We start from the raw sequence: 72089 nt of genomic DNA on the forward strand, positions 1-72089 counted from the left end.
CTAGAAATAAGAACAGAGTGGGGCTTTCAGGGACTAAGGGGTGGAGGAGATAAAGGGAATACATGGGAGAGGTTGATGAGAAGCAGTAAATTATAGCTAAATAATAAGGAGGTATGTGTTGGGCCAGCAAGCTCTGAAAACACATTTTATATGTTCTTTTCTCACTGAAATAGAAAGACTGTCAACTCAAAATGGTAGTGAAAAGGAGATACCGGGCAGGAAGGAGAAAAAAGTAGTGAACCAGAGGTTGAGAAATGTGAGCCAAAGGAAAACCTGGGAAACTAAGGAAGCACCTAGTGACAACTGAAAGGAACAATCATGAATGTAAGCAGATGATCCTGGGTCCCACTCCAGCCTTGATAACTCACTGGGGAAGTAGAGAGTTGAAGATGTCATGGGTTAAGGAATAGAGAAGTTGAAATGCCAATAGATTAAAAGTTTGGGTAGCATAAAAATGTGAGGGATAGTGTCTAGGAAAGATTTGTAAGCCAGAAAGGGAGCATGCCATCTTTAGAGAACTGAAAAGCTCCAAGTGAACTACTAAAGGCTTTGGTCTTATTCATAACGAAAATATCTAACATAGAGAAGTGGGAATGGGTGGCTGAGACTCTGTAGAACATAATTTCAATTTAAGAGGTTAGGAAACTCAGAGGGTAGGACAACAAAAGAAGTGGCCTTCCACGTAGTTAAAAAAAAAAAAGGCAATCCAGAGTTATATTAGGGGTTATTTAGTACAAGATGATAGTCTGGGACTGTGAGACAGGGAAAGACAAATTTGAAATGGAGTTATGGTGGCAGCTGGACTTAGAAAGAAAAAGAACCAGGGCTTTGTGTTCAGGGTTAGCTTGTATCAAGGACAGAATTCTAGGGCATACAGAATTTTGAGAGAGTCAGACAGTAACCCAGCTTTGGGAAAGAATAAACACAGCCAGAGGAATTGGAGGAGACCCAACTGGTAGAGATTGTGTAATTTTCTTTCAATATATTTACTCCTTTCCCTTCCAATCATGCCTCCCTTCTATCATGCTCAAGGATGAAGCTTGTTCAAGCCAATATACTCTTAGCAGGTATGACGCATGCCACATCTAAGCAAAAGCTTTAATTAGCATGCACAGAGTGGCCCTGTTCCTTTTGTTCCCGTCCTCCACTATGAGAACAGCCTGGTCCAGACAGTGTCTAGTCCTTTGTCATAGGTTTCAAAATGGGAAGTCATGTGGAGTCCTGCCAAAGCTGTAGCAAGGACTAAATATTGGTTTGGTAAGCCACTGATTGGGGAGGTTGTTTGCAACTGCTGCAAAAGTTAACTAATTCTGTGTTTGGAAGGGGGCTTTAGGGACAAGACACTGAAAGAAAGAAGCTATAAAACACAGGAATGTCATGTAACATGGGAATTGAAAAGAATGGAAGCTTCAGGTTTGTGAGCATTATGAAATTTCTGGTATGTGTACAAGTTCAGGGTTACTATGAGCTTGGGAATGAACTATCCACTGGACAAGTACCCTCTCTTTGTTACCCATTCCATTATTTTCTCATCCTGCTGGTGTATGGAAACAGGAAGAAGAATACTGTCCTCACTTAATTACCTGTTCTACATATGGGGTCCTTTGGAGACTCAAGAGATTTTAAGACTAAAAGAAGTTCATATACTAGGAGCAACATGCTGGTGTGCACACACAACAATTTACCTAGAAGGAAAGATGTCTAGCACCTTGGCTTCTTCAGCCTTTTTCTAAGTTGACTTTAAAAAGTACAAAGTATGAAGGATAAACAACTGTCTACACATAATTCATAGACACATAAAATGAAGTGAATGCTGAAAGTCATCAAGTAGAACTTACTGTCTTGAATGTCCCTACATTGTCTTACAGGAAAGACTGTGAGCTCTGGGGTTCATACTCAGGCTCAACATTTTTCCAGGTCTGTAAACTTGGACACACGACTTACTTCCCTAACCTTAGTTTTCTTTTTTTTAACAGAGAAAAAGGATAATATCTTTTGCATCTTGACAGTATTCAAGGAAAAATGTTGATAAAGCTCTTGGCTTCCATAAATGCTAATCGTTATTGTACTTATAATGTTATGACTACTATTTCACTTCCTAAATTCCTTTGCATACACAATACAAGTTTAAACTCCTTAACTAGGATTTAGATGTGTTTGGACACAAACTAGGAGACTGCTACTAAAATCAAATTTTAAGGAACGCTTGGAGTAAAGGAGATGAGAGATCACATATCTGAGTTGACACTGGATTAAGGAAAGACAGTTTGGTGTTCCTCCAACAGAGGAGGTATCCACACAGGCCCAGCTCAGTCAAGTCCAGCTGACTCAGCTCTAATAACACAAACAGAAAACTGTGGAGCAGAGAATGCACTGCAGATCTGTATCGATTCTGCAAAGCACTTCTCCAGTTCTTCTCCAGGCAATGGGGATAAAGCATTGTTCACCTGAGAACCCAAGTCATGGAGTCAGGCAGTCTTTCCATTCCTCTAGTGGAACACAGGACTGAGAGAGGACACTAAGTGTTTGCTGCACTTGAGGCACTTGGTCAGCATTCTTGCCATGAATCCTCAAGTTTTCAGAATGACTATGGCTCGAGCTAGTTGTGTCTCAAATGGGCTCTTAAACAACAGACATCAGTGATGAGAGACTCAAAATGGAAGAGCATGGGAAGCCCACTAGAGAATTTTTATGAGTTTCTTTCTGGATACCTGGAGACGATTTTCAGAGATGTAAGAAAGGGTGTTAGTAGGTGTGGCTGACAGTGAATAGAATGTGTATGTATGTCATTACTGTGTGACTTACTTAATTCCTTGTCTGGTATTATGTGGCATCAAAGGACACTGTCTTAGAGCCATATAGTTGCGGCGAGGGCTCATCTTTCAAGATCACTATGTACTCTCCTGGTAATTTGACTAATTCTCAAATACCCATCCATATTCTCCTTCTCTCTCTTTGAATGTGTGTAAAATCTCACATAACTGCTTTACATCCCTTCACTCATGAGATTCAAAAGCATTTACCCCTGAAAAGGAAGCATTATAATTTCTTTAGTAGTGCAGATAATAAAGAAGTTAGTAAAAGAAGGTTCTGGAACAGTAGTAAATGTGCAGAGCATGAAGGCATACATTTTAGATTTTGGAGTTAGGTTTAGAGAGCAGCTGAGAGCAGGAAGGTGGGAAAGGGGCAGAAAGAAGATTGAAACCCTGGACACAAATTTTATCAACTTTACAGCTCAGTTCAGGATCTGTACTAGCTCTCAATTTAATCTAACACATCAGCACACACATTTTTTTGTTGTTGTTGTTGAGTGTATCTGAAGATTGTGGAGAGAGGGAGAGAGGAAGGAAGGGAGGATCAACATACTCAATACCAGCTCTTATACAGGTAAACCATGAACACACTATGTTTATCTGTAATACAAATTCTCTGGTGGGCCTAGATTTGTTTAACCTTGATGTTTGAGCATACCCTGTATATGAGATTCCTCTTCCAATAAACTGAGACCCCAGCTGTCAGTCATGCCCTCAGAGGTCATCTATTCTAGGTATTCTCTTTCTATAGAGAAGCCTCATCTATGGTCCCTTCCTAGAGTAGCCCATCCAGTGACTAACCAAAACAAGCATAGGAGCTACTTTGACCCAACCTAAGCTAGCTGTGATAGAATATTTTGAGTTAGTTCATGAGCTGCCTATGAGGGGCAACCAAGGTTGTCATCAAGCCTGCTTTCCTAGCAGCTTGTCCATTGGTCCAATTATGATCTTTGCCTCTCTTGGTGGATTTATCTCAATGATTCCTTAATAAACATCTAGCCATTAGTCAGCTTAGAATATAACTTAACTGAGAAAACAGAATTGCAGATAACAATGGGAAAAGATAGAGAGGGTCACCCATGGAAAACTTTGTTCTAGAAGAATACACCATTGTTAGTGCAATGTTAGCTAGAACTCAATCTACTCCAAACCTCCAGCTCCTCCTCTTAGGAAGACCCAAGATACCTAGAAATACTGCATAGCTTACCCAAGCTTATATGTTCTACGCAAAAATTCAAGTGATTTCTTGCCCTCCTGAGGAAATCATATAATTTTATCTTTCACTTCAGGTCAACAGAACTGTTAAACTGTCCATCTCTTTCTCTCACTCTTTTTGGGGGTAGGACTTTGTCTTAAGAAAACTCAGAAAAATACTAGCAATAAATTATAGCCAAGTACATAAGCCTTTAAAATTTCCTTGCTGACATCACCTAATCTTTTAATTTGTCTTTGCTCTGGGAACTCTTGTTTACCTTTTCATTTATATTTTATCATGTTACTGTGTTTCTGCAGCAAATCAATTCACATCCTTTCCTAGGATGAGTTGGAATGTATGCAAATCAGTCATTAAACAAGCAAATGTAATCAGAATTCAGTATTCCTTGTGCCATAGCATCCTATTAGAAGCTCTCACATTATGGTGTATGTCATTATGAGAGTACATCCATCTGATTAGAGAACAAACTGACCAAAATGTCCAAGATATAAATGATATGCAAGGCACCTGTTCATAACTACCGGCTGGTATAACTTCTGATTTCCAGACAGGAAATGGTAATGTAATTTATGATCTATAAAACATTTTTAAAGGATAGGCACCTACTTAGCAGATAAAATGTCATCATTCTCCTACCATCAGTCCTGAATCATCTGTTATAATTGTGTCTTATAGTTGACAACACTTGGGTTTGAAGGGGTCATAGCTCACAGTTACATGAAGCAGGGAACAGCAGCACTTCTGGGAGGTTTTTTTCCATTAAATTCTTTATTGAATGTAGAACAACAGCTTCAATATAAGATTTCAGGGTTTTCTTACAGGATTTCAGATAAATGTTCTGTCTTTTTCCTGTTTATTTTGTCATGGTAATTTTGTCATGCACTGCATAGTTACCATGATTACTCAATACCTGATAATAGTGTTTTTTTCCGTATTGCTCTTGCTTTTCAGAATGTTTCTGTCCACTCATTTTATTGATATCTTCAAATGAGTTAAGTTACAGTTGCTTTATCTAATTGCAGGAACAAAATCCTATAGGTATACACAGTGAAACCATGTTAGAGACAGAGATTAATTTTTGGAGGAATTACACGTTCTGATAGTTCATATTATTATTTCCACTTGCCTTTGACTGGTTTTGCCTTTCTGAAAAGAGTTCAACTTTCATTCTATAGGATTAATACGTTTCTTGTTTTTCAGTTAATTTCTCTGGGCTTCTCAGAGCATTTCTTGTCATCTCTCATTAGCAACAAATATACATCCTCTTTAAATTATCAACTCAGAAATGTCATCATGCTAGAGCTGAAATAGGAAAGTGTGGTAGTGACAGAAACTGTCACCAGAGGGAAGAGACAGCCAGTAGAATGGGAAACAAATCTAGGCCACTTATATATCATATACAGGTTGGATATCTAAAACACATAAAGAACTGTAAATTCAAATGACAAAACCCAAGTCAACGTAATCAATAAGTGGGCATGTTGTTAGGAATTTGAGGCAACTGACCACATGTCACCTGTAGTCAAGAAGCAGAGAGACATGAATGCTGGTGTTCCATGTGCTTTCACACTTGTCTGAGATGCTAGCCCACAGAATGGGGATGTCCACATTTAGCATGAGTCTTCCCACCTCAGCTAACCCATTCTAGGAACACCCTCACAGATGTGCTCAGAACTTTGTCTACCAGGTGAGTCTAGATCTTATCAGATTGACAATATTAACCATCACAGAAAAGGACCAGCAAGAGAGGAGATGGGAAGATGAAGAGGGTCCTTAGGGAGGGGATAAATAAGCACAAAATAGTTTCATGTATGTATGAAGATGCCATGGTCAATTACATTATTTCCAATGCTAACTTAAAGTAATTTAAAAAAGACAAAAGCCAGCCAGTGCTATCCTATATTCCTTGCTGTGACTAGCTTCATTTTGTTCCTATTTTTTTATACTGGGGATCGAACCTAGGGCCTTGCACTTGTTAAGTGACACTGTACCACTAAGCTACATTCCTAGCCTTTGTGTTTTTTATATATACTGAACTTCTCCAAATTAGCACCTTGCTTCAGCTGTTTCCTTTCCTGGTGATGCTCTGTCATAAAGGGTTATCTTGCTGCCATCTTCTTGTCATTTAGGTGTCAGCTTAAGCACAATGTCTCTAGATAGTCTTCCTGTACCAACCCGGGAAGGACTGTCTGGAGACATTGTGCTTATAACTTCTTCTAACTCCAGACATTTTAAAAATAGATCTGATCATAGTGGTTTTTATGTAATAACGTACTGATAAATCTTGCTCGTGTCTAGGAAACTCCAGTTTGTTAGATGTAAATGACAGTTGTTCCTTTTATCTCTTGTGAATTTGTCTTTATCTCTCTGATTTCTGATGTCACATCTGGCTACCATCTCCTCGATTTAGTGCAGTCTAATCCTCCCAAGATGTCAGAGATTCTCTGGCTTACAGGAAGAAATAGAACCTGCCATGAAAAGCCCTAGTGAAGCAGCCCAGTCTTCCTGCCTGAAGTCTGATGTTGTCTGAACCTGGGAGAGGTTTGTTCCTCTCTCTAGGACAAACCACCTTAAGGAAAACCCCAGTGTCAGCAGCTGTGACTATTTGGGAGTAGCTCAGGGGCTACTTTATGTTGTCAGTTTGACGGGATTTAGAATCACCATGGAAACAAAACTCTGGGGATGGGTAAGGGGGCAGCTCCCAAGAAGTTTAACTGGCAGGGAAGACACACCTTGAATCAAGGCAGTGATTCCCACGGGCTGGGGCATTGAACTGAAGAAAATGGAGGAAGTGAACTGAGCAACATCATGATCTTTCTGTTTCTTGATGACAGGTCTGGTATGACTAGCTGCCTCATACTTCTGCTGCCAGGATTTCCTCACCATGACGGACTCACCCTCAGCTGTGAGTCAAAATAAACGCTCCTGCTTTTGGCGGGGATTTCATCACAGCAGTGAGACAAGTAACTAATACAGAGGTTCAGAGGAATTATAACAGAAACAGGAACCTGGTCTCATAGCATGAGGATGTTGCCCAGTTCTTCCTGCCCACCCATTCCTACTTGCCTTTATTCTTCTCAACAGATTCTCTAAGCTGCTGGCAGAATCTGATCTGCCTATTTTCCGCTTGGATAACGGTAGCTTAAAGGGAGTTTCCTTTTCCTGTGGGTTTATCTAAAGGGAGAGATTTCTATTAGTCTATGTTGGGTCACATGTGCATCCCTAAACTGATTACTACAGTATAGAAATGAACCAGGACTCTGATTAATCACACATGCTCCACTCTCATTCCCTTGCTGACTGACCACTATGGCTTTTTCCCATAGTTCTAGGGTTTGGATGCAGGAGAAATGAATGAATGCAAAAGTGGAAAGTGTATCTCAACGTTCCCCAAAGGCAGGTGTTCAGTGTTAGAATTAAAGACTTTTCTGTTATTTTCATTTTCTTTGAACCATTCCATATATTAATTCTGGATTACATAGGAGTATATATACTGAAGTAATAGTTGCAGTTCACATATTGATATGCTTGTCTTCATTTTAGCACCTTTCATTTTTATGTTCATGGTGTTTTGAGGATTTGATGAAGAATATTTTGCTTTTTCATCTTTATTCAAATATTTGTCGTTGTTATTATAGTTACAAAATGTTCAATGCATTTGTTAGCTTTCTGGAGGGATTGGTTCTGTATGGATCAAGTCTTGTGACCAATCCTTTGGTCATTCAGAACTCTTGAGACTCTCACAGGGTGGGTTGTTGGTATATGGTGTGATAGTGGCCTGTGTTGTAGAGCAGAGCCATGTTATCATTCTCCGTTCTTAAATTCCAGCCTCAGTACCAAATTACACAGGGAGATTGACATAAAATTTCTGATACACTGTTCAGAGAAACACTTGGAAAGGCTCAACTGAAGATTCCACCTGCTGTTTTCTGAAAAACTTTGGGAAAGCATATAAACTCATCAGAACCTGAGATTATCTTTGTCTAATGAAGAGTTTGTATGTAAATTGCATAGAACTGGGGGAATTATTTATATGCAGGTCTACTCACAAACTTAAAGTACTGAAGAGTGATTTTTAATGACAGTATTCAAGTTACCTTAAATCTGTCAAGAAACAAACCAGGATATGTTTAAACCCACTATCATGGACACACAGACTTCTACAGAACATCATCTTCTAATAGGGTCAGAGACACTTCATACATTGTTGTCTCAGATCTAGTTCTGTTAGGAAAAAAATAACATATACAATTTTGAATAAATGAAGCAGAGCACCTCCTAGATGCCTTGTAATGTGTGAGGAAATGTTATAGAGTTAAGTCACGGGGTCAGTGAGTGAGGATTGAAATCATAGAGGAGGGGAAGCCCGGAAACAGAAGTGATAGTGGAGTCTTCAGGTCTTGAGGGCCATGAAGGCTAAGTCTGAATGCAGGTTTCAACAGGATGTCAGAGTCCAAACAGAATCTGGAACCAGTTCCATCATGCACCCGTTGCCTCCAGAGTTAACAGATCACAAGCAAACACACAGAACTGGGCAAGGAAGGGCCAAGTTGGAACTGGGAAGGTGCCACCATCTCAGGTGCTTCCAGACTTTTCTAGGTTGGATTTGTTTCCCATGGACACTGTAACAACCATAGACTGAATGACTTAAAACAAAATGAATTTATTTTATCATCTGTGAATGTCCAAAGTTGGTCTAAGCAGGCTAAAATCATGGTGCTGAAAGAAGTAGTTCCTTCTGGAGGTTGTATATTCTTCAGCCACACGTATTTTACATATTTTAGAACTTTTTTCTATAGGCTTACCAAAACTATATATATAAAATCTTCCTAACCCCTACTCAGTCTCTACCATTCTACTCCACGTTTATATGAAGTTGTATTTAAAAGAATAATTCACATGAGATCATGTGGGATTTCTTTCTGTGCCTAGTTTATTTCACTTAAAATAATTATCTTCAGTTCCATCCATGCTTTTACAAGTGGCAGTTAATGGTCACTTTGGCTGGTTCTATTTCTGGGCTATTATACAGAAGACTCCATTAGATAGCAGTAGAATGTTTAAATGCATATATAATAGTCTTGAGTATACATGGGATATTATCAAGAATAGAGCAGATGTTAGGCTAAAACAAGTCTTAATACTTGAAGACTGAAATAATTTCAAATATCTTTTCTAACTACAATGGTATGCAACTAGACAATAAATGTCAGGAGATATTCTGGAATATTAATTGTTATATGAAAATTCTAAATCCCTGTTAATTTTTTTAGGGGGCAGATAAACCAATTACTCCCAAAAGACAAACAGGTTTGAGAAAGGAAGACTGGCTAGGGGAGTCAGAAAAAAAAAAAAAAAGAATCCATTGCTCTTACTCAGATTCCTTCAGAAACCTCCTCGACAGATGGTCTTCCGGTCCCTTCTAACAGAAGCTGATAGTTGAGTATATCATTTCCTATCATGAGACCCACAAAAAATGAACACAGACTCTAAAAGGCACTGAGCAATTTCTGGCAACAGATGCTGCATTAGGTATATTTAGTAGGTGGATTTGTTTTTCATGTTGTCTTGTTAAATGTGGTGGTGTTGTTAATACCACCCATGAGTTTCAATAACAGATACTGGCTATGCCAGTTTGACTAAAGACAGAACAAAGAATACTTAATGTGTTGCTACAGCAATGGATTTTCGTGGAAGAAGAAACCGAGAATAGATAGCAAGGTACTTTTTTCTTCCACTACTGTATTCTCATTTGCTATGCACTCATTTCTTTCATCCCATTGTGCTGGCCTTACTTGTTTACTGGTCATGACATGAAGCTTTAATTGCAGGGTGACCGGCTGTGTCCACATCAAAGAGCCATAAAAACAGACCTCAGAGCAATCAGCCAGAAACTGCTTTCTGCGGTGATGGCCAGTAAAGCAAAACACAGGTGCTAAGCAATTACCTGGTGAGTAAGATCAATGTAGACAGCTAAACCAGATAATGTACTCTCTGCTCCCCAATCTTCCTTTCCATTTATAGACCAGAATTGCCAGTGAAAGCTGAAAAGTTTGGCTTCATGTTACTCTTCCTGCTTCTGTGCTGGTCAGGCCCACGCACACCCATATATCTGCCTTTGTTATGTTTACTATGACACATCTCAGCATCAATGCTCAAAGGGGTCTTTTAGTCAGGAGCAGCCGAGTATTTTGACTGTAAACTATTCAGGATTTGTTAAAATTACTATTAAACATGCTTTGGTGTACATCTAAGGCATGGTTGTATATGCAATAGAACATTCCATCAGAACACTAGTTACAGCTAAGACCCCAAACTGAATCAAAGCAGTAATGAGACCACTGGTCAGTTAGCCAGTAGCAGTGGAAGTCAACTCGCTGTTATGGAGTAGGTTTTTTTTTTTCATAGTGCAAAAATGTGTTGCTCTCATTGGTTTAAGAAAGAGTGAATGGCCAATACCTAGGCAGGAAGAGGTTAGATGGGACTTACAGACAGGGAAAAAGAGTGCATGGGAATGAAGAAGGGCAGGGTTTCGAGGAGACTTGGAGGGAAGCAAAATGAACTTGCCATGCTGAAAAAAGGTACTGCTATATGGTAGAAAGTAAATAAGAAATATGGGTTAATTTAAGATGTAAAAGCTAGTTAGTAACAAGCCTAAGCTCTTGACCAATCATGTATAATTAGTAATAAGTCTCTGTGTGGTTATTTGGGAGCTGGCTGGCAGGACAGAAGAGTCTGCCTACAACTCAAAGCAGACCAAGATGGTGAAACACTTAGAGAAGGAGAGCAGTGTGGAATGGGAGAACTGTTAGTGAAACAATCAATGCCTAGAGTATCAAGAAAGAAGAAAATATGAGGGGACATTGGGCAAGTGACTTATAAAGGCTTGGGCTTACTGAAAGGGGAAATGGGAATATTATTCTGTTTCCTTATTAGCTACTCAAACTACTGCCTACTGCTGGAGGATGTCTTTCTGTATGCTGTGAGTATATGTTGTTCCCATTAGTTAATAAATAAGCTCCTTTGGCCTATGGCAAGGCAGCTTAGATGCAGGCGGGAAATCCAAAGAGAAAGACAGGAAAGAGAAAAGCAGAGGCATGAGAGACACCAGCCTGCTGCCCCAAGGAGCAACATGCCAGCAGACTGGTAATACCATGGAGCACATGGCAAAACACAGATTAATAGTAATGGTTTAATTTAAGACATAAGAGCTAGCTAGCAAGAAGCCTGCCATAGGCCATACAGTTTGTAAATAATATTAAGCCTCTGAAGGATTACTTTATAAGTGGCTGTAGAACCGCAGGGCCAAGCAGAACCAGAGAAAATCTTCCTGCTACAGCCGACACTTACACTGTAACCTAAGTGGAACTTGGTGGGGAGCACCCGGGAGAATGTTGTAGGACATAGACAATATGATTAAAGGAGCTTGTGGGGAGCACAACTTCAGGTCCTCAGTTGCACCTCACACTGGAGATAGGTAGGAGTGCAACATTCTGTTGTGGAAATCAACACTCCAACAGAGGCTATAAATTTTTAAATCAGCCAAGATATCCATCTAGACCTCAAGTAGTGGGTAGTTGTTAGACTCAGTCATAAGCTTCTCCTTGTCCCTGGGCAAGATGAAGCTCTTAGAGAAAGAAGTGATACTGAAATTCAAAGAGAAAACCAATAATATATGTATATGAAAAGATTATATATGCCCTCATCCCAAACCTCTAAACCAAGAAGAGGACTAACTCTAGGGAATTAAGCAAACACATTTGAATTAATATTTGAAATAATATAAACTGGGTCTTCTCAAACACCTGAAAATAACAAAGAAACCTTTGGACTCGGGACAACATACCTTAAGGTGTTTACTTAGCAGGCAAACGGAGCAGGAAGAGTCAATAGAACCATAAGAAGTGCTGGCCAGGTACAGTAGTTTGAATGAGAATGGCACCCATAGGTTCATATATTTGAAGCTTTGGTTCCCAGTTGGTAGAACCATTTGCAAAGAATTAGGAAGTGTGGACTTGTTGGAGGAGGTGTATCACTGCAGATGACTTTGAAGTTTCAAAAGCCTATACCAGACCCAGTCTCATTCACTTTCTGTCTCCTGTTGGTTGATCAGATGTAAGCTCTTGGCTACTGTTCCAGCACCATGCCTGCCTGCCACCACACTTTCCACCATGATGGTCATGGACTAACCCTCTGAAACTGTAAGCAAGATGCCAATTGAATGCTTTCTGTTATAAGTTGCCTTGGTCATGGTGTCTCTTCATGGCAATGGAACAGTAACTAAGATATCAATGTTCTCGAGAAAAATGATATAGGTGTGTACAAATTTTAATACTATATGATCAAATGTATGTATCATCTAAAGTATACATTTGTGTGTCACATCTAAATGTCACAGAAACATTTAGACTAGTGGGTGATTAAAGTCAAGTTGACATAAAATTAAGCATAAGAGTTATACTGGAAAAACAAAGATACCTTAAAATCAACCTTTTGAGCTGTGATTACTTTATAAACTAGTCATACATCTGAAATGAGAAGTAAGAAAATGAAAAGACTTAAAATCTCAACTCTTTGAGTTGTTCACATTAGTTGTGCTTATTAGCACATATAGTTTGTCTATTTGTATATTCATGAAATAAAAAGTATAACTGATAATTATATTTTTTGTTCATGTGACTATCTCCTTAAGAAACATGAAGCTACAGGAAACTGTGGCAATACAGAAACTCTTAGTTGTTTTATGGTCCCATGAGCACAACTGAACACACTTGGATGTAGGGTAAAGCACCAGGAGTTGGGGAGTAGGTTGCTACAGGTCGCTGCAAACCTAGAAATTTTGTGATGATGATGATGATGGTGATGGTGGTGATGGTGGTGATGAGGATGGGATGAGGAAGAGGAAGGGGAATGGGAAGAAGAAAGGAGGTAGAGGAAACAGCAACAACAGACTGACAACAATAATAAGAAAAAACTACTTGAATGAACTCAGATCCAGTAGGGTTTCAATAGTGAATAAAGAGCCCCAAATAACAGCAGACTTTTAATTCTAATACTGAAAGAAAAACACCTAATTAAATAATGGACATATTTTCATGACTCCAGTGTATCTATGAGGACAGCAGTATATGAGAGCACAAGCATGTGTGTGTGCGTGTGTGTGTGTGTGTGTGCGCGCGCGCGCGCGTGCATGTGCACACACGCGCTGCTGAGAAAAAGAAGCACAGCTGACAGGCTAGTCAGACAGCTGCTCTAAGCTGGTAACCTGCCTCTTATGAACTTAGATTGAGACACTCTTTATAAGCACTCTTGCCAATACAAGCTTTAGTGATCACCTACCTGTCTATCAATTTTATAATCACCAATGTCCAAGTGCCCTCCCATTCTGTATGAATGCAATATCTTTGTTCATAGGCTCCAGTGGCTATTAAAAAAAAATGGTTACTTGCAAAGCAGTCCCTATATCTGTAGATCCCAGAGGCCAAATTTAGTGAACTGTTAAATAATTCCTAAATCTATCTATCACATGGGAGAATGAACACTTTATTCCTTTAAACCAAAGGCCATTCCACAAGGAGGCTGTGTCAAAATTGTCTTTTCTCAATGTACTTACACCAAAGCATACCATTACTCTTTCATTCCAAAATCATTCTGGAGCTTCTATTATGCAGCTAACTAAATCATTAAGCAGATAGTAACAACAGAACATAAAGCAGACTCATAACTGATTCAATTAAAGCAGTATTTAAAATATATATTTCGTATTTAAAACCAAGCATTTAGAGATGCATCACCAGTAACATTGTCTGACCACCTCTTTTTTGTATTGAGTAAGTAATAGAAAGAATGTCAGGTTTTGTCTTCCTAGAGAAAAGTTCAGATGAGTTGCAGATACCTTGCAGTTATTGATTAACTTCTTGTACCTATGCTTCATTGAGAATACAATCAGTAAGTGTGTGTGTGTGTGTGTGTGTGTGTCTGTCTGTCTGTCTGTCTGTCTGTCATCTCTCTGTGTCTGTGTATATGTAAACCATCCATGGGTGTGTAAACCATCTGTGTGCAGGTACCTGCTGAAGCCAGAAGTGGAAATCAGATTTTCTGGAGGTAGAGTTGCAGACAGTTGTGAGATACCCAATATGGGGTAAGAATCCAACTCAGGTTCATGGGAAGAGAAGCAAATGAACCGTCTTTCCTGTCCCAATTGTGAAGAAAATTTGTTGGGGTGAGGAAGAGGCATAAAAGATGACAGAAAATGAGCTGAGAGAAAGGACTTAAAATCTTGTTTGAAGTGAGTATCCCACTATGCCACACATATACAGTAATAGGATAAGGAAGGACATGTAAACCACCAGAACTGTGGTAGTTTGAATAAAAACAGCCTCCATGGGCTCATATATCTGAATGTTTGGTCCTCACTTGTAGAACTGTCCAACTTGTTCATAAGGATGTAAGCTCTCAGTTATGGCTCCAGTATCACGCCTGTCTGCCATGACACTCCCTACTGTGATGGTCATGGACTCTAACCCTCTGGAGCTACAAGCCCCAAAGAACTCTTTCTTCTATAAGTTACCCAGGTCATGGTGTCTCTTCACAGCAACAGAAAATAACAAAGACAGACAGCCACACCAGATAAGAATGGGAAAGAATTCACAAAAGAGTCAAGAAGCCTGAATTGGGATTTGTAGGCTAAAACAGAAGAAAGATACAGGATGAGAGACAAGGGCTAGAATTCCAAGCAGGGTCAGGAATCATAGCACAATGGTGAAGAGGTGACAGGGATGGCAGCCTTGTGGTCAGAGAAAATGTGCCTTGGCTAATTGAGGCTTCCTGCCTGAAAAAAGGAGGAGGGTAGGTTTGCTGGATGGTGTGAATGTTAAACTGTATCCTGAAACTCTGGTTCCTTACAGAAGGCAAACAGCTGGCAGTGCATAGTGGCTCATGCACCCAGAAACAGAAATTGCTTTTAAGACTGCCTGATTCATGCAGTTGCAAAGGATCTGGGCGGCATGAGTCACCCTGACACTACATAATCTGGGGACATGCTCACCAGCTTGGAATCAGAAGGTATGGACTCCCAGCTTGCTTACAAGCTGTGTGATCCTAAGAAAACTATATAACCCAAGCAAGCATCTGCCTCCTGAAAGGAGGTACGATTTCTTCCGTTGACAGGGAAAAAGAACATGTTAAAGCCATCTGCATGACTGAGCGCTATACAAATGCAAAGGTGTTCTTTTTGGGTTACCTATTTGCACCACATTTCTATCAGAAAGAATTTGAGACAACTTACAAGTGTATAAAGGATAGAAAGATAAAATAAACATAGAACAAAATGGAAGTTTCTCATACTCTGTCACTCATGGTGTGCTTTGACTGTGGCATGCATATGTACGTGTGTGTGTGTGTGTGTGTGTGTGTGTGTGTGTGTGTGTGTGTTAGAGAGAGAGAGAGAGAGAGAGAGAGAGAGAGAGAGAGAGAGAGAGAGAGAGAGAGACTTTATAATAATAAAAGGGAGATTTAGAAGTTTATAAAGCAATGATAAAGGCAGAATGTAAACCCACCGTGTGCTCTCTACTGCAAAGATTTAGTTCCCATTACATCATATTGCTTTTCAGAACCATAGAAAATTCAAAGACAGGAATGAAAAGAAAGTGGTATCAGGTACAGCATCCAGTATGCTCAATATCAGCAAAGTACAAATTAGAGTCTGAGTTTTATACAGAAAAGAGAATATGATCAGTTACATGATTTATAGTATAAAGATAAAATTAAACAGATTGCTGAAGAAAAGTAGGTTTTTTTTTCTAATAATAATCTTGGAAAGGAATGTCTCCCAGGGGTGGTTTCTCACCACTTTCAATATAGTGTACATCTTTATCACCAATGTCCTTATTATAGACATGGTGAGGAATATCAGACGTCGCATTATTATTAGTGCATTCGTAACAGAATGTTAAAGTTAGTTCTAACCAAGATAGAAGTGCAGTGGCCTAGAATTTCCAAATCTAGATCGGTATGTACACATATGCCATCGCCTTCAATTCTCAGCCAGATCAATTACATAAACACTTGGCAGAGTACAAGACATATGGATGGGTCTGTTGGGGAGGGTGGTTGTAATGCTGGATGCCACCTCCATCCCAGAGGGATAGGTTGCTAAGGTCCTGGTAGAATGGTGTCACCTCCTCTACCTTAGGCCTACTGAGAAAGTGGTATTTAGTGTAATCAGGTACATCCTTATGTGACATTTTCTCTCTAGGACTTTGATTAAAAAAAAAAAAACCTATGAGGAAGAAAAATCACATTTGCTGTGTTCCATCAAGGTGGCAGTCAGAACAGAAATGGTGGTGAATTGAAATGATAACCAAAGAGATTAGAGTAAAACCAGCCACTCCAATGAAGGACAGTCTAGGAGCCCAGAATCCTTCACATCATTTTCAGGAATTAAAGAGGAAAAAGGGACAGGGACCTGGCCAGAGTGACAGGAGTGACTCATGTTCTAAAGCTCTGTCTGCTTGTTTCCAAAGTCTAAGTGGAAAATGGTGTTCTGAGTGACCAGGAGAGCCTTGGGGAAGACACCAGATGATGCCTGGCCAGGCAGAGCCGTGCGATGGGGACTTGTCTGGGAAGATGCTTGGGCACAACTGGGTACTGGGAGAGGTTGCTTTCTACAGACCCCTCTCAAGGAAGGATTTTAAGCAGGTCATAAGCACTTCATGCTTACTCTGCAATGGGCTCGATCTCCTGATAGGTGAGAAGACAGCACATGTTTCAATTCTAAATGGAGAACATCCAAGTAAAGAGAAGGACCATGTGTCAAAGGACCAGCACTGCTTTACGGTCTTCCCTTAGAAGGTCTGTGTGATGGTTTCTTCTAGAGAGGACCTCAGGGCCTTCAAAAAAATGTGTATCTCAAGTGTTAGGTAAGCTGAGGTACACTAGAACTGTAGAGTTTATTTGAACAAATAAAACCTCGTGAATTAGGGTGCTCAGAACTGAAAAGGGTTCAGGCACTCCTCTGGAGAAACATAGGCATGCTTTACAAAGAGAATGTGGAAGCTGTAGAGAGAAAATTCCTGGTGCATTCCAGGTTTAAGTTTGCCTTATTTGCTCTATTCCTCTGGAAAGGGAAGTCCCCAGTCTTTCTAATTGTAAGTTTGCTGGCTGCCTTTGCTAGGTGGAAGTTTGGTTCACTTTTTATTTAATGTAAGCATTTACACAGAATAGTCCAAGTTAAGTGTGTCTTATGTTTGCAAGTCAAAATTAAGGTCATCTGTGAGGCTGAAATGACTTTGTTTGTTCTAGGCTTCCTTAAGCTTGGTTTTCAGCTTAATTTTCTTTAACGTACAGTCAAGCCAGGTTCATTCAGAGAGGCTCTGTTCTTGACAGAGGAAGTTCTTTTCTCTGACATGGGAAAAAGAGAGATACCACTATGAGCTCATGTGAAGGTCTCAAGCAGTGCCCTTTGGCATTCCTTCAAGAGTCTCTACTGTTCCCAGCTTTCATTTCCCCCTTAGAATGCAGGGTCTGCGTCTTCCTTTATAGGTTATAGAATCCTGTTCTTGATTCTCCATTCACTTCTGCAAAGCCTTCACTGTGATTATTTTGACCTTTGTAATGGTTAGTAATTGAATTGTTGGCTGGTATGTTTCCATTAATGTCTGCCGTGGAAAGCAGAGCGTTCTGCAGGGCCAAATGAGACCTGAGAGCCCCAGGAAAGCAGCACTCTGAAACTCATTAATTTGTCTCTCAATTTTAAGTCTTCTGCTCTTTTTGCTGAGCTAGGAAGAAAAAGAAAAACTTCTGTGAAAGGCACTCAGCTCTGTGTTATCCAGGGCCACAGGCAGGAACCATGCCAGAGCTGACTGCGAAGTCCTTCCCTTCGGCCAAACTTGAGTCCTGAGTTTACATGAGCTACCCCATATTTTCAGGAGACTACTCTTCTAGTCTTCCCCTAATCCAGACTTCCTGGACATTGGATATTCTGCCCATCTGCTGGTCTCTTTCTTACCCCGAGTTAGTGGCTTACTAACAAAATTCATCACCAATCCAATAACCCTCTTTAGTCCTGGCCTATACTTGAGAGGACTCTATAATTCTTAAGAAGGTAAATTTTAATCACTGCCAAGTGCCACTCACATACTAACACTAGGACTCTTTCTGTGTCATTCTTTGTCTGCCCCTACTCCCCAGGGACACCAAGGACTTTACCTTCTTGCTTTCCTGAGTCACACTATCAAAACAACCAAAGGAAGCCAGTGAAGTCTTACTATAGAGAAGCCATGGGGAGATAGCTGTTGAATAAGCAGCAAATTCTGGAAGGTAGGTCACCTTGTTCTTTACCCAGGGAGAGAATTTAAAATGTCCTGCTTTCCTAGATTCTCTTTTGACTATACAAAGCCTATATTAGATATCCTGTATTAGCTATGTATTTGGGTAATGTGACAAAATACTTGTCAGAATCAATTTAAGAAATGAAAGATTTTTTCTGGACCATGGTTTAGGCATGCAGCCCTAAAGGAAAGGAAGACATGACAACTGGGGCCCCATCCTTGGTGGCTGGAGCTTGGAGCATTCTTGTTTTATTTTAGACCAGGAAGCAAAGGAAAAGAAAGTCCCCCAGTGCTGACCTATGACTCTGCTTCTTCTCTATACCCTATGCCCAAAAGATTCCACAATTTGCCAAAGCAGTGGCATTCAGCTGGAGGCTAAGGGTTCTAATACATGAGCCTCTGGGGCACATTTCATAGACAAAGTGCTCAGAGAAATTTTGTGAGACAACAGAATAGAGACCTGGAAAGTTCAGGCTGCTTTTAATAAAAAAGTTGGGATAGGAATTCCTTCCTTAATCCTTAGGCATGTTTGTTTGCTTGGTGTGGGCATTTGAACTCAGGGCCTCACATATGCTATGCTGGTGCCCTATCATTGAGCTACATCCCTAGCACAAAGTTACTGAATTGCTAGCCCCGTGCTTAATTTTCTACATCATTTCTTTATGTTGTGTTTGCAGGTTAATGCTTATGTCTCATTATTATGATGGATTAAAATAAAAATAAAAATTGTCCCCCAAACATATTATTTCATCACACAAATTAAAATAAGGGATACACATAAATTGAAACAAGAGTTAAAAGCACAAAATCCTTAGGTATAATCTGGTAACTTTTTCCTTAATTTTTCATAGTTCTTATTAATTACTGCTAAATTTAACTGTAGTCTTCTGTATCCCAATTTTTAAAAAGAACATTTACATTTCTCAGGTGATTAACAAATGTTCGCTGGTGTTCCCATTTGCTTGCTGCAGCTTGCTTAGCTGGAGCTTACTTCGCCTCAGAAGCTCCACCCCCATCCTTAACTGCCTGCTTTAAATTTAGCAAAAAGAAAACACTAAGTTCATCTTCAATGTTCTCAGTCTCTCAAGGCACTGATTTCCCACCTGCCTGTGCATCATCATCCCTCTGAGGAAAGTCCCTGCTCAACCTCCCCAGATCCTCAGTGCCAGCATGCCTGATGAGGCAACAAGCCACAAACAGAGACAGGTAAACAGACTGTGATCATGTCTGGAAAGGAGACTCTCCTTGGCAGCATCCTCCCAGTTCTCAGAACAAACGTGCACATTGAGTATTTAACATGAATTTAGTGATTATAATCCGTGTATATGAGAATCATGGAGGGACTAATGAAAACAGAGGAGCAAGGTGAATCCCAGAGACCCTGAGCCCAGAACTCCCTGGAGAAGCAAGGAGTAGCACCGGACAGAGCTAGGCATGTCATTCTAATGCCAGTGATCTGGATGAACCTTAGAAACACAGAGCATTTTACACTTCGATTTTTCTCTACTAGTAAACGATGTGGAATGCATTCGTGTAGATATTAGACGAATAATAATCAGAATTATTAAGAAGGACTAAGTAGTACAGTAGGTAGTGATGGAAAAGTGGAGCTGCTCCTATCAGGCTTTCACGTGTTTCTCCTGTAACTTATCTGAGCATTATTGTTATATAAGATAGTTTCTAATTAGCTTTTAGTAACATAGACTTGTGTTTTTAACTTTTCCTATTCTCTGTCTCTCCTCCCCCATCTTTCCTTGTTATGATATGAGAGGTCACAGAATGCCAGCACTTCTGTTAGGTAACTCCATGCATACTTGGATCAATATTCATTGAAAACAATAAAAATGTAACATTAATTCACACATACTATTTAAAAAAATGAGGTTTTATTCCTTAATTCTACTTGCTAGTGTCAATTGATAGACTTTGTGTAGATTTATTATGTATGCATATTTAGTATTATTAATCAAGGAGAAAAGAGGAGCTTGGGAGAAACAGACAAAGGGACTGTTGGATGAAAGAACCAACTATCGAAAATATTCTCCTAGGATGGTCTGGGAGAGTCTTCCATTGTCACTGGTTGTCTTGGGGATACACACAGTGCACTTTGCATCTGCTGGTCTTGCCTCTGGAATGGGGCTGTGTGCTGTGGATATTGCTCTGTATGCTGTGAATGTGTTGCACTGGTTGGTTAATAAATAAAGTGCTGATTGTCCAGTAGCCAGGCAGGAAGTATAGGCAGGATAAACTGAGAAAAGAATTCTGGGAAGAGGAAGCCTAAGTCAGGAGTCCCCAGTTAGACACAGAGGAAGTAAGATGTGAAGGCAGAACTGAGAAAAGGTACCAAGCCATGTGGCTAAACATAAATAAGAATTATGGGTTAGTTTAAGTGTAAGAGCTAGTCAGTAATAAGTCTGAGCCAATGGCCAAACAGTTTTAATTAATATAAGTTTCTGAATGATTATTTTATAAGCGGCTGTGGGGTCCTTGGTGCTGGGCGAGCACAGGAAAACCTTCAGCTACAGCTGTGAAATGATCTTTGCTTTAATACAGGGTGATAAGCCAGTGACAAGAGACTGTCTGTTCCTCAAAGACTGCTTCTTGAATCACTCTATTTAACCCCACTTTGCACTGCTAAATATACCAAGAATATCAACCAGTGCCATGTCAAGCTGTATCTTTTGGTTAAATATATTGTATAAAACAAGTAATTTAGTAACAGAAAAAAGTTAGGAATTTTTGTATTTTGAAATTAATTAGAACAATTGAAAGATTTTTTCTTATAATTCAGGCAGGTCTACAAATATTCCTAATGTGCACTGTGATGTCCTTTTTAAAGGAGACATGCCACAGTGCGCTTAAAGACATTCTGTGTTGCGTCTCACTCATGGTGGCCCCAAATTAGTGATTTCTTCATTAATTCTATTATTCACACATTATCATAATACTCTTCAACATTTTAAAATTAATTATGTGTCTGCATATAGGTATGTGTACCTGAGTATAGTACCCACATAACCCAGAAGTAGGTTTAAGATCCCCTGAAAGTGGAGTTACAGGCAACTGTGAGTCTGAGTGTTGGGAACCAAACTTGGGTCCAATGCAAGAGCGATATACACTCTTAACTGCTGAGCCTTCTCTCCAGCCCTGACACTATCAAAATGTTTTATTTGAGGGTTTTATACCTTTGTAAACCTAGTGTTCCCTCAGCTAACGAAAGCCTTGTTCTAGCTATTTCTCAAAGATAGTCTGAGAAGCTACTTGTGAAACTCATCTCTGAAAATTATCCAGAATTCATTGATCATGATCTTTTTAGATGGGGCCCAGGAATCTGCATGTGTATTACATTTTCCAGGTGCAGGCACTATTGAAAATTCTGTGTTGAGCACACTGTCTTCTGTTCCACACATGGCTGCTTTCTCCAACTCATTTTACTGGAGCCCTCTCTCAATACCCATTTGTGGTGGTTTAAATAAGAACAGTTCCTATAAACATATATGTTTGAATACTTGGGTCTCCATTAAGTGGAACTATTTGTGAAAGATTACAAGGAGTGGCCTTGTTGGAGGAGGTGTGTCACTTGGAATGGGCCTTAAGATTTCCAATAACTGCTACCATTTCCAGTGTTCGTTCTCTTTCTCTCTCTCTCTCTCTCTCTCTCTCTCTCTCTCTCTCTCTCTCTCTCTCTCTCTTCCCCTCCCTCCCTCTCTCCCTCCCCCTCTCTCTTTGTGCTCCTCTTAGTTGCAGTTTAAGATGTGAGCTCTCATCTGTTCCTGCAACCATGCCTTCACACCACCGTCATTGACTCTCTGAAACCATTAGCCCCATTAAATGCTACCTTTTATAAGTTGCCTCAGTCATGGTGTTTTAGCACAGAAATAAAAAAGAAACTAATACACCATTACTTCAAAATTCTGTGGTAAATACTTATGTCAAAATGAAGGTAAGTGTGCAGCTACCCATAATGTCCTCATCCTTGTTCCCCCACAATAATAAATTTAGAATGCCCAGCACCATGAAACATTAACCCCTCTTGGCCCCCTCCAGAAACTCATCATTGTAGATTAATTTGTCCATTTTAAAACAAATTGAACCGTCTGTCCAACTCTGACCCTGGCTTCTTTGGCTCATCAAGTATCTCCTACAGAAGGAGAGTCACCAAGTGCTGGGGTCACTCCTTTGCACCTCTTTTCCTCTGACTTTGCCCATTTGTCCCGGCTACTTTGACTTCCAACTTTTATTCCTTTGGCTGCAAACCTTCCCAGCAGTTCTGCTAGTTCTTTTTCATTTTCACTGCAACACCTCTATCTGATTTTTTTCTCTCACTCCAGGACGTGAGCCACAAAGAGCATCAAAGGACATGCAGCTCAAGAAATATTAGCTTTCTTCTCTTTGGTTCCCTGATTTCCTAAGTCTTAGCTAGGCCAGTTTTGCTAACTCCAGCTCTCTGCTCTTAAAACAGATAAGCCAGTGGGCTTTTTAAGAAAAAACTGTCTGAATCTTGTCATTGCTATGGATGCCAACGTTTGATATAACTATTTCATCACAGTCTTAAACACAGACAAATATGTAGGTTAATGGTAACAAAATAAAATCATAAATAAAATACTAATGGCTATGATTCTGTAGTTCAAAACTTAAGACCAGTCATTTAGTTATTAGTTTGATTATCTATTGCTACATCACAAAATAAGTGCAATAATTTATCTTTTCTCCCAAATCTGTAAGTTGGGGGAGCACTTGGAAGGGAACATTCATCTCTGCTTCATGCAGCATCAGTTAAGAAAATTTGAAGCATGAGTGTGATTGAGTGGTAGAGAACTGGCCATTCATATTTGGAAGATAGTAACTGGCTGTTAACTGCAACTACAGATGGGCCGATGAAGAGATTGGCCGATTTATCCTACCAGGATTTATTCTTGGGGCTATCTTATCAAGAAATAGTGACTGTGTACTCTATAAGAAATATAGGTCACTAGTTTCTGAAGGTACGGGCACCAAAATTAGCATAGCATCCCTTCAGCTATATGTTTCCATGTTCAAGGACAGGGCCTACAGAGCCCATACCCTCAAATGAACTATTAAAGATTTTAGAGTCATGTTTTAAATTTTCTAGATCAGTATGCAATCCTAAATATTCCAGGGATCTTAGGTGCTGGGAATGTAATCACAAATAATGTGATCAAGTTTCTTCCCTCAAAGTGGAGACAAAATAAAATGGGGCAGTGGGAAAATTTGAGAAGAGGTCTCTAATTGGAGATGGGACAAGGAGATCAATAAAGAAAGAGAGGAAGGACAAATGCGAGTATTTTAAAAAGCCCCAAGGAACCATATCATTTTATTAAATGATTTACCTAAAATCACATACAGTACATGCTAAATATATGTACACACATATCTTAAATGAAATTACACCACTTGGTTGACAATGCTCTCCACAAGAGCTGTAGATTATCTAACATAAACCAAGCAGAAACCTCCTTTTGACTTGTAGGTCAGGGTAGTCCAAAAGAATCCCAAAACAGTAAAGCCTACTGCTGTTGTCTTGGGTTGCCTCCCAGAAGCCCCTATTCCTAATGATACCACATATTTCAGGCATGGGACTTGCAAGACTAGAACTGGATCTGACCTGAAAGGCTACTTCTTGAGGTCTATCATTCATAGTATCAGAAGGGGCACACAAGCTGCTAAGGGAGGGAAGTAACCAATAGTCATATCCAGATATGATGCCCATGAATCACAACAATGACAAGCACGGCAAGAGGTTCCTAAAGGTGCAGTTATGGTACTCATATTTTGGCAGTAGCCAATAGCTGTCTAATAGTACTTAAGGGAAATCATGCTGTATACTGGAAACCTAGCCAACCATCTAGAAGTAGGGAAGTGATAGATCTTGGTGGCGAACCTACTACTCCCACTTTACTTGACCACATAATTCCTAACTACATTCTAAAAATCCATTCTTGTACCCATAGATAAGTGCAGCTCTCACCCTACAAGAAAGAAGTTTCCCTTTGCAGCAAATAAAGACCATTACGGAATACTACAACTGGTCAAAATGTAGATCAACTGATCATGGGGTGCTCAGCACCAATGGATACATCTAAAACACAGCTCCTGCATCCAAGGCTGAAGGAACATTATAGATTAGAAGGTAGAAAGATTTTAAGAGTCAGAATACAAGGAAATCTACTGTGAGGTTATGTCTCCTAGAAATGACAGGGAAGGTCACAATGCCTCATCAATATTGCTGCCTAAATAAACCTGGAATACTAATAATACCAACAGACATACTGACATAGAAGAGGGAAACCTCACAGAACTGTACCTGTAGACATACAAAGGTGACTGAAAGTGAGAGAGAATGAGTCTTTCCCAGAGATGAACTCCATAATTGGTTATCCAATACTAAAGTGGTCAGCCTAGAAATCATATGCACACAAACAACACTAAGTGAACTCGGTGTGTTATATTTGTATATATGTTTGGGGTGTGTGACAGAGAGAGAGAGAGAGAGAGAGAGAGAGAGAGAGAGAGAGAGAGAGAGAGAGAGAGAGAGAGAGAGAGATGGAAAGACTTGGTTGTACTATCTTAAAGGTTTTATTAAGGAATTAGGGGTTTATTTTGTGCCTTGTGGTATGATATGGGTAGGTTTTAGGCAGAAGAGTAAAGGACTCTTCCTTGTGCTTTTAAAAGATCATTCTAGTTGCTGTGTAGATTAAATAAAAGCTGAGCATGAACTTGAGAGACAATAACTAAGTTGTTGCACCCAGAATCCATTCTGAAGGCAAGGCATGGGCTGACCAGGAAAAGGAGTGTACACTCTGACAAAAACAGGGAAGACAACTGTTTACAATTTTTATTTCAGCAACAAAATGGATTGTAGCAATTTTCAGTAAGATGGAAAAGGGGAAGGAAGGGAAGGCAAGAGGAAGTACAATTTCTGAGTTCCCAAATATTAATTTGAACTTCCTATCAAGAACCCATATACTTCAAAAGTAAATGGGTATATAAGCATAAAGAATTTGGAGAGAAGTCAATAGTAATATTAATTTGGGAGTTCTTAACATATAAATGTTAATATAATTGCACTGGATAAGAATATAGGGTAGTATACATAGAAAAGACGGAAAAATAAACATCATAAATGTTTTCTAGTTCAATAAAGAACAATTAATTTAGGGGCCAGTGAAATGGTTCAGTGGGTAGGGTTCTTGCCACCAAGCCTGATGACCTGAGTTTGATCGTGGAACTCACATGTTAGAGGGAGAGAACTGACTCTCACAAGCTGTCCTCTGACCTCCACACATGTACACGCATGTGTGTACATACCCACGTAAACACACCCACAATAAATAAATGTTAAAAATCTATTTTAGATCACAGTGATACTTTGAGAATCTTCAAAGGAAAGACACCAGATTATGTAAATACTATAAATTCTCAAAAGAGTTGACTATTTATTCTCTTTAACTGATAAGAGAAATAGGCAGAAAAGATTATTAAGCCACACATGAGCCAAAACAAAGAGTGCTGTAAGAGTTGACATCACAGAGCAAAATCGTCCCTTCCATTTTAGTAGTCTCTGTCTCTTATGAATAAATTGAAACAAAATAAGAAGCTTACCAAGATATACCATTTCTGGGGAATTTAACCTTCTGCCTTGACTGGAATTTCTTCCACCTCAGTAATATATAATTCAGAAAGGGGAATTAAAGGTCTAGTAAGTATCCCCCAAAATAATCAGCTTAATGTATAATCAAGACACTCAGAACAAAATCATGATTTCATATCACCTTCAGTTCATTGGGATAAATAAAAGTATGTTATTTGCTGGTGATCCTGGGGAAACAGAAAGCAGACATGTTTGTGGGAGTGAACCTGATTTAACTATAGCAAAAACAAAAGCACAGTGTTTCATATAACCAGAAATGTATGCCCTATCCTTCACCAATCCCACTGTTAGAGGCATCCTCTGAAAGACATTTTCCTACACACACACACACACACACACACACACACACACACACACACACACACGTGCGCTATGAAAGAGTATTCAAGGCAGCATTACTCAGAATCAAACAAACTGGAAACAACATAATTGTGCTGATGAAAACAGATGCTAACACTGGTGAGATGGCCCAGCAGTTGCAGGCTCGGCTCACAACCAGAACAGATGCATGACATGTGGAACACCCAAGTGACAGAGGAAGAGGCACACTGGAGAGAAGGATAGAGTACCAACATAGAGATTTGAAAAGTATAACTTTATATTAAAAAACAGGGGACAGGGAGTTATGCATAAGTTAACATTTATTAAAATAATTGCATAACACATTAGTGTGTTGTGTGTAGATAGCTATAGAAATATAAAGACACACTAGTGAACTCAACAATATTCAGACTCAGTCTACCATAGGAGATGCCTCTCTGAAGGCAGTTGTAAATATATAAAGCACTTAAAGCTCATTTTATTCATTTGCAAAAGTAAAGGTCATATTGACATTGAAATGGTACATATAGGAAGGTTGACTGCATCTGTGTTCAATATTATTGATATTTTTGTTTATGTCCTGTTTCTTCAAAACCAAAGGAAAAGGAGAAGATAGATGAAGACAAGAACACGACCAAACAAACATTTCTGTACATTAACAAGTTACAAATGTTGAAAAAATTAAAATCTAGTTAATTGGGACTCTGTGTTTTAGAAATTGAGTTCCAAATTTATTTTTACTTCATTTCCATTCCCCTTTGTTTTACAATTCAAAGCACCTTTAAATCTAAATGTACCTATCTACTAAAAAACATGTTTTTAATTCATTAAAATGAAAAGGAACATGTATACCACAGAGATTCTTTGAGAATAAAGCTTGGGAAAGAATTTTGATGATAGAAGTACCTTACTGGGATGGTTTTCTTTTATCTTAATGTAGTGTTTTCCTTTCTCTGGTTGAGAACTTTTAAGTGTGTAACTGTAAAATTTATCAGAGATAATAGTCCAAATAAGGAACAGTATACCACCTCAACTCACTGGTCCATAGGCATCATAAGATCCAGGTATTTGAAGATACTTTCACTGCCTCAAATGCTGTACATATCAGCATGCCAAAAACCTTCAGGAAGAAGATAGACTGACTCAAATGTCTCCAAAGGCTAGGGAAACTGAGAGGCACATGTGTGTTTTGAAGAATCTTTCTTTTTCTTTTCTTTCTTTCTTTCTTTTTTCCCCAGTCTCAGGAAATAGAGTATTGCTAAGCTAAATAGTCCACAAGACCATCATTCATATAAGGCATGTCCTCTCAAAGCACAAAAGCAGAATAGCAAATCCAAATGGCTTCTGACCTCCCACTAAAGTTTATAGACTGGGAGAGATGAAACTTCAGACTCCATCTGGTCTGTAAGTGCAGAGAAGCCATGTTGACCAGCACCATGTCATGTAGAGCCACACAGAGTCAGTCACTTGGCCTGTGGGAATTCACTCTGATTTGGTCCAGAAATACAGGTGCAGAGGAGAGGAGGGAGAATGGCAGAGAGGGATGTAGGAAGAGAAGAAGGGAGGGAAGGAGGGAAGGAGGAAAGAGGAGAGGGAGAAGGCTGGAGAGAAGGGAGAAGGGAGGGAGGGAGGGAGGGAGTGTAGCACAAATCCTAATTGGTCTTAATAATAAAAACCCAGAGCCTGATATAGGGTAAATGCTGAAAGATCAGAGAGACAAAAGAACAAGCCACAGCACCTCTCACCTCACTAATTCCTCAGCCAAAAAGGACTGAGCTCCTGTCTCCTCCCATCTGATACTCCTTTCTGCCCAGGCATATCACTTCCTGTCTCGACCTCCCTAGTGCTGAGATTAAAGGCATGTGTGCCTCCCAAGTACTAGGAGCAAAGGCATGAGACCCTAAGTACTGGGATTAAAGGTGTGTGCCACCACTGCCTGGCCTCTATGGCTAACTCGTGGCTGGCTTTGCCCTCTGATCTTCAGGCAAGCTTTACTTGTTAGAGCATACACAAAATACACAAAATACCACCACAAAGGATGAAAAAGGATAAAGAGAGGGAAAGGGAGAGAGAGAGCTTTGACTGCTTTCTGCAAGAGATGACAAAGAGGGGAAAACCCTCCCATTTCTGAGTCTGCCAACCACGAGTTGGCATATCAGTCAGAAATGCATCCTGAAGTGTGACACATGGCCATGGGTAAAATAGGAGGTTTAGCAGAGACAAGGCCAGACTTTACATACAGTTCGTTTGCACAAGGGGAAAGAATGGTCGTCCCTCTGCTCCACCTCATAATACTGATCAGAAATATGATTTCCCTGAGGTGTACAGCTTCCAGTAACGGAAGTCTTGCTGTTCCCCAAGAACATCACTGAACCCCTCAAATATTGCAAAACTACAGCTTCCCTCAAGACACTCGGAGGTCAAGGTGCTCTCAGTAAAAGGGTTCTGAACTTTTATCTTAGAAGGCCCCTAAGGAAGCAATGTCCAAGTGTTAGAAGATTAGGTTCCTGATTTTAACACCTCAGAGCCATAGTCACCCTTCTGGCTTTACATATCTTTTGTTTGTTATCGTGAGAAAATTAACTCAACAATTTCTGTTCTCATTCCTTCTCTTTAAACTAAGGAGAAGCACGAACTGGTTTGCTGTCTCCCACCCTTAACAAGTTGACTATCTTGTATTGCTGTGCATATGCATATATGAAAATAAAAATATGCACGTGCATGTGCATTTCTGTGTGTATATATGCAGAAGCATGTGTATAGGCATTTGAGTATGTGCACAAGTATGTGAGTGTATGTGTGTTTTCCTTATGTGTCCATGTTTTCATGTCTGTGTGATGATGTTTTTTAACAAGAAGTAGTTGCTACTGTAGAATGCAGAGTTATAAAAATCATCTAGTTTACTTAACATGATGAGACTTAGACTCACTCCAGGGGCCTTCTAGGTAGATGCTGGTTATGGCTATTCTCCCTACAACTACAAACACCTCCTGGGAGGACATCTAATATATGTTGTGCTCACCGAAGTCTCATTGACTTAAGAGAAATTGGTTGTGCTGGAAAACATGGAAGAGCCATACCTAGGGAAACTAAATTCCATAGAAATTAGAGTTAATACTTACATATTATAGCTTATTAATTTCCCTCCACTTAGGTTAATTCACTTATTCAAAACAATTATATTCTTATGTTAAAGGAAAAATAACACCCCTCTTATGTAAGAGAAAATGAATATCTAGAAATAAATGATTTCCTTAACTCTGTACAGTTATAGACAGCAAGACAACCAAGTCCTAGCCAGTGGCATTCAAGCTATGCATGATATTAAGATAATGGTCCTCCATTGTAGCAGAGGTCCATAAAAGAAAGCGACTCTAACCACAGGAAGATCTTGTACTGTGTGCATTTTTTTGATAAATGCAGGCCTCACTGCATAGTTTATTTGGACTTTCAGCTTTTAATATAAAAGTCACAAAACCACCAGTGGGTCATTGCAAACTCTATGCTGTTCCAAACTGTAGAGGCTTTGATGTAGGCGTTTAGAATAGGTAGGTTTTGAGAAGTGTTCTGTGAATGCGAGTTGACGTACCTTGCAGGACACAAGACAAGTCTGACTAAGGGACTGCCAATAGAGAAAACTTTGGACTATAGTAACAAATGACGTGGATATCCCCGTACCTCTCTATACAGAGACTTGTTTCTCCCTAGTGTGGTATCCCTGTTACTCTGTTCCTGAGAGCTGTTGCAGATTGTCACCTGATGTGACTGCAGGTAGACAGTCATAATCTGGGATATGATGGGTCTCATGGAAGAAGATTAAAGGGAAATGAATCTACAATTGCTCTTCCAACTTGTCCTTGGAAACAAGTATGCAATTGTTGTCACTGTTCATTGATCAGATAAGGACCTGGGAGCCAAGTCTTGTGTGGATGGTACGTACAAATCTCACTTAAGAAGGAACAGGGAACATTTATGAAAATCGTCAATGACTATTTTCAGAATTGCATTTTTCTTGCCATTATTTGCCCTGTTTTATCACCTACATTTGCCTATATAGCAGTACATTTTTTTAAATAACAACAGATGGAAAATAAAAAGATAGCCATTTTCCATATGGTAGAATATTCTTTGTCAGAACCCTTAGCCCATCCAGTACTGTTCCCCGAAAGGGATGAGTAATCTTTGAAATTGTATCTGATGCTGAAGCTGCATGAAGCCCTCACCACGATTGAGGGCTGGGGTACCAAACACAACTTTGCAGCAGAAACTGGCATTCACGGGACAACTGCCCAGTGAGCTCTGCCAGTTGTACTTTTAGTTCATTTACTCCCCATACCAAGCAGTAAGAGCAGCTCTTATACTGTCTATGCAGGATTCAAGGAGTGAAAGTGTAAGACCCAGTGTGAAACACCACAGCATCAGAATGTCTATTCTAACTGTTTAGACACTCATTGAGATGTAGAAACTTCAGGTCTGGTTAACTTTGCCATATGATGTTTTTATTTAAAAGTTCTTTATATTGAAGTTTTAATAAATTTTAAAAGGGATTTTATGCAACATATTTCAAGACCACAGGGGTAGTGAATGTCAGACATGACAAACTTCAGATTACCAAATTGAAAGACATGTTTTCTTACATTACACTATATTTTAATTTCAAAGAACAGTACCAAAACTGCTGCCTGTAAATAATATCAGAAAGAAAATCTCCATTCTATTGGCACAACACTTGTACTTTTAGATTTCTAATGATTATCTCCAATCTACATTATGACTTTCTAATCATATAACTTTAACACAAATATTATTTCTTATCATTCATCCATGTACACGAATTTCTAAACAGTCCTATTAAATAAGAAACACAGAAGTAATAGCGAAAGAGATCAGAGAACTAGCGAAGAGCCACAACTACCTTATCTTACCACCTCACCTCTGTAGCTTCCCCAGAGAGAGCTTCTTCCTGTGTGACTTGTGTTTTTATTGCTTTCCAGTTCTGCCTTCTCATTGGCTCTAAGCCCAGCCACATGACTTCCTTGTCACTGCCTGTCTATACAGACCTCCAGGTCTCTATGGTTGGTACTGGGACTAAAGGCTCATGTCACCATGCTTAGCTGTGTCCTTGAACACACAGAGACTCTGCCTGCCATGTGATCGGATTAAGGGCATGAGCTACCACTGCCTGACTTCTGTTCCTGGCTCGCTATGACCTCTGATCTCCAGGCAAACTTTATTAACATACAAATAAAATCACATTACAGCACAATTAAAATATCACCACACATCCATTCCTCTGGAGATGGATTTTAAACCAACTAAGAAAAGAACATATTTAAGAGCTCAGTACTTGCAACTAATGGACCTATAACTGGGAATTGTCACACACATATGGTCAGTCTGCAGGGTCTATAAGTGGAGAGATATCTAAGAATTCCCCATGCTTCATGCCTCCCTCTGTTAAAAACAGTATTCTTTTTTGTTCTAATTTTTTAAGAATATTTTCTGTGTGTGTACCAGCATACAGAGGCCCAAATAAAAAGCCTATGGAGTTTCCTTGGTAATCATCAACAGCAGATGTCCAAGAAGGCTTCCTAAACAGAGAGTATATGTACATTCCTGATTAATAAAGCATTAAACAAGGACAAGATACTAGCTTGACAATGAATAGTCCTAATTATCTATAACCCTCAAAAAGAAACACAGTGTAGAATATTTTTCAAATAGAAGTTTTAATCACCCTGAGCTAATCTTGACACATCCTCATGCATGGCCAACTGGTAAGCTGGGCCTTCTGGCCAGTGCTGGACTCAAAGTGGACACCAAGGGGTAGCATCCACTGTAACAACAGACGAATATACTGGTAATAGGAATAGTGATGTCTAATAATTGTAATTTGTAAGTGTTAAGTATGTGTTAACTTATTTAGCTTTCAAAATGACTCTATGGCATGGACAAATTATTATTATTAAAAACGAAATGAAGGCTCAAGAGTGTTAAATAACATTTCCAAGGTTTGAAGTCTACTTTCAACAACACTATTACACTGTGTCTGAAAGGAGGTGGATTTGTACCTCTTGGGAGTGAAGAGGAAAATGAGGCAATGGTTTTACATTGGTTGCCAGAGCTTTGATGCAGAAGCAGGTGTGGGACACCAGTTCATGTAAGAATATGCCTTTAAATACTACTTTAAATTACTTCAAAAAGTAAATTAAATACATTTAAGTACTACTTTCCAGACATATTAAATAGTCTTTCTATGAAGCTATATTTAAAAATATATATATACACAGATGCTGGTATCACTACTAAAATATAAGTTCATTGCATTCAAGTCATCTTTACATTTAAAAATTTCTTGAAAACAAAGCAGCATCCTATCATGACATGCACTTAACAGCTGTGTCTTGTCTTGAATGCTTATTTTTGGATATGAATATGCGATTTTTAAATGAAACAAGGAGTAAATAAAAATAAATCACATTTTTCAGGATATCAAGTTACTTATATCAGTTACCAAAAAAAAAAAAAAAGAGTCTCATAGCTCAAAGCTTTGGAAACCACCACATAAGATAAGACCCCTTACATTTGGGGGCACTGAACTGTCTCAGTCATCAATTGCCATACTGAGTGATTCTACTGGCCTACTCATAGATTGCGATGTGTAAGAGTTTGAATGCTACATATAGAATATGTATAGCTTTAACCTTCATACCTTTATGTGATAGAAATTGTCTTTTTTAAAATACAAAGACCATAAAATGCATTTTGAAATACTAGACCCCCACTGGCACAGAGAAATATTACCAGGGTACTGACCTTGATTTCTGTACAGCTTTGATATCTGTCTCTGAGATACAGCTTCCTTACTTATGGACATGCTAACACAGAGCTGGGTAGGGATGCAAGCCATTTAGAATTACATAATGAGCCATGGATGGTGTGTGCACATTTGGAAGGAAGCATGACTTTCTAGATATAGTTAACCAAATAATCTCAGTCAGTCTGCATACAGTATGTCAACTTGGAACAGGTCCTAATGCAGACTCCTCAGTGTAACACCGAGTTAATTTTCCCCTGCCTATTTCTGTTTTCTTCTTAAGTACAGTTATGTCAGGCAGAATGACTTCAGTATGAACTTGACATTCTCCTATTAAGTCAGCAAAGTAATTAGGGGAAAAAATCACATACCAAAAATATCAGTATATAGATGGAAGGGGTAATATTTCAAGAATCTCCTTGTCAAGCTACAGGTCATCGCCTCAGCTAGAATTAGTTAAAACACTGCAGTGGTTCCTTCTAATATCCAAGTGGTCACCTTCAGCCCAGGGTCCCAGAGGCCTGACACTCAACACAGAAACAAAAACTTATACTGATCTTTGTGAATTAAGACTGAGTTGAGGCTCCCTGTCACTGGCAAGTGTCTCCTAAAGCAAAGAATATAAATACTAAACTTGTCTTAGAGTTCATAAAATTTTCAGGTAAAACACAGGATATTTTAAAGCATTAATTGCTTTCTTGTATTCTGGTTGTATTCTTTTTAATTCTTTTGAACATTAAACTTGTTTGACAATTCCTGAACATGTACAATACATTCTGATTGTGTTGCCTCCATCCCCTCTCATTTCCCTCCCTTCCATTTCCACCTCCCCTTTCCTACTAATCTCTTCCCCCACTCATACCTTTCTCTTTTGTGCCCCTTTAGGTTTGTGTAGGGCACTCTGTGGCCACAGGTGCCTGGTAGGTACACTGAGTAAAGCTGAAATAAAACTCCTTTCCCCCAGAGTCCATCAGAAATAAGGGACAGGGTCCCAGGAGCCCATCTGCTGCCCATGGCTAACTGTTGAGAGGCCTATCTTAAGTAGGCTCAGTGCAAGTAATTACAGTTGCTATAAGTTCCAGATTACACTGATTGTGTCATGTCTACAAGCTAGTATTCTGATACCCTTTTCTAGCTTCTGGCTTTTGCATACTTTTCAGTCCCTTCTTCTACAATGTTCCCTGAGTCCTCATCTGTCACTTATTCTTAGCATCTTGAACAGCTATGAGTCCACATTCCCTGCCATTCTCTGTGAAACAGAAGCATCTCTGATTAGGGTTGAGAGCAGAATTGTCTAAAGGTGTAACTATAGAAATCTAAAAGGCAGATTGGCATTGTATTCATTTAACTAAACATCAGTAATATTTTCCTTAAGAAAGCTTTATGTCCTTCCAAGGTCTTGTTTTTAATGTTGGGCTTACATAGCTGGGCACCAGATCACTTCTGTGCTGCCAGCCTTAAATACAACCAGAGAGTGGCTGGTTACCAACATTATAGCTGTGCCATTATTTCCCACATAGACATAACTAGCCTGGCAAGTTGGTGTTGTAGTTTGTATAATTCACTGACGCCTTTATTCTCCCAAGAGCCTACACAGCAACTTTTGTACTTTGAAAGCTAGCCAGCAGGGAGGAAGTTTCCACATAAGTTCTAGTTTGATTCTTATATATCTTATAATTATGTTATGTGTCATGTTCAGCAAATAGGGCCTTATCCTATAGTTCTGGTGGACAACAAAGCAAAAAGACAAGCATCCAAGCATCCATATTATTTTGAGGGTGTCTGGAGCCTCCATGGCTAATGACCCTTATGGAGGCATCTCATAGCTGGCACTGGGGTTTTTCCCCCTTTCTTGCATGCACTTTCACACTTCATTTCACTTTCTCTCTGAAATAACACCCTAAGCAATGTGGGACAGTTATTACACTCTTCATCACCAGCATCCCAATTACATATGGAGAATTGATACCCACAGAGGCTTAGTATCATTTTCTCAAGTAGGAGGAAAATACGCACTGAGATATTCCTAATTTGCAAATCCAAAGAAATGGTTTTCCATCTCTTTATCTGACTTCCTTTCTCTTTCCTTATCTTTTATTGAAAAAAAAAACAATATATTCTAATCACAGTTTCTCCTTTCCCAAAACAACCCAGATTCTCCTAACTCACCAACTCCCCTTCTTTCTCTCTCCCTCTTTAGAAAAAAAAAACAGAAAGAAAAAAAAGAAACAGAATAATTTTTTGAAATGAAAAAATGCACACACTTTTTAAAAAGGAAGAAACACACACACACACCCCATAAACTCAGATAACATAATATAAAAACAAAAGACCAGTAAGACAAAAAATGCCCAAACAAGCAATATGAAACAAAAAGTCTCCAAAGATATCATTCACTTTGTGTTGGCCATCTACTGATGGGCATAGGGGACGCCCTTAAGTGTGGTTTATATACCAGTAAAATTCTATTAGTGAAACATAAGTTGTCAATTGCAGACAGCTTCTTGGTAGGGGTGGGTACCCGTGTCCACTTCCCCCTTTCAGCACTCAGACCCTGTCTGGTTTGAACCCATGCATGCTGCCACAGCCTCTGTGAGTAGACATATGGCACAAAGATTCTTCTTTAGCATCGTGCTGCTTTTAGGAGCAGCACAATCTAGCCGTACTGGGTACTTTCTTTTAAACTCTTATTTTTAAATTTCTTTAATTGGGTTAGAAGATAGGTTTCCATATGGCTGTTTCATAGCCTTCCTTCTGTTTTTGCTAACCCTTCCCCACCACCTGCTCTCTCATCCTCCTCATGCCTCTAACCCCTTCCCAGTATAACCCTTTCCTCCCACATGTTCCTTCATCATACTTTAATTTCACCTGCGTTCTTTTATCCCCTAACCCTTAAGCACCCTCCCCAAGTGACCCCTTTCTAGTTGCATGACTTCTATGGGTCCTTTAAGTTAAATAAAAACAAACAAACAAACAAACAAAAACTAAGAGTCAAAGCCGGGATCTACACATGAAAGAGAATATGTGGCATCTTTCTTTTCAGCCCGAGTGACTCAGTATAATTTTTCCCAGCTTCATTTATCTACCTGCAAACTTTATTTCCCCTTACTATTGACTAAAATTCCATTGTGGATATGTTCTATATTTTCATTACCCTTTCTTCTGTTGATAGGTATCTACACTGATTCTGTTTCCTAACTGTCATGAATAGGGCATCATTGACGATGGGTGTGCAAGTACCTCTTTAGTAAGAAGTAGATTCATTTGGCTACATGCACAGTGTGGCATAGCTAAGTCATATTGTAGTTTTATTTCTAGTCCTTTGGAGGATCCTACAGATTGATCTCCATAGTATTGTGCTAGTTTATCCCTGTCCCTACAACCATGTTAATGTTTACATTACCGTTTGTCTTCTTGATGATGGACAGTCTTACTGCAGTGAGATGCATTTTAAGGTAATCTTAAATCTACATTTCCTTGATGGTGTTTTTATTAGCACGTCTCTATCATAACTTGAAATCAGGAAGGGTGACATTTCCCATTCTCTCCTTTTTTGTTTGAGATTGCTTGGCTATCCTTAGTGTTCTGTGCTTTCATACAACATTTTTTATTGTTTCTATTATTTTTGAGATTATTATATAATCACATAATTTCCTCTTTACTTTCCTTCCTCCAAGTCCTCCTATACACCCATCTGTGCTTTCTTTCAAATTCATGGACCCTTTTTCATTTACATTGTTGCAGGAGTATGTGTATATGTATACAGATACATATTCCTCAATACAACCTGCTCTGTTTTGTATAATGTCACACATTATACAGTGTTACGTAGAACGTTACTTGTATGTATTTTGTCAGAGCTGGACATTTGGCATTGGATAACGAATTGATGTACTCTTCCCCAGGGTGAAGACTATTTCTCCTGCTCTCAGAATTCCTTAGTTGCCTGTAGTTCTTTGTGTAGGGCTGAGGCCTCATAGTATTCCTCCTCCCCACTTTTGTTCCCCATACAAATTTTAAGTTTTTTTTTTCTGTTGCTATGAAGAATGTAATTAGAAATTTGATTGTGATTGCATTGAATTTGCAGAATGATGTTGGATAGGGTAGCCATTTTTATAATATCAAATTTTCCAATCCATGAATATAGATGATCTTCCCATCTTCCAATGTCTCCCTCAATTTCTCCAGGGTCTTTAATCTTTTACTATAGAAATCTTTCATTTTCCTGCCTAGGTTACTTGCCTCCCAAGTATTTTGGGTTTAAAAGCTCTCATAGATGAAATTGCTCCCCTGATTGTTCTTAGTATGCTTGTCACTGGTACATAAGATGGCTGGTGTGTATGTGTGTGTGTGCGCACATGCATGTATGCATGTTTGTCAATTTTTCATTCCAACACTGTTGGAAATGGTTTATTAACTAAAACACTTTTAGTGGAGACTTTAGGGTCTCTCGTGTACAAAATTTCATCAATGGCAAATACTTTGATATCTTTCTTTTGAAGATATTGAGATCAAGATACTTTGATATCTTCTTTTTCTATTTGCATCTCTTTTATTTTTTGTTTTGTTTTGTTTATCACTCCAGCTAAGGCTTCAGTCACTATATTGAATAAACATGGAAAGAGTGGACACCCTTGTCTTATCCTTGGACTTGCCAAAATACACTAGTTTTACTCCATTTAGTATGATGTTAGCTGTAGGTTTGCCATGGTCTTTGTGAGGTTTGGGTATATTCCCTCTGACCCTAGTTTCTCCAAGACTTTTTATCATGAAAGGATGTTGAATTTTTGTCAAATACTTTTTCTGAATCTATTGAGATGATCATGTGAGTTCTGATTTTTAGTGCATTTGTGTGATGAATTACACACGTGTGTGTGTGTGTGTGTGTGTGTGTGTGTGTGTGTGTGTGTGTAGAATCATCTTTATAGCTCTATAATGAAATAAACTTGGTCATGAGGAATGATCTCTTTGATGAGATCTTGAATTTTCATTTTATTGAAAATTTCTGCCTCTGTGGTCTCACCAGCGAGACCTCTCTGAAATTTCCTTTTGTTATTGTTTCTTTTTTTTTTTAATGTGCACTGGTGTTTTGCCTGCATGCATGTCTGTGTGAGAGTGTCAGATCTTGGAGTTACAGACATTTGTTAGCCATGTGGGTGCTCAGGATTGAACCCAGGTCCTCTGGAAGAGCAGTCAGTGCTCTTAAGTACTTTCTCTCTCTTTTCTCTTTCTTTCCTTCCTTCCTTCCTTCCTTCCTTCCTTCCTTTCTTTCTTTCTCTTCTTTCTTTCTTTCCTTTTTTCCTTCCCTTTTTTTTGTATCAGGGTACTACTAGCTCCATAAAAAGTTTAAGTAACTTCTGTTCTTTTAAATTTTATCTCATAGTATTAGTATTAGTTAGTTATTCTTTGAAGGTGTGATAGAATTCTGTAGTTAATCTATCAACTCTTGTCCCTTTTACTTTGAAGATTTTTTTAATTATAGCTTCAATGCCATTTTATGGATGTGTTTAAATTATCTACTCATTTTAGTTTAATTTTAGTAGGTCATATATATTTATATATTCACTAATTTTTTACACTTTCCAATTTACATGAATATGAGTTTTCAAAGCATGCACTTATCATTTTCTGAATTTCACCCTTATTTGTAATAATGCTTCCTTTTTAATCTCTAAGTTAAAAAATAATTCAATATGGCTAAAGATTTGTCAATCTTATTCTTTCAAAGAACCAATTCTTCATTTCGTTGATCCTTTGTATTTTTTAAGTTTTCTATTTTGGGGACTAGAGAGATTTTAAGAGCATTGCTATTTTTCCAGAGGACCTAGGTTCAGTTCCCAACACCTGCATGATAACCATCTGTAGCCCCAGTTCCAGGGCATACAATGCCTTCTTTTAGCCTCAGCAGGTAGGCACATGGTGCACAGACATACATGCAGAAAAATCTCCCATGCACACAAAAACTTCCTTAGAATGTATGATTTTCTATTTTATTTATTTCTGCCCTCATCTTATTTCTCCCTATCTACTTCTTCAGAGTTTGGTTTGTTCATATTTTTCAAGGCTTTAGTTGAATCATTAAATCATCTATTTGAGAATACTCAATGTTTTCACATAGGCATTTGGGACCATAAACTTCCTTTTAGGGCTGCTTTCATTACATCTCATTACTTTTAGTATCTTGTGGTTGGTTTTGTTGTTGTTGTTGTTGTTGTTGTTGTTGTTTTCAGTTCCAAGATTTAAAAGTTTTCCTTCTTGATTTTTTCCTTAACCCAATTATCATTCAGTAGTCAATTGTTTAATATCTGTGAGCTTGTGTACTCTTTGCTATTTCTATTGCTGATGATATCCAGCTTTATTCTTTGGTGGTCAGATAGAATACAGGGCTTTGTTCAATTTTCCTCAATTTATTAGGACTTGTTTTGTGTCTTAATATGTGGTTGGTTTTGGAGAAAGTTTCACAAAATACTGAAAAAAGTGTGTATTCTTTAGTGTTTGAATAGAATGTTCTGTAGATGTCTATTAAGGCCACTCAATTTATGGTGTCATTTATCTCTAGTGTTTCTGTATTTATTTTTTCCAGATGATCTGTCGTTGGTTAGAGTAGGGTGCTGAGATCAACCACTCTAATTGTGTTGGAGGTGACCTGTAACTTTAAATCTATTAGCGTGTGTTTCATGAAATTGGGAGTAGCTGTGTTTGGTGCATATTTAGGCCTTTTGTCTTCTGAATGGCTTGCACTCTAAGTATGAATTGATGTCCATTAGCACTTCCGATGAGATTGAGTCTGAAGTCTATATTATCAGACATTAGAATAGCTATGCAGTCCTGTTTCCTAGTTTTTTTTGCTTTATTTGCTTTTATTACCTTTCCACACCTCATTTACCCTAAGGTAGTATTGATCCTTCATGGTGAAATGGGTTTCTTGGAGGAGTCCTATTTTCTAATACAGTCTGCTAGTCTGTGGGTTTTTATTTGTTTATTTGTTTTTCAGGAATTGAGATCATCAATATTCAGAGATATTATTTACAGATTTGTGTTGATTTTGTGTTGTTTCCTTTGACACCTTTGGTAACTCATGGCCTCTTTTTTACCTTTCTCTTTAGTCTGAAGAATTCCTCTCAGTATCCCTTGTAGACCTGGATTGATGCTCATAAATTCTTTCAGTTTGTTTTTATGGTGGAAGTTGTTATTTCTCCTTATAAGAGAAAGATTTGCTGGGTAAAATAATCTGAGTTGTCAGTAGTGATCTTTCAGAATTTTGAATACATTTTTCTGGCTTGAAAGGTTTAAAAGAGTAATCAGCTATAAGTCTGACGGTCCTGCCTTTACATGTAAATTGGCTCTTCTCTCTTGATGCTTTTAATATCCTGTTCTTAGTTCATCTTTTTACTCTAACATGTCATGGAGATTTTCTTTTCTAGTGTTCTTTTTGCTTGCTGTACTTGGATGGGTTTCTCTTCCTCTAGATTTAGGATATTTCCTTCTATGTTTTTATTGAATCTGTTTCCTATTTCTATGACCTAGATTTATACTTCTATGCCCACAATCTATTAAGGTGGTCTTTTCATGTTGTCTCAAAGATCCTGCATATTCCCTTTATATGTTTTTGAACATTTGTCATTTGATTTGATTGAATTATCCTATTCCTCTACCTTCTTTTCAGATACTGGGCACCTAGCCTATTGTGTACAAAAGTGATATATATATAGACGTAGGATATGTAGAGGCAGTTGTCCTCTGATCTCCACACTTTGCACAAATTATATTACAGATAGCACTAACCCTGAGCTTCTAGGACATATTACATGTTATTTTTCTTTAAATTTAAATGCTACCCTTATTTCAAATAAGTGCAGATATATTCACAGTAAGAATCATACTCACTGCCTGTATTTTCAGCTGCCATTACTCTGCTATTTTCTAAAGATATATATTTCAAATTTCTATTCTTTTCCTTTTTATTGAAAATAGTTTTTTTCTCACATAATATATCCAGATAAGTTCCCCTCCCTCTATTCCTTCCAGCCCTTCCCTATGTCCTTTTTCAGCTGCATCCATCCCCTTTCTGTCTCTCCTGAGAAGATGAACAGGCTTATGTGGGATAATAATAAAATAAAATAAGATAAAAACAAAAACACACTGGAATTGGACAAAACAAACATTAGAAGGAAAATAGCACAATAAAACATTTGCACACTCAGAAATTCAATAAAAACACTAAACTGGAAGCCATACTGTATAATGTGAAAAGCTTGTAGGATAAAACTGACAAGATTTTATATATATATTCAAAATATATATATATATATATATATATGCATATATATTAAAAATGATAAGATAAAATTGAAATAGAAGAAATACCCCTGACACGAACTTATGAGACAAGGAACCTCCAAATTCTCAATTTTAACCAAGAAAAAGTAATTGTGGCAGTAAGTTCCATGTATTACACATATAAGAAACAAAACTAGTTCATGGAGGAATTTCTATCAATGAGAATTCTAGGACTAGAAAGGAACACTAAGAGACTCCTGATAAAATCTGGCGATCAGGTCAGCCATTACTCATATCCAATACCTCTACCCTGATAATAAAACCAGATTAACAAAAAAAAAAAACAAAAAAAAATTCTCCCTGATGAAAATGTAAAAGTTACTAATAAAATACTTACCTATGGAATTCAAAACAGATCAATGGCTGGAGAGACAGTTCAGCAGTTAAGAATTCATACTGGTCTTGCAGAGGACCTGAATTTAATACCCAAAACTCATGTCCAGTGGTTCACTCCTGCCTATAACTCCTGCTCCAGGGTGTCTGATACTTTTCCTGGCCTCTGTGGGTATCTGCACTCTTGCATGCATGTGTGTGTGTGCATGTTCACGTGTGTGTGTGTGTGTGTGCGCACACACTTAAAAATAAAATCTTTAAACTAAAAGCAAAATGCATCAAAAACATAAGACTATTTACCATGATTGAGTTGACTTTATTCTATGGGACATCAGCATGGTTCAGCATACACAAATCAACAAATGTAAGATAGCACAGAAATGAATTTAAGGACTAGGAATTACAGGATCATCTAAATAGATATGGTAAAGGTCTTTGACAGAGTTCAACATCCCCTCTTGATAAAATCTCTAAGAAAACTTGGAACAAAATGAATGTATCTCAGTATAAGAAAGTCTGTCTATACCAAATGGAGGAAAAACTCAAGGCATTTCTAGAAGATGAGGAATAAGGCAGGTTGTTTACTCTGTCCACTCCTATCAATATAGGAAGTCTTATCTAGGGCAATGAGAAGAAAAGAAAATTAAAAGAAAGAAGTCAGAGTTCTTTACTGTCATACAGTATGATTCTATATGTAAGAGACCCAGAGGACTGACAGAAAACAGGTTCACTTTCAGCCAAGTATCGGGGTACAAAATTAATGCACAAAATTCAGCAGTTTTCTTATTTCCCAGTAACAAACTTGCTAAGAAAGAAATCAGGGAAATAATACAATTTGTAATAGCTTTAAGACAAACAAACAAAACCCAAAACTTTTGAATAAATGTAATCAATGAACCGAATGATCTGTTACACTGTAAATTTTTAAAATGCTGAGAAAAGAAATTGAGAAAACAGTATATTCTGGTTTCTGGTTTTGTGTTTTTAAGTTTTTTTAATTTTTTATTCTCTCTCTCTCTCTCTCTCTCTCTCTCTCTCTCTCTCTCTGTCTGTCTGTGTGTGTGTGTGTGTGAGAGAGAGAGAGAGAGAGAGAGAGAGAGAGAGATTCCTTTGTGATTGTATGAGTTCTTTAAGTTTTTTCTTTCTTTCTTTTTATTCTGATTTGATTTTTCTTAACTTGTCTGTTTGTTTTCTTAAAAGAGAGAGAGAAAAGGCCTGGAGTTGGATGGGTAGGGAGGTACAGAAGATCTAGGAGGAGATAAGGCAGGGAAAGTATGATCAATGTGGTGGTATTTTACTTGTACTGAAATGTGATTTTAATTGTATGTTAATAAATAAAGTTGCCTGGGGGTCAGAGTTTTAGAGCCATAGCAAGTGTGTGGCAGTGGTGGCGCACGCCTTTAAGGACCTGGAGGGCGGTACACACAGGCAGTGACAAGGCAGTCACGTGTTTAGTTTACAACCAATGAGAAGGCAGAACAGCTAGACTATATAAAGACATACACACAGGAAGTAGGCCCCTTTTCGAAGAGCTCTCTTGGCTGAAGCAGGATCGCTGAAGCAGGAAGGGTAAGGCTCTTAGTTCTGACCTCTTGGCTTTCTTCTCTGAATGAACCACCTCAAAATGCCAGTCACGTGATAGGTGCTTTAACATTATAGGCTGCTTTCAGGGTGTTACTAGATAAAGTAGGGCTCATTTTGACAAATAGTCTATACTCTGGACACTTTTAAAGGTCATCATCCTAAGACATAGCTACTTTCCCTTCATATATTTATTTTGTATCTTATATTACAGTTTACTTGGACAAGTTTCTGCCATTTATCTCATCGGTAATTGTATTAACTGTAGGAAAATGGTAAAAGGGGAGAGAAGATAAGCAAAAATAGCAGCATTATTGGTAATAGCCAGAACCTGGAAATAACCTACATGCTCCTCAACTGAAGGATGGATAAAGAAAATGTGGTTCATATACACAATGGAGTACTATTCAGTCATAAAAAGAATGACATCAGCTGGGCGGCAGTGGCACACGTCTTTAATCCCAGCACTCGGAAGGCAGAGCCAGGTGGATCTCTGTGAGTCTGTACACTATGCTGGCCTCAGAGTGAGATCCAGGACACACACCAAAACTACATAGAGAAACCCTGTCTCAAAAAAAAAAAGACATCATGAAATTTGCAGGCAAATGGATAGAACTAGAAAATATCATCCTGAGTGAGGTAAACCAGACTCAGGACAAACATGAACCTTCATCCAGTAACTGATGGAAGCAGATGTAGAAATCCACAGCCAAGCACCAGGATGAGCTCCAAGAGTCCAGTCAAAGAGAGGGAAGAGGGATTCTATGAGCAAGGGGCATCAAGATCCTGATGGGGAAACCTACACAGACAACCAAACCAAGCTAGTGGGAACTCATGAACTTTAGACCAACATCTGTGGAGCCTGCATGGAACTGCACTAGGACCTCTGCACAAATGAGACACTTAGCTTGGTCTGCTTAAGGGGCCCTGGCTATAGGATCAGGATCTATCTCTGGTGCATGGCTTTTTGGAGCCCATTACCTATGGTGGAATACTTTGCACAGCCTTGATGCAAGGGGAGGGATTTCAACCTGCCTTTACTGAATGTACTAGGCTCTGCTGACTCACAGTAAGAGGTCATACCTTGTTGGAGGAGGGAATGGACTGTGGGTTGTTGGGGGGAGGCCGGAGGAGTAGGAGGAGGAAAGAGAGGGGGATCTGTGGTTGGTATGTAAAATGAATAAAAAATTCCTTAATAAGTAAGTAAGTAAATAAATAAATAAATAAGGAAGGGAGAAGGACAGAGAGAGTGGGGAGAAAAGGAGAAAGGATAACTGGATCATGAACTTGAGACCTGTGAACAGAAACTGCTACTAGGAAGCAAGGTAGCTCCTATACACAGCACAGAAGCCAAGTGTACTGCATGCAGTATAGGACTGAAGCTTCACAGGACTTCCTTGTTCCCCACAGTATGTCAGCAGTGACTCCAAGCAAGTCTGTTTGGGATGCCCAGTATCCTTTCTGCTTGTTAGTCTGGCTTCTTGTTGCAAACAAGAGAGTTTAATCAACACAACCAGCATAGCCAAACTGGAAGTGGGAGATAAGAGAAATGTATCTTCCTTATAAATAAGGCAATCACCAGAGTGGATTCCCAGCTCCATCCTATCATTCACTACCATTAGGTTCTCCTTGATGTTATAAAGAAAAAAATGTATTATTGTTGTTGTTGTTGTTGTTGTTGTTGTTATTATTTCATTGCTATTTTAAGTATTGAGTGGTAATATTCACTGTTACAAAGCACTTTGAAGTTTACTCAAAGACCTTCAGCTTTAGTTATTGAGTAAAACATATAAACTCTACTATCAACTAAGTATATATCAGTGTTTCAACAATGAAATCCAGTGTTTGGACCTGGGTATCAGAAAGAATAAAGTAAAATTTAAGCTCGATCTAAGGACACAAAGATATAACTGAGGTAATAATTTCTCTAATTTCTAAATTGTCTTCCTCATTCAATATGTTTCCTCTTTTATCAAAACCATCAACAAAGCCTGAGGGGGATTATCTTATCTAGTTGGTTTTAAAGGAGATTCTATGGAATAGTGAATGAAGAAAAATTGTTTTACCAGGTAAAGAATCTCTAACAGGGTGTGAACCCTATACCAGCCTGACTACCCTCTATTCCAACACTCTGACATGATAATGACACTACTGGAAACATTTAAGATAACACTTGAGGGCTGGAGAGATGGCTCAGGGGTTAAGAGCACTGACTGCTCTTCCAGAGGTCCCGAGTTCAATTCCCAGCAACCACATGGTGGCTCATAACCATCTGTAATGAGATCTGGTGCCCTCTTCTGGCCTGCAGTCATACATGCTGTATACATAATAAATAAATAAATAAATAAATAAATAAATAAATAAATAAATAAATAAATAAAAAGAAGGAATCCCTTCTCTTAAAAAAAAAAAAAAAAAAAGATAACACTTGAAAGGACTCAGGCTTGGAAATCTAAGTCTGACTGATGTGAAGCATCTAAAATCAAGATAGAAACACAATTAATAAAAGAGGAAATAATAATAGGAAAGCTGTACATGGTACCTTACACCCTACTTAGACCACTGATGAATATCCAGCCATACAAAGCTGTGGTGATTTGAAAGAAAATAGGCCTCAAAGGAAATGGCACTATTAGAAGGTATTGCCTTTTTTGAGTAGGTGTGGCCTTGTTGGAGGAAACACGTCACTATGGAGGCAGACTTTGAGGTCTCATATATGCTCAAAATACTGCCCAGTATTTCAGACCACTTCCTGTTGCCTGTAAGTCAAGTTGTAAGAACTATCAGCTCCTTCTCTATCACCATGTTTGCCTGCATGCTGACTTGCTTCCCTCCATGACAATAATGCACTAAATTTCTGAAAATGTAAGCCACCCCAATTAAATGTTTTTCCTTTATAAGAGTTGCTGTGGTCATGGTGTCTCTTCACAGCAATGGAAATCCTAACTAGGACAGAAGTCAAGAGAAAATGAAGGCAAAGCCCTGGTTCCACATGTACTACAGTAGCAACTAGATGAAAACATTTCTCCTCCCTCCCTCCCTCCCTTCCCGTAATCTGACCTCCAGATTAAGGCTTTTGGACAGGTTAAAGTCAGGTCAAAACTGCTGCTCCCACAGCCACATTATAATATACAAATACTATCATGTATTTACCTATATTCAATTATTTATCCCCTAGAAATAGGGCTACTTAAGCCAGGGGCAAGATTAGATTTACCAGTACCTTGGTTTGCTCTACTCATGATTCCTAACAGGAATAATCTGATTTAATGTTTGAATATATGACTTATATCAAGCAGCTCGCTGACAGTTCACATTTGGATCTTAGACCATTTCCACAGGTATGTCTCAAGTATGACATGTCTTGATGCTGCTAGGCTTAATGAAAGCCCTGTTAAATATTCATGAGTCATTGAGCTGTCTCCTGGCCTCTTAATTATATTTTTTCTTAACTGGCCTAAGTATCAGGATGTCTGTTAAGAGCTTTGAAAAATATTCTCTTCCTATGATATTGAGTTTTGCAGAGTAAAATGATGCATTGGGTTTTTCTTTTGATCTGTGTCTTTTCTATACATTACAAACAAGTTCCTAACTGCTGGGAAAATTAACTGAGAGACAGGAGAGGTACTCTTAAGCAATTAGAGATACTGTTAATTGCTAGAAAAGAGATATTCCATTCAAGTAATACAAGCTGGAAATCAAATTTAATCTAAGAACTGAGCCAAAAACTTGAACTTCAACAATCTTGAGAATAAAGCATTGGGTACCAACTGATTAAAATTAATTAGCTAACAGATATCTTTGGTTCATTAATGGTTCTAGAACAATCAATAAGATACCAGCATAAAGAAACCTTGTTCTGGAAGCTCATATCAGGGGAGCAAATAAAAGATAGATTCTCATGTTTAAGTTAGATACATATTCACAAATCATCCACATTGTGACTCAGAACTCAAAAGAAACAAAAAGCAAATCTTTAAGACCCAAACATTGTAGAAGAAATGATAGATAATATAACATTTATCTATGGGTCCATAGAACTAAGTAGGATTAGTAAACAAGTAGAAAAGGCAGTGACAGAATATTCTAGATGGAAGGACTGACATGATGTCTTTGATAGCTAAAAGTTTGAGAAATATTTGGAATATGGCATGATTGTGAGCCAATAGATATTAGTGAAGACAGAAAAGAGTTCAGGTCAAATTTGCAGAAGAACATCATGACTAGAGTCTACACTGATAGCCTTTTCACAAGGTATTAGACTTCTTCAGTGGGGGCTCTGTAATCAAAACCATGGCTCTAATAGTAGCTGGGGGCTGTATGGACACACTGGAGGGTAAACTTTGGTGTTTCCCAAAATCTAAAAGCTTTGTGAAATGGTTTAAAATATTATATACAATATATTCTGAACAGTTTCCCTTTCCCCAACTCCTTCCAGATCCTCCCCATGTCCCTACCCATTCAACTCTATACCCTTTACAAAACAGACAAATAAAAAATGATAAACAAACCAGAATAAAAAGAAAAGCAAAATAAAAACATACATGAAACCCATAGAAACATAAATTTTGAAGCTATAATATAGAAGCAAAAGATCAATAAGGCAAAAAACGTTCAAACAAAGCAATTGAAGATGAAAGGATCTACAAAAATACTATTGAGTTCCTTTTATGTTGATCATCTATTGCTGAGCTTGGAGGCTATCCTTAAGTGTGGTTAATGAACCTAGTAAGACTCCATTTACAGAAAACTAATTTTTCCCTTGCAAGTGGATATCAATTGGAGATAACTTCTTGGTTAGGGATTGAAACCCATGTCCACTTCACCCTCTCATCACTGGGACCCTGTCTGATTTGAACCTGTGCAGGCAGTGTGTATGCTACCACTATTTCTGTGAGTTGTTATGTTTGTCAGTGCTGGTGTGTCTGGAAGATACTACTTCCCTGTAAATGAAGGCAGAGTTTTTCTGTCCCGACTGCTTGGTCCCAAATAAACACACAAAAGCTTGTATTACTTACAGAATGCTCAGCTGATAGCTCGGGCTTATTACTAACTAGCTCTTACATTTAAATTAACCCATTTCTATTAATCTATGTATTGTTACATGATCCGTGGCTTTGCTGGTTCTCTGGCATCTTGCTTCTTGGGCGACTCACTTGCATCCATCGACTCAGTCCTTCTTCATCCCAGTTAGATTGTCCTGCCTAAATTTATACAGCCTTGCTATTGGCCAAACAGCTTTATTATTAACCAATGAGAGTAATACTTATTCACAGAGTACAGAAGGATCATCCCACAGCTTCCCCGGTGTCATCCATCCCCTCTGGCTCTTACAATCTTCCTGTCTACTCTTCTGCATAGCTCACTGAGCCCTAGTGATAGGGGTTTGATGAAGACATTACATTTAGGACTGAGTGCTCCAAAGTCTCCCATTCTCTGAGCATTGTACAGTGTGGGTTCCTCTGTCAGTTCCCATCTACTGCAAGAGATGGGATAATGGCTGAATGAGGCACTGATCTGTTAGTATATCAAAATGACCACAGAAGTCATTTCATTCCTATGTTGCTATATTCCTTTAGCAGAACAATAATGTTTTGGTCCCCCCCCCCTTGCACATAACTTATACAGTCTCAGGTTCTTGTCTACCTGAGCAGTGCCAGGCATGGATGCCTGAAGATCAGAGAGACAAAGGAACAAGCAACAGCTACCACCTCTTACCTCACCAACTCCTCATCCTGGAAAAGTCCCTAGTTCCTGTCTCCTCATGCCTTCTGTACCTTTCTCTGCCCAGCCATTACTTCCTGGGATTAAAGGCGTGTGTGCTTCCCAAGCAAAGGCATAAGATCTCAAGTGCTGGGATTAAAGATGTGTGCTACCACTGCCTGGCTCTGTTTCTTGCTATACTGAATCAATCTCATGTAGTCCAGGGTGGCTTTGAACTTACAGAGATCCAGATTGATCTCTGCCTCCCGAGTGCTAGAATTAAGCATGTGCAACCACTGCCTGGCCTCTATGTTTAATCTAATGGCTTGTTCTGTTCTCTGATCTTCAGGCAAATTTTATTAGGGTCCAAAATATATCACCACACATGGGTTTCAGCCTATGAAGTGGGTTTTAAATCTAATTAGAGAGTGACTGTTGACTTCCACAACATCTGTGTCACTGCTGTGCCAGCATGCTCTGCAGGCAGGTCACTGCTGTGGATTGCACTGTTTGGAGCTGAATCTGTGGCTACCTTTTCCCTCTGATAGCATGTGGACTATTCTCTGAAGGTATTCCAGAACCATGAGCAGTCTTCAGTAGGGGTACTCAACCTTCTCATGGTTAGTAAGGTACGCAAGTGTTGCCTTCAGCAACAAGGGCTTACCTTAGCTGATTAATTTCCCCAGTAGATCTAAATGCAGCCTTTAACAGTGTAGAAGTGTACAGCTGAAATATTCAGCACTCTTGGCAGAACAGAATATATTCATTTAGTTTATCTTTTGTTCCACCTGGATTAAAATGATTAGTGTTTAATTTAGCCTGAGCTTCATGAATGGTCTAACTTATTTACATTTACACTGAAGGCCTATTTGACTTGCCATGATCTAAATTCTATACCTTCCTTGGGGGAAAAAGTATGTTGATAGTTTAAATATATTGTTCACAGCATTGAGCATAGACTCTAATAAATAGAAGCTGCAGAACAAATACTTTTGGTTATTTAAATTTAATAACTAAAATCATTGCATTTATTTTATACCATAGTGTACCTTCACACATAATAAGAGTTATGTAGGTATAGGTCTATAAAATTACTTTTTAATAAAAAAATAAAAGATAGTCTACTTTGACCAGCAGGGGGGAAATGAGTTTTTTTTTCCTACTAATCTTCGATTCTAGATTGGTGACAAGTTTTATAATAAGACTGAATGTAACATGAGCCTACAAATGCAAATGTAACATGGAAGGTTGCTGACTGACATGTGAAGCTTTTGAATTTTGAAACAATTTGCTTGTCTTTTCCACTTACAGTTTTTCAATTAAATAATAAAATGTTCTTGGATTGTGATGTGCTAAAAGGGATTATTTCCAACAGCTACAGCTGTGTGTGTGTGTGTGTGTGTGTGTGTGTGTGTGTGTGTGTGTGTTCACATCCATGTTCAGGTTTTGATATAGTAGTATATCTTGGAGAATTACCCTCACAGAGGGGACGGCATACTTGATGGGGAAAAGTACAGTAGAAATTGATGGCCAGTCCATGTCTGACATCAAAGGTGGAATTTTTCATCTCATCCTCAGGAGTCTGTCTCTCGGGAAAAAGGAAAAGAAAATGCAATCAGATTTTACTGTGGTGTTCTATAGCACAGTAGAGTAACTGTAGACTACAATAGCTTATGATGAATTTCAAAATAACCTGAAGGGCCCCAAAGCTCTCAACACATAGTAATGATTATGTTTGTAAGGATGCAGATACATATTATAAAACACTGGTCATCCAGATGACTATAAATTAGCTTACAGTACTTATTTAGCTCATCTCCAGTATGAACTGAAATTTAAATATTCTTCTAGATTTTTGTGGATCACTGATTTACAAAAAAAATGTTTTAATAGATTCTGTGCTTCCATTTAAACTATTCAATGTTCTTAGTTCCCATAAGTCACATAAGCATTTAAGTTGTTCTTGGGCTCTTATTGTTTGTTTGTGTGTGTGTGTGCATGTGCATGCTGTGGCATACATGTGGACCTTAGAAGACAGCTAGGAATTGGTTCTCTTCATCCATCATGTGGGCTGTAGGCATTGAATTCAGGTGGGTAGTTAGACACGGAGGTATAGCTCAAGTTTTCCAGTGTCCTTCCTGGCCCACACTCAGGACAAATCTCTTTCACCTGCCAATCCTGCCACAGCTTGGACCCAAATAAACATACACAGGCTTATATTATTTTTAAACTATGGCCACAGCTGGCTCCTTGCTAGCTAGTTTATATCTTAAATTAACCCATTTCTATACATCTATAAGTTGCCACATGACTTACCGGTCGGCTGGCATGTTGTTCCTTCAGTGGTGGCTGGCATCTGCTTTGCTCTGTCTTTCTCCTTCTTCTGTTTGGATTTCCTGCCTGCCTCTAAACTGTCTTGCCATAGGCCAAATGGCCTTATTTTCAAACAATCAGAGCAACATATTTTCATAGCATACAGAAAGATATTCTCCCATCATGGAGGCAAGTGACTTTACTCATTGAGCCTTTACTTATATCACACCAGACCTAGATTTCTTTTTGATTCAGTCTTCTGGATCAACAACTAGACAACAGCCCCCCAGGATCATATCCACAAACACATGTACTGATATTCTCAGGACCAAATTTTCAAGTTAAGCTCTTCCTGAGACTTCTTGAAATTACTTGGAAGAAAAATGGTCACCCTCTATGCTTCAATTCTCTTTTCTCAGGGCCAACAACCTACATCAGGATCAATTAACTGGTTATGAGTTGTTAGAATATGGGCCATAACAGCATAGAAGTTCTCACATCTCCTTCTTGAAACCAGGAGAAATGAGGAAGAAATGAGAAAAATTAAAATGGAACCAAGACAGTTTGTGTTAGATCATATATTCCAGAATAAGATATTTGTGCATTTTTAAAGGGTGAAAGACAAGCAGGTTGTAGGGAAGGATACAAGTTTGCTTATGTATTTGCTTTGGAGATGGTATAAAATAATTTGGCTTGTATTTTAGAAAAGTAAAACTGGGACAATTTTTTCTGATTCATGGGTATCCAACTAATATTATCACTTTGTGATCATTATAAGCACAACCAAATATTTTCTGTATTACAAAAATGTGATTGAAATGCTTTCCACAGAGGAGCAATCATCCCAGTCTTGCTGTGGGATGTCTTTCTGTATGCTGTGAATATATATTGCTCTGATTGGTTGATAAATAAAGCTCCATTGGCCTATGGTGAGGCAGCTTAGAGGCAGGTGGGAAATCCAAGCAGAGATACGGAGAGAAGAGAGAAGAGAGAGAAGCAAGTCACCACAGAAGGAGCAGCAAGATGCCAGCAGACTGGTAATGCCACAGCCACGTGGCAACTTATAGATTAACAGAAATGGGTTAAGTTATAAGAGCTAGCTAGCAAGAAGTCTGCCATAGGTCATGCAATTGGTAATTAATATTAAGCCTCTGAATGATTATTTTATAAGAGGCTGCGGGACTGCAGTTGAGAGAGATTTGTCCTAATCATAGGCTGGGAGGGACACAGGAAATCTTCCAGCTACACAGTCTTGATGCCCTATGTTGTAAGAATTTCACCATGAGCATTTTTATCTCTGAAAATAGCAAATAACCTATAGATATCTTATAAACATCAATATGAGAATGATGTAAATGATAAGAGAGGAGGGTACACTGCAAGGAAGGCCATATAAATGTATGAGAGCCAAAAACAAATGGGAGTGGTGACCCTTCCCACTCCTCAGTGCTTTCTAGTGACTGAAACATGTGGTCTCAAGCTGAGTGGCTTATTATTCTTGCTTTTAACAATATATCTTGTGCAGCAGAACTCAAATCATCTTCACTTCATCTTTAGAAAGTAAAGGATGGTGGAGATAACAGAAAAGGAAAAAGGTCAATTATGCATTTGCTTTTGTGTTTTCTACATTATGGGAGAAAAATAGTAACAGTCCACATATATCTTCAAAACATTTTCAGGTTCACAGAGAAATTATTTTCTTTGTTTGAACTTCATTTGGACTATTTCTAGAACTAGCATGTTACCAGCATCGATATGATTATACAAGCTTAACCCAAACAGTGGCCTAGGAGGGAAGTCTGACTAGTTTATGAGAATGGAAGAACTTCAGTCTCACCACTATTGAAATACCCAGTCCACTAACAAGCTTGCCTGTTTATTGTAGGGTAGTTAGTAGCACTCTTGACTGCTAATTTTTACATGCCACTGTCAACCTTCCTTATCAATGAATAATGACAGTCAAAAGAATTTCCAGGTTGGGGATTTAGCTCAGCAGTAGAGTGCTTGCCTAGCAAGCACAAGGCCCTGGGTTTGGTCCTCAGCTCCGAGAAAAAAAAAAAGAATTTCCAGACATAACCAGATATCCCAAAGAACAAAATGCTCCATGACTGAGAACCTGTGTGTTTTACATGTCTCCTTCAGAGGGAGATTTCACCTAGAACTGAGAAGCCAAGAAATGCTTCAGAAGACATCAGCTGGAGAACCGACTACATTAGAACAGGGACCTTCTGCCTTCTACACTGAGTGCCTTCTACACTGCTTTCCCTGAATACTTGCAACAATGCTCAGTAGTTACCCCCTGAATAAATGAGCAATGCATCTCAAGATGTCAGGGATCACATACAAATACAAAGTTGTTAGCAAGGCTGTTACTGCCACATATAAATACTTTGAAAAAAATCTGATGCCAAATCTGGGTGTGATGGCTTATATCTGTCATCCTAACTACTCAGGTGACTTATGAAGGAGAATCTTCAGTTCAAGGCCTGCCTAGGCTAAATAGGGAGTTCAAAGCCACATTGTAGAACTTAGTGATGCCTTATTTCAAAATCAAATTTCAAAAGGCTATGGGTTTGGATTGTACTTCTGTGATGAAGCACCTACCTTACATATACAGGGCCTGTGGTTCAAGCCTCAACTTATGGTACAACACACACACACACACACACACACACACACACACACACACACACACACCAATTATGACAGAGACAAACTAATTAGAAGTTTAAATTGATAAAAGCATCTTCAAGAAAGTTTCAAGAGTAAACTTTAAGTAATCTTATATTGAAAAGTTAGGCAATGCCCATTAATCTTCAAACACTCACAGACTGCTAAAGAATAGGGTAAATCACTAGTTCCTCTTTCTTGACCCTAAAGGATCTGGCCCTATACTCAGACAATGATTGACAAATATGTACAGGGATAAAAGAAACCCAATGAGTTTCTTTACTTATAAAGGCTCTCCCACATACAGTCCTTACACCATTCCAGCATTAGTAATAAATTAAGGGAAATAGGATGTCCAAAACATAGTACTTAAAAATAATTGGCCTTTTGGAAATTTTCTTTTGTTCTTTTTCTTGTTTACTTAGAGACAGGGTCTTTGCTACAACACAAGCTGACTTTGAAACTGTAATCCTCTGTGCTACCTCCCAACTTCAGGGATCAAAAGCGTGTGTCACCATCTCTGACTTAATTTTTTGTTGAAAAAAAATCAAGTTCTCTGGCCATATGACTTAGATTGCTGTCTATGTGAATTATTATGATACCACGGAAGTAAAGGTTAAAGTAACGTATAAAGCTGCCATGGGGTGCATCTGGTATTCAGATATATTTATAGACATGAAGGCTTTTTGTAATTTTCTTCTTTGTAAAGAAAAAAAACATAACAGTTTAAAATGAACTACTTCTTTCTTGGAAGTTGTTTCCAATCTTGAATTTCTCAATTAATTGCATACATTTCCTTTAGATGAATCTCCTTCTAATAGTTTGGAATGAATATTGTAGGTCAAAAGTACATGTAGTTCAGTTCTAATGCATAGTTTTAGATATTGTAAATTATGGTATTATACTCTTCTAAGCAACAACTCTGAATCAGATAAACTATGGAGTATCCAGAATAAATTCTAACATGATATTGGTGTTGTAAAACCAAAGTTGGCTAATATTTGTAGGTGCGCCTGTCTGTGCCAATTTACTTTTATATGCTCAGAAGATATCATGAACAAAGAAGACAATTCTTGCTTCCTTTTGCCAAAATTCTAAACTAAAGCAAACAGCTTGCAACCAGATTAGAGAGTACAGAATGGGCATGGAGGACACAGGCATGAAAAGCCTCACTGTGGGTAGGCAGGGAAACTGTAAGATGGCCTAGGAAAATATGCTGGAGCAGTGGGTATCTTAGAAGAGATACAGCTGTGAACTGATTTTTACATGATTCTTCAGGCAGAACACATTTGGGGATTCAGAGGGCATTAATGCTAAGATGAGATTCATGGCATGCATAAGTATAACAAGAAGGCTATGAGGCTGGAGAAGAAACAAAGGCAAAAGATGTTGGGGATAAAATCACACAGGGGAAGGTTGATCATTTAGGGACAAGTAGGACACTGAAAAGCATTTGATTTTTCCTTCAAGCAAAATCTGGGAGTCACTGAATAGCCTTGAGCAGAGTAACTTAATTTAAATCAAGAAGTAATCTATGTTGAAGAAATATATATATATATTTCTATGTTGAAGAAAGAGGACTTAGTGTGTGTGTGTGTGTGTGTGTGTGTGTGTGTGTGTGTGTGTGTGTGTACACACACACAGAGGCAAGAAGACCAGTTAGGTTTTATAGTGATCCAACTGATAGATGATGTAGGAATTTTGTTTTATGATGGGAATCTTTGATTTTCTTCTGTGGTAGTAGAGAAAACAAAAAAAATGAATAAAGACTGAGTCTTTAGAGAAAGGTTGCTTGGTTCTGATGGCTGAGTGTGATGAATTTGTGTTTTTCTGGGAGGGAGAATCATTTGAAAAGTGTCCCTTTCAGTCATGCTTGGATGATGAATCACACAGCACATCTTACATGCCTGGGTGCTACTATTTCCAAATTAGGAAACACAAAAATAAATAAAAGAATAAGCAATTTCTCAAATTTTTCATATACTTCAGTGTGCTAGGTAAAACAAATATACATTTCACAGAGAAGGAGATGTATTAGTTTTCCCACTCCTGATACCAATTTCTGTATTAATTTACTGTTGCTGTGATAAAATATCATAAAATCAACTTAAGAAAGAAAGGTTTTATTATGATTTCCAAATCCTGAAGAATAAAGTCAATCATGGCAGGAAAAGCTTGGCAACATGAGCAGGAAGCTAGCTGACCATATTTTCACCGCCACACCAGAAGTAGAGAGGGAGAACCACAAAGAATAAAGCTGGAAAAGCTCAAAGCCTGCCCCCAGTAACACACTTCCACCATTGATGTTCCAGCTCCTAAAGGTTTCATAACTTCTCCTAACAGCCAACTGGAACCAAGTGTTCTTAAATACATGAGCCTATGAGATAATTTCTCACTCAAACTATCATAGGAAACAAACTGAGACTTGAACATTTTCCTCATGGATACACAGCCAGTAAGGGTGGGCTGGTTGGAACAGTGATACCCTGACTCCAGGGCCTTATAAATTTCTGCCTGTCATTCAAAATACTTAAATGCAAATGATTAAAAACTGTTTAGTTTAGGAGTGCTGCCTCTTTTGTTTTGCAAACAAAGATCAAGAGAGGTAAACAGTATCATAGAACTCTATGTGTCTCGTCTGTTTATAAAGAAACACAGATTTCTTCAGGAGGGAGAAGGGTCCAAAAAAGCCTGGCTGAGAAACAGAGCAGGTAAGTCTTTAGATCCACAAGTCAGAGTTTCGGGCAGCATCTGGAGGATGAGTGGATTGCCACCTGTACTTAAGTGAGTGCAATATTAGCAGTTCCCAGGATAGGCGCCTTCATTAATCACCACTCATAGACTGAGGCCCTACCAAAATGCAAAAACACCTTATGTACAATTTTTACCTTCAGTTTGTTAGCTCCTATTGTATAGCAGACATTTTTTAAGGTGTTAGGGATAAAAATAAAGTCACATTAGTAACCTATCTCTAAATGTTTCTGGAAATATTTTCTCATGTATATTTTTAATAAAATTTTTGGAAGAAGTATGATTTCTTGAGTTTACTTTTTCTTCTGTCTTGTGCAGCATGGTAGAGAACAGGCACTAGGGGTTTTTTGTTTTGTTTTGTTTTGTTTGCTAATAACATGCTTTCTAATAACTTCTGTTAGGAATATGACTTATATGGGAAGTGTACAAACAATACACAATATGACTACTATTTGCCCTGGCAAAGCACTATAGGATTCAAGATGTTTAACCCACTAAAGGACATGACTGTCACTACCCAGTTCCTGATAATACGTTTCCATCTAGATTCTCCCACCTGAGCTTCTCAATGCCTACTGTCATCAATAATGTTTGAAAGCAATGGCATCTGGAAATAAAAAGCCATAGAGACATCAGTTAACACACACAGGAGAGTTAATGAAAATATACTGTCACAGAAACCAAAATTAAGAGTGTGCAAAGATTTGTGTTAGAAGTTGACTTCATCTAAAAAGCAATTTCCTTTTTACTTTCATTTACTACCCTTGAAGTTTGCCAAAATTTCAGGGGTCTAGGTCAGAGGTCTGGGTGTTAACTGATTATTTGGTTCAGTTTCAGACTCACTCATAAAGTATCTATTATGATCCAAGAACTTCTGCACACATTCCAACTATTCCCCTCAAACCATGCTTTACATGAAAGGATGCTTAAATTTTCCATGTTCAACTCCATTTTTTGCATCCCACTTTTCTACCTGAAATTGACAAGACAATCAAAATCTGCTGAGATTATATGAAACAAGACACCATGTCTTGCCACAGTCTTGTTACAGCACATGAGCCACATGTCCCTCAATTCCATTAGGGACTGCGTTTCCAGTGTCCATCAAATGATCCAGTAGACTCACAGGTGGCAATAAGAGAGATCAAGCTGGCAATGGGCAAAGTATTGCTATTATTACACTGAAGACCATTTAACCAGATGACTAATCATTAAAAGTACACCAGTGCCAATAGCAAGCAACAGAAAGCATTTATATAATCTCTCTTAGCTTCTCTCTTTTTGAGAAAGGAAAACAAGTACCAATATTTCCTTATTTTTTACAACTGAAGAATTTCAAGTTTCTTTAATAACAAGATGAGGAACCAATAACTTGATTGGAATTATCTATAAATACCCTACTAGAAGATTGGAAGAAAATGTCCCTGTTCCCTTTAAAGTATAATATCTTTATATACTGGGCATTGAACTATGATATAATAGTAACTTTCTTTGCCCAACCCCTCCCCCAAAATTAAGGTTTCTGGGAGTTTAGTGAACATTACAGTTTCCAGCTGAACCATATGAAGGATGACAATCTCTTCATGCTTATTTGTGGGAAAAGGCTACAAAAGTTATGCTTGATTCTAAGCAGAACATCCCATACTATCTCCTTTCAAATTACCAGTATTATCTATCAAAAGATGGCAATTTATTTTCTAATCCAGTTTTAGTCTCCCTGAGTATTAAAAGAAAAGTTTTCCCATAAATATAAAGAGTACTTAGCCACTCAGAATGAAAGCTGCATTACATTTTGACTCTATGCTTAACCAGTGTTCTTGTAGAACCAGCTGAGAAAAATAGAACACTAAAGATCCTCTTTCTACTAAGGGCAATTATGCATTTACTATCAACTAAAATGAGTAGGTCTCTGACACTTGTGCCTGATTTGGGGACTCTTTCCCTGCTGTTGGGTAGCTTAATCCAACTTCAAAATGATGGTTTCTACTTTATGTTATTATATTTTATTTTGTCATGTTTGGCTGTTATCTCTTAGAAGCCTGTTCAGTTCTGGAGGGGAGGGCAAGTGGAGAGGAAATGGGAGGAGTAGAGGGAGGGGAAACTATAATCAGGATGTATTATGTGAGAAAAGAATCTGTTTTCAATAAAAGTGAGGGGAAAGAACATGTAAATGACACAAAGCAAAGAAAACCACTACAGGTACTGGGGATGCAGCTTAGTGGCGGAGTGCTTACCCAGCACATCCAAGGCCCTCGCATCCATTCCTACTACCTCTCTAATTTATAGGACAATGTCTCATGGGCAAGAAAAGGGGTAATATTGAATAGGTACTAGTATAATACTAGGAGATTAACTTGTATTTAGATAAATATGCATTTTAAAATAAGGGATGTTATTTCACATTAAGAAAAAAAACCTTATCAATGAGATCTTGGAAACCTTGTACCAGGCACATAGACCACATGGCCCCAGGTCCCCAGTAAGAGACTCCTTCCCTCTCTTTGTACCACAACCTCTGAGCATGTGTGTGAAGGAGAGATAAGGAGCTCTACAGAGGGCTATGGGGGTTAACCAGGAAGGGGGATGTAAGGACAGTACAGAGGAAGAGGGAGGAAAGAGAGACAATAACACTAGGGATATTTGAAAAATCCCTAAGAAAACATTATTTTATGTTTACTTTAAATGTGTAATACATTATAGATATATGTAATGCATTGTGTGTGTATGCGTGTGTGTGTGTGTGTGTGTGTGTGTGTGTGTGTGTGTGTCTGTGTGCTCATGTGTGTGCTCGTGTGTGTGTGGGGGTGGGTAGGTAGGTGTAATTTACATGAAGCTACACATTACTTGTAGCAATAATGCTTCTTCCAAGTACCATAGACTATCTAACAAAAACCTCGATTCCAGGTATGGGAAATGTACTTATAGTTGTTAACCAAGATAATCTAAGAAACTCCCAAAATATTATACATTATTATTTTTGCCTTTGGTTGCCTCCAAGAATTTGAAGGTAATACACTCTTGGTGAAGATTTCACATGCTTTAGACACAGAACTTGGAAGAATTAAGAGATAACTAACCTATAAGTCTTCTCACTAAGAACTAATTCTCATAGTATCTGTCAATCAATCAATAGTCCTACCTAGTTGTAAACTAAAACAAAGACCAGCACAGCAAAATACCCCAAAAGGTGTAATAGTAACACTTAGATCTTGGAAGAAAACAACAGTCATCTCATTGGATATAAGACCTGTGAAATAGGAAAGAATCCATGCCTGCTACTATAAACCCAGCAAACTACCCACAACTGTCAAGTTCATTGACCCTAGAAAAGAACCTACTACTTCCATTTTCCTAAACCAGTATGATTTTTAACTGCATTCTAAATACTTATCCTTATACCCACAGATAAATGTAGCTCTCATTCCTCATCAAAGACCTTTACTTTTGCAGCATGTGGAGACCAATACAGAAATCTACAACTGCTCAAAATGTAGGGAACAAATTACCATGACCTGTCTAGATACATCTATAACAAAACCCTTATATACCTAAGACTCAGAGAACATCAAATAAAGAGGGATGGAAACATTTTAAGATCCAGAGGAAGGATGTTTACAGTGAAATGATATCTTCTATATATGACATGGAAGCTATACCCATGGAATCAAAAAAATATGACCACCTTAAAAAAAGACTCACACAGTAACAACATGCCAATATGGGTGAAGGAAATCTCAAAAGCCCTACTACCCCTAGATGATGCACTCTAGGCAAGCAATGGATGCTGAGAGAGGGAGAATCAGTATTCTGCAAGGATGAACCCCCTGATGTTATTCATTCTCAAGTGGTCAACCCAAAACACATATACATAGAAGAACACCATTTTGTATCATGAATCTGACAGGAAGTATGGGTGTGTGGTGTTTTGAATGAGAATGATCCATTTTGTGGAACTCTCTGGGAAGGATTAGGAGGTGTGGTCTTGTTAAAGGATGTGTGTTAGTGGGGTGGGCTTTTAAGTTTCAAAAGCCCATGTCATTCCTATTTAGCTATCTCTCTGCCTCCTGTTTGTAGATAAGGATGTATACTCTAAGCTTAAAAATCTAAGCTTACAAAAAATTAAGTGCTTTCTTTATAAGTTGTCTTGGTCATGGCATTTTGTCACAGCAATTGAAAAAAGACTAAAACGGGGCATGGGAGGAGTTTGTGGGCAAGAGGAAGAAATTGAAATAATATACAGCTGCATGAAATTCTTAAAAAAAATTAAAATTTTAAATTAAAAACATACTCATTAGTAAGCTGACAGCCATTGTTCTGAGTAAATTAGGATGCCAAGAACTGATTAACAAGCTGGCATGGAAGTATCACCCAAACTACTAGAGTAGAAAGGAAACTTGGTAAAAATCAGAGTCTATAAATATCCCGAAGCAGGTGCATCAATAGACTACACAGCCTGAGGAAACCTGTAGGACAGAAATCACATCACTAAATTATCCACATGAAAAGGTGTAAGCAAACAGAGTTTTAGGAGTTGTAGGGAACTGTGAGACAAAAGAATAAATGAGCAATCGGATCTCTGCTGGTACAAGAGATGTCAGTGAGTGAAAAAGATAGAGTGCATGCTAGTCTTGCAGGGGACCTAAATCCAGAACCTAGCCCCCCTGTGAGGTGGCTCACAACTTCCTGTAACTCTAGCACCAGGGCATCCAACTTCTTCTTCTAGGTTCCTGGCACCCTTACACTCCACACGTATTCACACAGACATACACCGTGAATGCAATTAAAAATAAAATAATCCTTAGCTTTCTGTTTAAGTAGCTTTTAAGATTCATTTTTTAAATGAATAAGAAAAAGAAAAGGTAATACAGAAAAATATAAATGATGATAAATTATATGGACTATTGTCCTAGAGGTTCCAGACATGCAGAATTATATTAAAACAATGCTATATATATATATATATATATATATATATATATATATATATATATATATATATATATATATATATATATAACTAAGCCAAGAAGCTAAGCAATTAAGAAGAAAAGGATAAATTCCTTAAAAGGTACAATGCATAATATATTCTAGGAATCCAAATGTGAAGGAATGTGTTCTGGTATATTTTATGAGTTCAGCATTACACTGGCATCAAGCCTGGACAAGGTAGTTTAAGAAGAGAAAACTACAGGCATATACCCTCCTGAACGGAAACACAAGATTCCTTAACAAATTACGAATAAGTTGGTTGGAGCTGAAAAAAAATGATATTCCACCATGATCAAGGAGGGTTTGTCCTAAGTATGCAAAATTATTAAAAAATTAATTAGTATGTTTACATGTTAACAAGGGTAAAAACAAATTTGTTAAATGGCTAAAGCAAAACATTTATAAAACTCAACATTCATTTGTGACTAATAAAAACGTAAATTCTTGGTAAACCAGGAATGGAAGGAAAATTACCAAATCTGGTAAAAAGCATTTTGGAAAAACCTATGGATAACACATTGTTTAACCATAAATTGCTGAGCAGCCTCTTCTTACAGCATTAAAACAAAAATCAAAACGGGCCACTTTAGACATTCACTGTGTTGCATATTCTAATCCATATGAAACATCAGGTCACAGGGAAGCCAGCAAAAGGTGGAGAGATGTACACTGCCTTAGCTGTGAACAGCATGACTGGTTATGCACAGAGCAACCCCAACACACACACACACACACACACACACACACACACACACACACACACACACAGAGAGAGACAGAGAGACAGAGAGACAGAGACAGAGACAGGGAACATGGAGCATAGTAAATGACTTTGGAAAGGTTTCAAGCCAATCAACAAAACCAATGTCATTCCTTTAGATGTACAAAGAAAAACTGAAAATGTATGAATAATACAAATTTCAAGGCATCTAAACCCACCAAATACGTAAGGACTAATCTAACAAAAGATGTTCAAAATTCCAATAATAAAACTGTGAAAATAAATAAAAGCTGTCCAAATGAAGAGGGCTTAAGATGCAGAAAAGTTGGTACTGATGTCAGTTTCTCCTTAAATCCACATCATCAATGTCCCAATCCAAACCCCAGGGCATGGTTTATTATTTGACAAACTGATTCTAAAGTAAATAATAAAATAAAATGCAACAGTAGAACAGCAACTACAAGCTTTAAAATATAGAGACTGATATCAGCTCTTATTAAAACATTTAAAATATGTCCATCAATGGAAGCAACAGGATAAAACAGAGAGCCCAGAAACAGACCAACACACTTGATCAGTGATCAAATGTTGTATGACAAATGTTCCAGAGCTGTTCAGCAGGAAGAGGGAAAATTTTACAACAAGTTCTTCTGAAACAAATAGGCATCCACAGGTAATGGTATGAACCTTGGCCCCTTTACCATCAATACACAAAAACTAACCCATTATAGATCTTAGAATAATGGCAGAATTCTGTGAAAATTACAAAAGAAAACAGACTACAATGTTAGTGACCTCAAGCTCAGCATTGATTTCTTAAGTGTGATTCATGAAAAATTACAATTTACTAAGCAAAATCAGTAAGCTGTATTTTACCAAAGTTCTTTTAAAGGATTTTGTTTTTCAGGAGACAATGCTAAGAAGATAAAAAGACAAGGACATAGAAAACCTATAATAAGAAACATAACCTATACATTTTCTATTTATCTGAATTTTAAAAGAAATTATGTATTTTTAGGTGTGAGAGAGACAAAGATGAAGACAGAGATAAACCACTCATCCAAAAAAAAAATGGGCTGGGCCATTACCCTGAACTTTCCAAACATAATATTACAGAATGGTACTTATTCATAATCGTGGAAGTAGAATTTGATATCACAATGAATTATATACACTTACCAGGATGGTTATAATTAAAAACTAACAGTTAATATTTCCACTGTACAAATTAGAACCCTGTACAACATAAATACATATCCAAAAAGGTTTTAGTCTCCTTGCCAATCACCCAGTAATATTTCCAGAAGGTACACAGATATTCCCCAAAAGTATGTACACATTTTCAATTAATATGAAACTTACAATAGCCTTGTGGTAGCTTTAATCTGAACACAGCCTAGCTGTAGGCGCAAATGCACAGTGGCATACTTACAGAATACAAATGGCACAGCAATGGGGAAGAAGGAGCTGTTGATGGGTGATGGATGATTTCACTAATACACACCGAGCAAGGGGCAGCCCGGAGTGGCACAGTGCACAGTTCCATTCCTATGAAGTTTAGCCACAGGCCAAAATAACGGATGATGAGAGAAGAGAGAGTGGGATCTGCTTTTGCTGGACAGAAGCTGGATGGAGTCAGTGCACAGTGCATTGCCTAGGGTGCTCTCAATGTTCCATTTCTTCTGTGAGTGGGTGGCAGTGGCAGGAATGGAATCACTGTCTGAATACTCAATCTAGCCATTTCCCATTATTATACTTTCTTGCACACATGTCCTGCCTGAAAAAGCCTGACCTTCTTTTAGGGAATGTCAGGGCAGCTGGGGGAAGGAGATAACAAAGGCATCCATTTGGTTTCTTCCACCCCAGTAAAGAGAGATGATGGAATATAGATTTAGGAGCACTGTACCTCGATCCCTGGAAGCATGTTGAGAATTTCTTTCCCAGAAGTTAAAGTGTGTGCTGGTATCAACAGCACACTTCTTTGGCTGGTTCACATTTCTTATTCTGAGAAAATAATAATAATAATAACTAAGGAGAGTGGGAGGGCCAAGATCTGTCCCTAGTCTGATTATTCACACTGTCAGGATGTTCCTACATAGAAAATCTCTGACAACCCTTGTGTCCTGCCCACCCTAGAGAGTTCTCTTTGGACTCTTGAAAGATCCAATTTACTTTCTTATTTTCTCCTCCCATCCCCACTCCAAGTTTCTGCAAGAAATCTTCATATCCTTCCTTGCTATTGTTTTACTTTTGTAGGAGACAGTTCTTCCTTTTGCCAAAGCATTCTATCAGTGTTTTAAAATTAAGCAGATCTTATTAAAGTAAAGCTGGTGAAGATTGACATGTACAAAGCTATAAATATTTAGAGTGTGTAACCTGAGAAACCTGGAAATACATACCTATGAAAGCATTTTAACACATCATAATCCTATGCATTACCTAATATCCTTTCTCACCATCTTTATTCATTATACTTTTAAAGTAGCAAGAACATAACAAAAATCTGCCTCCATGGCAAAACTGTAACTGGAGGCATTTTGTCGTATGCCTCCATGACTCATATGTCTCCACTTCCTTCTGCCCTATAGTCCCTGGCAACCATCGTTCTGCTCTCTGCTTCTAGGAGTTTGCTTTGATATTTTTCCTGTGAGTGGCATTAAGGTAAAGCCTATCCTTTTGTGAAATTACCATTTGAAAAAAAAAAAAAGGTTTGGGTATTATTGTCTGCTTTACAGAAGAGAAGAAGCAGGAGGTTGAAACCGGTTTGTGGAATTTTTATTTTGGTTATAGTTGATCGACCTGGTAATGTTACATTATCCTCTACCTGCTGTTCTGTAAGTAGAGACCAAGTTCAATAGTAAGAACATCTCTGGATAGAAGATGCCTTTTCTCTTCTTTCTCCAGCCCAGCCTCCTCTTTTCTCCTTGTCATTTGATTTCCTTCCTCCCGGCTTGCCAAGGAAATGAATGTCTAATTCAGACTCTCATATATCTCTGAGTAAATCAAGGAATTGAATGACCAAAAAAAAAAAAATAAAATAAATAAATTTGAGCAAGCGTCGTGTTTGCAGGCTATTCATCTGATTTTGAGGTGAGGCCTGGGGTCCTGCAATAAAGATGTGAAGGATTTGCTTTATTCATAACTGAATTGGAGAAGAGATTCAATTCAATTATCTGAAGGATCCATTAGCTGATTAATGGTTTCATCGGGGTTCCCAGAAAAGTTTGGCTTGAATGTTTTTGTAGACTGTGGTTCAGTTTAGAAGAGACCACAGAAGAGGAGTGACCTGTGGAAATGTATGTTGTAATCAGAATGTATCATTCTGTGGTGAGTCAACATCCCAGAGTCATAAATCGTAGTCATAAATTGTCTTCCTTGAGCAACAAGGTATCTCAAAAATGTAAGTCTTTGCTTCAAAAGCTGAAGGACTGAATTCCCAAAGAATTTCTGTAAGTTATATGCTTCGAGAATAAGGAAGTGATTGGTGGAAGAAGGTCCACTAGGATGAAAGCATTCACATCATAAACCCAGTACAAGTTTATACATGCTGTTTATTGCAGGTTCAAATCATAGTTCGTACCTAAAGATGCCATTCCTGTAACCCTTTGGAGCATGCAGTCATTCTCCTTTGCTGCCCTTTCTCATGGTCGCTGCCTGTCTGCCTCCACTAGAACGAAAGTTCATTCAGCTGTATCAGTAGGAACCCAGCTTTCCTTGAGTCTCAGCAACTTCCAATAGGATCCATCAGACAGGACGGTTTTTTTATGCTTAAATGTCAAACATGCCAACTAATTACTGAACATGCTCATGGTGATGCCTGTAAACGTGCTTTTGTTTGTTTTGTTTTTTTGAGACAGGGTTTCTCTATGTAGTTTTGGTGCTTGTCCTGGATCTCACTCTGTAGACGAGGCTGCCCTTGAACTCATAGAGATCTGCCTGACTCTGCCCCCCAGTGCTGGGATTAAAGGTGTGCACCACCACCGCCCAGCTTATAAATGTGCATTTTAAAGACCCAAAAGAGAGCTCATCAGGTGAAGGAACTTGCTGTCAAGCCTGAAAACCCAAGTTAAATCCCTGGAATCCACAAAATTTTCCTCTGACCTTCATACTGAGTTCTGAGTTTCTATGAAGGGACAGTGTCACACTTCAGGAATGTTTTGCTTTGTTACTTCTGAGATGTACACTTTGGATACCTGAAGTTCTAAGGCAAAGAATTAAAGTAAACTAAAATTCTTAGTCCCTTCACTACTATCCACTGTTCTTGGAGACTCCTCAGGTGGCCCCCATGTTTCCTAATTGAGCATGTACCAAGTAAACTTTCCACACACCTGTTCACACTGTATATTGCTTTGTCATTCATCTTTTTCAAATTATTAGAACACTGTAACAGTCATCTGTTTGTGTTATCATTATCCCAGGTACTACACAAACCATTATCACCTCTTTCTATATGACAGATAATGTGCATTGTGATAGATACCAGGATGATCCACACTGTGGGAGCTAAAATAAGGACCTTCTAAAATAGCAGTTCTCAGTGGGTCACAACCCCTTTGGGGCATTGAATAACCCTTTCACATGGGTGACCTAAGACCATCTATACATCAGATATTTACATTATGATTCATATCAGTAGCAAAATTATAGCTACAAACAATTTTATTGCTGGTGGGTCACCACAACATGATTATTAATTAAATATTAAGGGGTTGCAGAATTAGGAAGGTTGAGAACCACTGTCAAAATGTTCACATCCCAGTCTTACACGGGGAAAAACATTCTGAAGATGTGATTAAATGAAGCATTTTGAGATGCAGATAGTATCCTGGTTGACCCAATTGCAATGACCAGAGTTCCCACTTGCAAGAAGCAGAAGAGTGTCAAGGAGTTGACAGAACAGAAGCAAGGCTGAAGTGATACAGGGCCATGAGCCAGGCTGGAATGGCAGAAGATAGGATTCTACTCTTGACCCTCCAGATGTCAGCTTAGGAAAACTCACTTCAGACTTTCAACCTTCACAACTAACGTGTGTGACTGAAAGTTGCCAAGCTGGTGACAAGTTGTCATCATAGTAACAAGAAAACCATTCAGAAACATGATATAAAGCCCCTTATCAACACACATACAGAATAATGGGTCCTTGTCCTTTAAGTATGACCATTCCCATATAGTTAGTTGTTGGGCCCTGCATGTTCCCTGTGCCCTCCCTATAGCTTTCAGCATATCCCTTAAGACCCTATCTAGGTCACCCTTGTATCAATTACTGTTCTTCTGTTGCAATGAAATGACACAAAGTAACTTAGAGCATGAAGAGTTTACTTGGGCTTATGATTCCAGAGAGGCACATCACGGTACATCATGGCGGGGAATCACGGCAACAAGAGGAAGATGTGGCGACAGGAAGGGGAAGCTGAAGGCTCACATCCCAACTCTGAGCATGAAGCAGAGACAAAAAGCTAGAAGGGGCTTGAGGTTTTTAGTATGAAAGCTCATCCACAGTGCTGTTCTTTCCCCAGCAAGGATTAACCACCTAAACCTCCCCCAAAGAGTGCCACCACCTGGGGACCAAGTATTCAAATGCCCAAGACTGTGGGGGACATTTCTCATTCAAACCACCACAGCCCTCCATTCTCAGCTACTGACTTTTTTTATTATTATTATTTCACAACTTAGCAGATGAAAACACCTCCTGATTCTCTATGTCTAATTTTATATCCTCCATGGACCTGTGAAATTAATTTCCTTATGAAGCTACTTGATCATGGAGTGAGAGTCTCAGAGTATTATAGGCTAACAAACAACTATCAAACAAATCAGCAGAATTTCACTCCTGTGAAATGTTCACCTTCTCTACATTCCCACCGCACATGGTTGATGTGTCAGAATTGCACAAACAAAATATATAGGTTTTAAATGCCAAATGAATATATACTACCTTATATTAATGTCTATCCCAGGTCTTAATGAGGTTTTTTACATGTTACCTACTTACTTTCAGGCAAAGGCTGATGGGAGGTTGAGATTTATGTACAAACTACCATTCTCTCCACTCTGGGGATGAGGAGCTTGTGGGCAGGATTCACAAACTGTGATTACACAATTTGTATGTGACATGATCAGCAATAAAAAAGCATCTGAAATCTGCTCCACTATTCATAGCGCCTCTTCTGTCCTCTGAAGTGGACTAGGTGGAGACAAATGCTCATAGTATAAGAAAGAAATCCAGGTCACAGGTCTTGGGACACCATCATTCTCTTGGGAGAAAAAGGAAAAGTGGACAGTCAGAAGTGAATGGGGCTTGGGGCCAAGAGGGAGACAGGCCGAGTAGGAATGGAGCCATCAGAAGACTGAACAATGCTGAGTGGACATGGGAAAGAAACCAGCTGGAAAGGCAAAAGGTAAAATGAACTGCTTCTACTGCCAAGTTGGTGTGACATTGAAGTGGGCTGAGTCAGTAACTGACAGATGGAACTTTCTTCCAGGAAAAGAACTCATGTCTCAAACCTCCCAGTAACAATACTCAAGGGTACCAGGTACTAACAGATGACGAGGTGCATTTATACCTATCTACACCATGGCAAGTCAAGTTTAAGAGGGAAAAAATATTCTCCCTAACGTGCATCAACCAAAACCTATCAAAATGCCAATACACACTGTGATAGTAAAAATTCATATAGAAATATAATGGACCCAGAACAGAAAACACTTCTTTTTGAAAAGCAATAAATTTGGGATATTAATTTTCAATTTTAGTTTATTATAAAGCTATGGATTTTGAACAGTATGCTTCTGGCATAAGAATGGGTATACACATCAATATAGTAACACTGAGAATCCAGAAACAAATGCCTATTTTTCTTCAAATATGTCAAAGCAATTTGTTGGGACAATGGATACTCTTTTCAACAGACAGTACTAGGATAATTACATGTCCAAATACAAACAGATTAACTTGGATTCTTACTTTACACTATACATATAAATGCTATTTCAAAGGTTATCAAAGGCTCAAATACAATAGATAATCAGGAAGAATTTTTTTTTGAGAAGAGGAGATCAGTTTATGATCCTGAGATCAAATATATTTGATATGTCATCAAAACACAATCCTAACATGGAAATAAAATGATAAAATGGACTTTGCCTCATACTGTTACAGGCACTTAGACCCCAAAACCCACCATATCAGTTCCCTGTATTACATAGACACTGATTAAGGAAAATGGATTTATTTACAGTTTGATGAAAGGGAGGGAATCTACCCACCATACCTTGACTACCTTTCAACATACTCAAAGTCATGAAGCAGGAAAGAATACATGCAAATTTAATCATGAGACAGGCTAACTCATCCCTTACTAGGAACAAGAGGATCTAGGCACTAGATTGTGTCCAGGACAGTGTTTTAGTTAAACCCCAGGGCACAGAGGAAAATGTAGTCTTGAAGAAGACCCATTTAGAAGGGAAAAAAAGCAGAGTTTATGGATGTAGGATCTTTATCTATCTGGTACTGGTAGAGTTCTTTGTAGGTAAGTCCATTGAAGAGTGGAAATCTTTCAAATTTCTCCTTACACTGACTTCAAGCTCTAGAGTCTTATTTTTCTATTAGACATCCTATTTTTGCCAGTGAAAAGGAGTGATGTTCTGAGAGCCAAGGAGAAAAGGGTAAGATTTTAAATAAGGTGAAGCTTGCAGACAAGCTGCTGAAGAGGATGAAGGAGGAGGATCTCAAGTTCAAGGCCATTCTGGACTCCACCTTTAAGCCAGACATTGTTAGCACATGCCTATAATCTTAGCACTTGATAAGCTGAGGCAGGATGAATGCCATTACTTGATAGTAGCATGGGCTACAAAATAAGTACCAGGATAGCCAATGGCACATTACAAGATCCCATCTCAAAACACCCAACCCAAATAATGGAAAATAGTATCTTGTGGCATGAAGATAGCTCAGAAGTTAAAAGTGCTTACTGCATCACCTTGATGACCTGAGCTCAATCCTGAGAGCCCAAATAATGTGCAAGGAAAGAATTGACTCCATAAGGTTGTTCAATGTCTCCACACAGTTGCTATGACACTTGCATGTGTCCCCCTCCCCTTACTCCACTACATCATACATACACAAAAAAATAGTAACAAACAAATTTAAATCAAAGAATATCTCTTCTCCCATGTTTAGCATAGGATCATGATCACAATAACTCAGAGATGTACTTGAACTATTCAGTAATATCCAACAAAGACACAATATCCATTGAGTGGATAGAAGCCTCCTATGTCAGTAAACCTATTGGGCATCTCCTACTCTGATTGGGTTCGTTAAGCAGTAGCAAAATATTGCAAATAACAGTGGCTTAATATGACATAAATTTATTATCTTACACTTCTAATGGGCCTCACTGTACTGACATCAAAGCATCACCAAAGGCTGGGGACAGGAATATATTTCCTTGTCTCTCCCAGCTTTTAGAGGCTACCTACCATGATTGGCCCATGGCCCCATCCTCTGGATTCAACTCCAGCAGTGTGCACTTTCAAATTCTCTCTCATCTCCCTGATTCTTCTGATTCCCTCTAATAAGAACTTTGCTCATCACATGGGGCCCAGCTATATAATCCAGGAAAATCATTCCATCTCAAATACTTATTTTATTTGAGTTTGCAAAGCACTTTTGTGATGTAAGCTAACAAATTTACCAATTGCAGGGATTAGAATCCAGTCATTTCTGGGAAGTTCTTTTTTCACCCTCTAGGGTAAATAATAACATTACTAAACAATGTTACTTTTGAAGTTACACACATGTATTAATCAGATGTGTGTAATAATATTTTGATACAGACAATCCAATCATAGTAAGATTTTGTAATTTGAAGGAAGTTTGGGGTGTGTGTATTAGTTACTTTACTGTTGCTGTGATAAAATCCATGACCAAATGCAATTTAAAGGTAAATTTATTAGAGCTTATGATTTCAAAAGGCTGAGCCTATCACAGCACAGAAGCATGGCAGCAAGTGGCAGACAGGCAGGAAGCTGAAAGTTCTTATCTTCAAAAACAAAACACAAAGCAAAGAGAGTGAACCGGAAGTAAATTGAGGTTAGATAATCTTAAAGCTTGCCCCAGAGACATACTCCTGCCTGCAAGGCTGCACCACTTAAATCTCCCCAAACAGCGCCACCAACTGGACACCAAGTGTTCAAATACCTAAGCCTATGGGGGACATTTCCCATTCAAACTACTGTGCTGCACATGCATGGGAAGACTGTTAGATCTGAAGTCTGATTTTGCATTTTTACTTTGATAATAAGTGACTAAAAATATCACTAAATGCAAATTACAGATGTAGGGATCATGGTGTGAACAGACTATCACATTTCCAGCTTTGAGAAAGAAGTGTGCTTTTGGATAATTGTAGGACGCCAGCTGGTGGAGTGTTTACAGTGATGTTATATATTTATTTTTTGGTTTTCTTAAACATCTGTTCTCTTCCAGCAGGTCTTTGTGTTAGAATACTTTAA

Source organism: Peromyscus eremicus, chromosome 9 (genome assembly GCF_949786415.1).
Source record: "Peromyscus eremicus chromosome 9, PerEre_H2_v1, whole genome shotgun sequence".
In the NCBI taxonomy this organism is placed as follows: domain Eukaryota; kingdom Metazoa; phylum Chordata; class Mammalia; order Rodentia; family Cricetidae; genus Peromyscus; species Peromyscus eremicus.